General features: G+C 45.2%; 1 protein-coding gene across 1 annotated transcript; it reads left to right on the top strand.

Annotated features, from left to right (window-relative positions):
- The first annotated feature begins 9,389 nt into the window (after positions 1 to 9,389).
- PLPP3 (phospholipid phosphatase 3) lies at positions 9,390 to 53,629 on the top strand. Its single transcript, XM_027649039.1, has 6 exons — positions 9,390 to 9,582; positions 33,968 to 34,125; positions 38,742 to 39,025; positions 40,062 to 40,119; positions 47,246 to 47,422; positions 51,809 to 53,629. The coding sequence occupies exons 1-6, from the start codon at positions 9,444 to 9,446 to the stop codon at positions 51,932 to 51,934; spliced, it is 942 nt and encodes a 313-aa protein (XP_027504840.1). The 5' UTR covers positions 9,390 to 9,443; the 3' UTR covers positions 51,935 to 53,629.
- The last annotated feature ends 11,662 nt before the right edge of the window (positions 53,630 to 65,291 follow it).

Raw genomic sequence — 65,291 nt, 5'->3', positions numbered from 1 at the left:
CTCGATAGGCAGAGGTACTACAGAGTGCTGTTTGTGTGCCCATTTCTTCTACCTGCAATTATGGAGAAATTGCCATCATGTAAGCAGCAGCTGTATGAATAACTTTATTATTTGTTATTATTAGTCCTACATGTGTGTTTTTCTTGAGATCATATCTGCACAAGAAGGCACATTAATAATAATAGCCTTTTGAACTGGCTGGGTTTAATTTCTATGGATCGTGAAACTTTGAAGCAAGGTACTGTTTATTGCTTTCTTTTACAATCAAAGGTTTTAAGCCGCAGCAGAGAGACCTCTATGTTGTCCAGGCTGAGTTCTTGTAAGGGCAGGCGGTCATGTTGTGCTCAGTCTCCTCATCTGGCATCAGCAAACTGGTCTCGTGTTACAGCCTGGTGCCAAGCTATTTTAGGAAGCAAGATTCCCCTTTATGCAATTATTTTTCATGTGAGTTTAAGTACTGCATTTATTTGCACTTCACTTTTTCTGTTTAGTGTGTTCTGTCTCTTGGCTTCTGGTGGGGTGTGTGATATAGAGAACAGGTTCTCAGCTTGTGACAGCAAGGTGCTGTCTGAGTATGGAAAAGAATGTGTCAAGAAATAGGAAAACCCACCTGGAATACTGTGTACAGGTCTGAGGTCCTCATAAGAAAGACATGGAGCTACTGAATTGAGTCCAGAGGCCACAAAAATGATCAGAGGGCTAGAGCACCTCTGCTATGGAGACAGGCTGAGAAAACTGAGGGTGTTCAGCCTGGAGAAAAGAAGGCTCCAGAGAGACCTTACTCCATTTTCCCAGCAGCTGGTGGTACAAGACTAAAGGTTGCAAACAGGGCTGTAAAAGTGGGTGCATGGCCAGGGAAAGGTGGGTAGCTGAGGACAAGTAAAAGAACTCAAAATGCATCACTTTGGGGTGGGGTCTTTTTCTTTAATTTTTGGATTCCACTGTTTCAAAACAGTCTTGTGATTTGGAAACAGGAGGATTTTGACATTCAGTGTTTGATGTTGGCAATACTGGATAAAGGAGATAAGGTGTCCATGATGGAGCACATGAGCTATTTGTGAGCTATTGTGCAACAACTGTCAGTGAACCTGTATCTTTATGTGTTTAAAGTGTATTTCCTGACATTTACTGGCAATTTTAAAGGGATTTACTCCTTGCTATTTCACAATCCCTGATTCAGAGCAAATTTGCAGATTTTGAAAATCAGAAGAGACCATTAATGCCATAGTCCGAGTCTCTGGGTAGCTGAAGCCATTTATCTTCATCCTCTCCTGTACTGAGCGTGATAGTTTGTGTTCAACTACATCATGTCTTCTACAAAGGCAAGATATGAAGCTAGGAAGATCAGCCACTAACCCAATACCCAAAAATTTGTTCCAAGATCTGACCATTATCACTATTTGATATAAAACGGGTAATGTACTTCTCATTTTTCTTAGTCTACCTTTGGGTAGAAGAATAATTGATGCCTAAACATTCATATAAAAGCAATTATTTCTTAATCCCTTTCAAAACAAAGGAAAAGATAGATATATATCAGGGAATCTGCATGGCTTTAGAGAGGAACTTTCTAGTGGTTTACTGCTGTGATCTGCAAGGCCTGGTAAGTCATTTGAACTTTATTAAGGTCAATATTATAACTTGATCATCATTTAATTTCGTGGGTTTCTTTCTTTACAGACATTTCTTCAGCCTTTGGAAATCCAGTGTCCCAAGAATAATTAAACTGGCACAGAAAAGTGAAGTGGGAAGGGAGGGTTGTGCAGTTAAAGAAAAAAAAAAAAGGGCTTTTAACTGGAAATGTGTGTGACAAATGGGAATGGGCCTGGCTTGCCCCCCTTTGGCTATTAAAACGCTGTGTTGCAAGATAATTCTGGGGAAAAAATTTAGCTAGAGAGAGGGTGTGAAACAAATGCTTCATGCTGAGTCAGTAATTTGAGTGCTGTAGTTTTGTAATGTGCTACTAACCCAAATCATGGATCCTACCACTCCAAAGTTTTTGGGCCTGGCTCTTATCACAGAAGCAAACAGCCTCTGTGAAAGGATTCTGAATACAAATGGGGGAGAAAATCCTTTTCAGAGCTATAAACCCCTCTTTTGTTGTAAGGAGCCTGACCATTTTCAACAGGACTTTAAAAGAAAACAGTGTCGAGATCCCCTTGATGAATAGGAACATTAATATATGGGGTGTGTATTATGTAAATCCATACTTCAGTGGAGTGCTAGATAAGATAAATGGGTGCAAAGAGCAGGCTTGAAAGGCTGCTGCTGAGATTTTTGTGAGTACTGTGGCCCTTAAAACTCGGTGCAGAACTCAGAGCCCATGGGGACACTGAGGTCCTGCCATCCCCTCCTGCTCAAGGGGTTGCTGCAGTGTAATCATCTAAATTTTGTCAACATGTGGCACAACTTTGCTCAGCCACAGCATTGCAGTGTTACCCCTGAAAAACCTCTTTTCTCCCTGTTTTACTGTGAGCAGTTCCTTCACTATTTCAATGGAGATGGAGGAAAGCTCCTTTATGGCAGAGCTGGTCTGTGCAGCTCCTTTATAAGCCCCTGGCACTGCATGGCATGGGGGGATCACAGCATGGATGGATGACCAAGGTTGCAGTGAACCCAGTTTTTGTGATGGAGCAAATATTTGGGGAGGGTCCAGCCTGACCTTTGCAAACACATTTAAATACTTGAGGCACACAGACAATGAATTATCAAGATAGAGACTTGGGAGCAGATAACCCCAGGAACCTGAGCATTGTATACAAATACAGCTCATGTGAAGCAGCAGGAGTTATACCAGAGCTCTTCCCTGGTGCATCTCCAGTGTCATGTTGTACAGTTGTGCAGGACAGGATGGATAGAAGATCCCCCACATGTGGGGCCACAGGCTTCACTTTTTTCTTGCACTGCTTCATCTCTCGATGAGCCCCTCTCTTGCTCCACGCATATATTTTGCTCAAAATGTCTTTCGAAAGCCTCTCCCTGCTTCCCCAGTTACACACCCAGGCCCCTCCAGTACCATCCCATCAGAACAGAGTCTTGATTTATGTTGGGAAGGAACAAGCCCATGTTCAGCATCATCTTTCCTGCTGCCCCATGGTGCCAGAGGCCACCATGCACCTGCCCCATTAGTGCCTGTGTTCATCATCAGGCGCTTCACACTTTGAAGGTGATGCCAAAAGCTATGGGGTGGCCCATAAAATGGCTTCGTCTAGATGTGGAAAAATATATTAATCTTTCACATTTCATTTGGATGCTGAATATTTTCAGCCAGGTTATTGAGATAGTTTGCGACCAGAAATCAGTCCAAGCTGAAAAAATGTCGGTGTACCTGTTTACATTATAAACCACAAATGTTTGTATCCTGCAACAAACAGCTGGGAAGTGTCTGGACCAGACATTACAAACGTGTTAACTACCCTGAGTTAACTGGTAATCAATTCGGGGCTAAAAACCCGAGTGTGGACCTTTCCTCTGAGACTGCTGTTTATAACGGGGCTTTCATTTAGATCCTGACCTAGAAGCGTAATTAAACCATGGCACATTCTTGACTTTCAAACAAACTTCTGGGAGTTCGCCAGCGCAGAGCACAGACGCGGATTTTACCAGGTTGGAAATGAGGGTGATGTACCACCTCTTTCATTAACTGTTGTTGACGGTGAAAATGCCTGCCCGGTAGAAATTGGAAATTCTACAGACAGCCCTTTAAGGCTACACTAATAAACACATGAAAGGATTTGAGGGAACTATATGAAAATACTGGTGTATTGAAACCCTTTTTTTAATGCCACCAGTTGGGGGGAAGGTGTATTATTCAGACTTGGAATTTTTAATAATTAACACACATCGTTTGTAATTTAGGCGCTGATTTTTGGTTTTTGCAGTCTGAGTTTGCTCTAGTTTGTCCATCAATACTGGGCTATATCACCAGACTTTGGGAAACCATCCATACCCTGACCTGCTGGGATGCTTTGATGGAGTTCCCAAGCAAATGCTGAGTAAGGGCAGTAGATGGTGCTGTTATTCTCTTTTTTGAGAACAGAGGTGGCACAACTAGGGCTATGCACAAGGTGTTACCGGTCCTCAGTATGCCCAAATAATAAATCAGGCTCCTTTGAATCATGGGATTTGGGCTTCAGAAAATCTTCAGAATAAATAAAACAACATCCTTTTCTGCAGCTTCTCTGTTTTGATCTTTTGGATGAGATTTTGAAGTAATGTTTTCAAACTTTTTGTTGTAATCGTGTCATTTGTAGTTTCTCTGGTTTTCATGGGTTTGGTTTTTTTTTTCTTTTTGTAATAATGTGAAGGGGAATCCTCTAATCATGTCAGGAGCCTACAAGACTTAGGGGAACTAAATGAAATTAAGGAGAAACACCAGGATTGTGAAACTTGGCAGGAGTTCAGATGCTAGTTTCAAAACAGAACTTGAAGGTTGTTGGCAAATCGAATGTGGCTGACCCTGAGTAATTCAGGATGCCAGGAACAGGTCTGTGGCCACAGAATGTCCTACCCCATGGGTCACTGAGGCACATGCTTGAGGGATGACCCTCCTGGCCTGCATCAATCTGGATCCCCAATTTCCCAAGCAGCACCAAATGCTGCATCAGGATGACATTTATCAGCTAATTTCTTTTAATGACTTGAAGGTTTATGAGGCTTAATCCTTTCCAGCAGCACTAGGGAGGGCAGAACTGGGCCCCCTTTGGATTTCACTTTTATTTGCCTCGGTTTGCAACAACAGGTCTAAGTCCAGCCTTTGTAAACATTTAATGGGCAGCAGTGATTGCACCAGGACAACCTGGCACCAGTGAAGGTGTCCGGCATGTGAACATGGGCAGGGGATACGGCAGCTCTCCTGCCCTTAACCTCCTCCTGCTTTGAGGGAGGGCTTGCAATGCCCCCAGCTCCCTCCCACTGCTCACAGCCCCTCTCAGGGTGTTTTCTTCAGCAGCAGCAGCTGCTGATACTAAGAATAGTCTTGAACGGGGTAGTGATGGTTCAGCTTTGGACTTTTCAGAAGTAGTTTTTGGTATTTGGTATTTCGGCCTCGTGACTCCAGTTTAGGCCACCTGATGTGCAGCACGTAACTCTGCTCCAATTTCCCCCTTTGGTGGGGAACAATCTCAGATAGCGGATAACAATCAGCAAACTGAACACAGCTTGCTTTCTTATTTTAGGATTGCTATAGACATGGTCATTAACAGCTACAAGAAATACAATAGGCAGGGCCTGGTCCTCCCACGCTGCCTGTCCCCTCTCCAGAAGAGTTGCTGCCAAATCCTCCCTGTGACAGAAAAGCAAAATGGATTCCCAAGTAAAACCTTGCTGTTGGTCTGAGGGGCTTGGTACTGGACAGTGCATCAAAATGAGCATCCAGCCATGCACACTTTGGACATCAAACTGCTCTGCAACATCATTTGTGTTTGTAGTACATCAGGAAGAGCAGAAGATATTCAACCTGGAAAAGAGAAAGCTCTAGGGAAACCTTAGAGCCCCTTCCAGTACCTAAAGGGTCTCAAAGAGAGGTGGATTGGGACTTTTGACAAGGGCATGGAGTGACAAGGCAGTGGGGAATGGCTTAAACTGACAGAGTTAAGATTTAGATTAGGTATTAGAAAGATGCTCTTCTCTGTGAGGGTGGTGAGGCCCTGGCACAGGTTGCCCTGAGAAGCTGTGGCTGCCCCATCCCTGGAAGTGTTCAAGGCCTGGTTGGACAGGGCTTGGAGCATCCTGGTCTAGTGGAAGGTGCCCCTGCCCATGGCAAGGGGCTGGAATGAGGTGAACTTTAACGTCCCCTCCAATCCAAAGCATTCTATGGTTCTGTGCTTCTCTACAGCCTGGCCAAGGAGCAGTCCCAGGAGCATGGAGTTGGTGCTGGCCAAGGGCAGTGCTGCTGGCCAGGCTGTCTCTGCACCCCAGCACCAATACTGGACTAATGAAACACTTTGTAGGGACTAATTAAAGTTGTGTTGGGCCAAGGGGAGTGGGATGGGGTAAGTGGGAGCATAAAAGTGGGCTACAGATTCACTCCCCACTCCAATAAATAGTTATATTACATTAAATAACATGTAGGATAAACTAATTCCATGAGCCACAGAGCAGAAACTGAAGCCTCCTCCCTTCCTTTCTCTCTCCCCAAACCCACCATTTGTACTGAGTGGAAACACAAGCTCTCAACAAGCTCCTCTTTCCCCAAACGAGACCTTCTTGTCCCACTTTAATACAGTCTTCTATGGACAAATAAGAAAAAAAGTAACATTTTTACTGTTGTTTTTATTTTTTGTTTCTTTTGATAGATATCCTTTGGCCTGGATCATGATGATTGGTCATGATATATCAGGAAGAGCTTCTCTCAATTTTTAAGTTATTGACATGTAATAAGCACATTTCCACATAGTTGTGACCCACTGATACAAAGGTACAAGGGGCAACAACAAGTTACCACCTATTTTCCCATTTCAGAAGTAGAGCTGATTCTCTTAAAATGACAGAATTGAATGAGTAAAACTCAATTCCTCTTTTAATATTGTTGGGTTCTGAAATACCCCAGTTAATGTTTCAGTCTGGGCAAGAACAAGTGTTACAGCAATGTTTAATATTCCCAGAGATTATATTGGTGCTGTGTTCCTTGTTCACCAGAGGTTTGGTCCAGCTGAGCTGGGAAGGTGGTGAAAATGTTGTGAGATCAGACCTTCTCCAAAAATGCGGGGCAAAATTCACTAGTAACATAAATTAGGTTGGTTCATGTAATTTACATATAGAAAACTCTCAGTCCATAGTGGGAATTTCAAGTCTGACTGAAAGGAAAAGCTGAGGCCTAGAAGGATAGCTGTTGCGTAGTGCATTCAATAACTCCATTTATGAATAAATAATTATTACCAATGAATCTCTTGCATATTATTGACAAAGGCACAGAAGCTGCTTTTTGGTGTTACTGACTTACCCATTGTCAAGTGTGAACTGGACAATTGTAGTGGCTGCTGCTCCCTTAAGAAATTGTCCAAGATTCAGACTTATTTGTATGCCCTGGCTTGCATCAATTAACAGTACAATCTTTTTGTTATGAAAATGCAAACATTAGTAGCCTGAGGGGTCTTGTAAATGCAAATATAAAACTATAATTTCCATTTCCCTTTAAGTACAAGAAAGCCTCTTTTTTTATTTGCTGCTACAATGATAAGTCTCAATTTTTGTTTATTTTTTATTTCCTTTAAACACAAAATGGAATTTAACCCAGGGAACCAGCAGGTCTGAGGATGTGGGGAGGCTGGAGCCAGCTGCTGAAATCTGTGGGCTCCTCTTGGCATGGCCAGGCTCCGAAGGGTGTGGGGAAAGGTGGATGCTTAGCCCCACAGTGAAGGCAAGCTGGGATGTGCAGTGTGGCCGCAGCTGGCGCGGGGTTGGCCTCTCAGCTGGGGGAAAATTCCCATGTGAAGATTCTTTCCACTCGCTTCAGGCATCTGAGGAGCCTAAATTAGGCACCCGCACCTCTGCCATGGTTAGGGGAAAGAGAGAAAGACCTTGAGATGTGTCCTCCACAGGCAGCTTGGTCCCCTGAGTGGGTGACTGTCACCATGGGGCACCATTTTGGGCCAAAACTGATGGTTTTGTGCTCAATGCCATGGGGTGATAGTGGGCAAAAGAAAGCTATCTCCTCAAAAGTGAAGTGGCACCTGAGTGCGTGTCGCTGAGGCACAATGAAAGAATTGGAGGAACGTCCAAGGTCTGTTTTCCCTTTCTTTTTACACCGCACATATAAATGTAAAATATGAAAACAACCACTTTGCTTTCTTCCTCCCAGGCTGGCCCCGGTATGCCCAGGTATGTGTCTAAACAGATTCCTGGAAAACCTGCCCTTGCTGAGGCACAATCTCCAGCACTCCAGTTATAGTCTGCAGCTCCATGAAAAGCAGCAGGGGACCATTGTCATCCCTCCCTCCCTGCCCTCCCTGCCTCTGCAAGCAGGGAAACACCAGGGATGCAGCAGGATATGTGCGATTTTGCCAGCCAGTTGTTTGCCCGCACACAGATGAAAGGTTGAGGTCAAATACAACACCAAAAAATAAGAAAAGTGGTTAGATACTGTCCTGAGCAGTTCCCTTGGGGAGCACCACTCTTCCCACTGCCTGCACCCCCTGCTCAGAGCTGTAAGCATCGCCATCCTGCCAGCTGGGGTTCCTGGGAAACCTTTCGTTTACTTCCTTGGTGATTTTTAATTAGACCAAAAGAATGATTAACCAACATAATAGTCCCTCACCCAACTCCCAGCTCTCTCATTACACTCATTTGATGAAGGTGGTGCTGCTACGGTTCAGTGGAGGTACCTGGTGGGGTGGCACAGCCAAAATGTCCTTCAGCCCTGAGCCCAGCGTTGCCCCGGTGGGGTCTGCCAGGGTCTGTGGGAACTACACACACCATGCCCCCTCCAAAAGGCCCTGTCTCAGCACATGGAACAGAGCTAGAGGGCAGGAAGAAAAAACAGGAGAAAAATGTTTAAAGTTATTTGTTACTAGTTTTCTGCCCTTCACACTTTTCCCACCTTTCAGGAGTCCTCCAGCCTTGGATCGGCTGGTTGTTTTCCTTCCCGCCCTGCAATCCTGTATGAACGCTAGAGGCTCCCTCCCTCCTTCTGGTCTACGAGAAACTTTAGTTCCTAACTCTTTTTTTTTTTTTTTTTTTTAACTTCCCTCAGGAAAAAAATGTGGAGTTAATTATCTATGTAAAATGTCAGATGCAGGAAAGGGGCTGTGCTTACTTGGATATCCCATCCGAAGCGAAGTGACTGATTTCCCCCCCCTTCTTCTTTTTTTTTTTTTTTTTTTTTTCCTGAGGGGTGGAAAGGGCCTCGCGAAATAAAAGTGCAGGACCGAGCCGGTGGCTCCCAGAGCGGCCGGGGCGGGCGCGGCGGGAGCCCCCAGCGCAGCGCAGCGGAGCTCAGTGCGGAGCCCACCTGCCCCCGGGGCAGCATCGCCGGGCTCCTCGCCCCGCACCTCCTTCCCCGCGGACTGAGACCTTGATACATACATATACATAACATATATACACACACTTTTTTTTTTTTTTTTTTAAATCCTTCCCCCCGGCTTTTCCTCCAGGACTTTTTCCACCGCCTTGGGACACCCGCAAACTTCTCCCCTCGCTCCCCCTTTCGCCCCTTTGCTGGTGGTTTTGGGCTTGGTTTGGTTTTGTTTTGCTGTTTTGCTGCTCTGATTTTTTTTTTTTCCCCTTTGGAAGACCCGCCTGCCTCTCGCCTCCCGTGCCCCACCGGAGAGGCCGGGAGCGGCTCCGGCGGCGCGGGCAGCACCTCCCCGGCGCACGGCGTGCGAGCCCCGGCGGCGCGGCGCGGCTTCGGCGCGGCACGGCCCGGCTCGGAGCGGCTCCCTGCGGCCCGGCACGGCCCGGCTCGGCTCGGCACGGCTCGCCCCGGGCGCTCGCCCCCGATAATGCAGAGCTACAAGTACGATAAGGCGATCCCGCCGGAGAGCAAGAATGGGGGCAGCCCGGCGCTCAACAACAACCCGGCCAAGAGCAGCAGCAAGAAAGCCCTGCTCATCTGCCTCGACTGCCTCTGCCTCGTCATGGGTGAGCAACCGGGGGGGCTCCGCGACCCTTCTTCCCCGCTCCCGGCACCCCCAGCCCGTCTCCCACCACCGAGAAAAACTTTTGGGAAAGTTTGGCGGCGGCGGGCGGGCAGAGCTCGGCCGTGCCTCGGCCGCTCTGCTTCCCAAACAAAAGCGGAGCGGGGCCGCCGGGAGAGCCGGGCCGGGGAGCGATCGGGCTGGACCGGGAAACGGGGGGGTCACCGCGGGAAGCAGCCGGGTGTCCGCCGGGCACAGCAGCCCCGCACCCCGATCTGCTCAGTATTATCGATATTGTTTGATTTATGTGTCGCTCCCCACGCTGCCGCACCCGGAGCGGCGCTGGAGGGTGGGGGAGCAGCCCGGCCAGGCGCTGGCGGTGCGCAGGGGGCACTGTGGGCTCGGGGATGCTACTCCGGGGGTCCCCCCGCGCCGGGCCCCGCACCCCGGGGCAGGGTCGGCGGCACCTCGGTGGCGCCGGGGCCAGCTCCAGGTGGAGGCAGTGCTCTACGGCTGCTCCACCGCCCAGCCCGGGGTGACTCGTGTTTTGGTTAATCATGAAAAACAGAAACTCTTGCCGCTCTGGTTACTGTGTATCGCTCGGGTGTCTGTTTACCGGCGCTTCTCTCTTTCTCTCCTCGCCCCACTCGCACATCTCGCTAAACTCATTCCTTTAAAAGTTTAAAGTGCTCTCAGGCATCTCGCAGCCGCTGGCAGAGGTCTGGGTTTACCTGCCTGCTGTGGCTTTTGGAGCTGCTATGGCTTTTGGAGATGATATGGCATGGAAGGGAACTGTCAACAGCGTGTCTCCAAAAACTTTTTGCATTCCAAAACATTACCCCTTCCATTGTGGCTGCGATGCTGAATATTTAATTGACAGACACAGGCAGGGGAAGTCAACTGGCTTCCAACAAAGAGATTAATAACACAACAGCACGTGAGTTTAATACTCCAGACACCACAGTCTTTAAAACAATTGTTTCTGCTTAGAGCCCATTTTTTAAAGACTGTCAGTTTGATTTAATTTTTATGTAGTTTATTGATCATCTGGTGTGTATTACGAGGCACTAATACATTAAGAAGAGAGGCATGGTTTTCTCTCTATATTCCCACAAGAATAGAGGCCAGTGCAGAAAGCTTCATCTCCTCGGATCTGGAAAAAATAAAAATACTTGATATCCCATATATGAAACTAATATAAGTAGAAATATAACTAGCTTGACTTACTTCACCTATTTAAACAGAAGGTTTGGATTTCTAGTAAAATAACTCCTAGGATCAGAACTTTTAAACTTTTATTTACGCAAGTTTTCCTAACTTGAGGCATTCCTGGCATGAGTAGGTGCTATTTGAATGGGAAAAGGGTTTTGCTTCCCCTTCTCTAGACTAAGGGTCCTAAATGAAAAAGCAGTTAGTTGACATGTGTTATTCTACTTGTGATAGTTTGGGTAAACAGGACTTATCAAGCATCACTGGAAGGCATTGTTAGCAGGGAATAATGTGATACAGCAAAACTGTGATTGTTGCTTTGTTTCAGGTTACTACAGGTGGAAATTGGAAGGTAAACACCAGAGTTGGCTTGTTAAGGGTTTTTGGGGGGGTTTTTTTGGGTTTTTTTGTTGTTGTTCTGTTGTTGGGTGAGGAGCATTTAAAAGTAAAAACATGAATTCAACAGCTTAGACCACTGGTTTAGATCACCGGCAGGTGAAGAGCATGGGTGGGACATAGTAAGGAAGGTGATTATGTGATGGATAGCCCATGATGTATGTTTGGGGATGGATAGCCCATGATGTATGTTTGGGGATGGATAGACCATGATGAGTGTTTGGGGATGGGCTTTTCAAATACACCCAGACCAGTAGTATCGGACCTGCCAGTGGATGACTGGGCATGAGTTGCTGTGAAAGCAGCTGCCCCACTCACAGGAGGTTTGGCTTGCTCTTCTCTCTGCCTTTTGCTAGGGAAGACTATGAGCTTATAGTTTCCAAGCACTTGATTCCCATTTTCTCCCTTTCTGAGCTTGTAAAAAAAAAAAAAAAAGAACTAAAGAAACATTTGGAAAGTGGAAAAAAAGGTACTCTAGCTGAATCCTTCCTGTAAGAGAAAGCTGGACAGGTACAAGTTAATGGGTATTTACGTGTTCAGTGGAAAAAAAAAAAGTCCTATGTAAGATAATGAGGAGCACAATTGGGTGAAATAACTTCTTTTAAGGTGGAGGGACTCAGCTAAGGTCTTCTGCTTGTGCATGTAGGCTCAAGGCCAATGGCCTCCAGTGCAGTTAAACTGAGTTACGCCTCTTGAGCAGCTGCCCGAAGACATTCACAGAAGCAGGAAAACAGAAGGCTTTTTCTCATTTGAGGACCACTTTAGGAAATATTAAAACTGGTCATTTGATTTGCAGAGGCCTATGACGCTGCACTGGCTTCCACAGCAGGTACTGCCATAATTTGGACCTGAATTGGTTTTCTCTGAGGGGAAAATGAAAAGAATGAACTATGGCTGAAACGTCTTTCAGAAGTGACACACTCTTTGTGAGGCTGTAGATGTGTACAAACCCTTTGTTTACACACAAATTTAAACAAATTACCCAGAAGACAATTATCATAAACATCTAAGAAAGTCTGAATTAGTAAAGCAGAGCTATCAGGAGCTTCCTTCAGCTTTAATTTGGCGAGAGTTGTTAGAAAGATGCACTCTTGTCTTTCATCTAAAAGTAGTACAATGGTTATCTTGATAGCAAATGCATAAGAGGAAGATTTTTATCTTCTTTTCTTGAGGATCTTGGGGAGCAGAGTCGTGGAGCCATTGCCAGAAGAACACTGCTGGTGGAGTAAGTTGGATGAAGATCCACTGAACCAGACCCCCAATTTCTCCTGCATTTCCAACTTGAGTTGAGTTGGCAGGGAGCTGGATTTTACTGAATAACCAACCCACTCTTCTAATGAGTGCACTTGGCAGGCATAAATCCTTGGTTTCTTGCATGAACAAGAGGTTTCATCACCAACACTGTGAACTTCCCAGAAATTCCACGTCTGCACTTAACTCAGTAGAAAAGGCAGAAAAGAACTGAGTGTGCATTTATTAATAAAGCAGGTCATCCAAGGGGGGAAGATAACTTTCTCCATCTGCTTCCTCCTCTCGGGAGGGCTCTAAATAGAGAATTAGAAGATGCTTCCTGAAATTGTTAGGGCCACAGACGAGCTTGGTGGTGTGGAAGAGTCCCTGCTGCCCTGTCCCTGTCTCACTGGTCACTGCAACACATCTGAAAATGCAATTGAAGAGCTGGGTGGGTCTGAAGTTGCCCCTGCTAAGCCGGTTGGTGTCTTCACATTGTAGAGCTGTGGGGAACTCTGAGCTGCAAAACAAGAGGCATGATGGGAGGACCTCACTCCACCTTCATCTGATCATCCTCAGCCCAGTTGCAGCCTGTCCCTTTGCCAGGAGTTCCTTGCAGCTCCTTCCTGGAGCACAGAGTTGTTATGGGGGGTAACTGGGGTGACCCTGGCTGGGGCAGGTTCCATGGGGCTTTCCCCAGTACCTTGGGGTTTTGCTGCCCAGATGCAGCACTGCATGGAGCTTCTGCAACCAGCCACCAACCTCTTCCTGGTGCAGGAGATGTGGGCCAGGTGGGGAAAAGCCTTCTGCCCTGACCCTTAAGGTGGGATGTTTGGAAGGCTGGCCCCACAGATGTAGCATCTAGGGTTAAATTTATTCCTCTCAGACCTGCTTTTTTCCCTTGGCAGGGACTCCCTGTGCTTAACAAACTCTGAGCAGCCACCTGTGCTCTGCTGATGGGTGCTAAGTCAAGCGTTTAATCTCAGAAGAGGGGAAGGCTGTGTCAGCAAGGGCGATAGGGCAGATGAGGGTCTTCAGTAGCTTGTATTTGTGCAGCTTGCGCAGGTAGAACAGCTTCCAAAAAGTCTTGCTTGTGCCATAAAATAGAGGGATTTCATCTGGCATACCTGCTTCCGAGGCTTGTGGAATTTGGCTTTATGGGAGCATATGTTTCGGACTGGTGGGATGTAAATTGCACATAATTTACTGCCCTTCTTATTTTCTGCCTCTAATTTAATTTTCTCTCTTCTGTCAATTCCAATTAATCTGTACAACACAAGTTTTACTGCCTTGCAGAGGTTTTTGAAGCAACAGATGGATAGACCTCTTACAACCTTAATATCTCTGCAGCTTTCTTACAAATTTAGCATCTCCTCCTCTGTGACAAGCTTGATGCTAAAATGAACTTTGAAAGTAAATATTTACACTAGCTGGACCTTGACATGTTTATATAAGTGGGGATATAATCTTATAATTTGGGCTAACAATTTAGATTACTCTTAACTTTCCTCTTCTGTGTAGAACATTTTATCATCCTCCAGCTTTCAGAACAAAAAGGATTTAAGCTCTGCCATGGGCCCTGTCACTTTGTCACAAAAATTGGTGCAAACAGGCCTGGGATTGTCATTTAAGTGTAAGGAGTGGGAGGAATTAAAGATGAGGTGTGAGGTTAGAGTTATTTGGATGCTGTAAAGCTGGATTTGATGAGCTAAGCAACTTTGCTTTGTTTGGGTTGGGGTTGTTGTTTTTATTTTTGAGACTATCCTGCTGTGCAGCACTCACTGGTTGTGTAGGTAACGTCTTTCTATACACCTGAAGAAACTGCTGAGCCAATGATTTCTGGTTTTCAGCAAGGGACAACAAGACCTGACTGTACTAAACCAGCTGGACAGTCCCAACCCCTTGGTGTTGCCTTCTCCATGCTGTGTCTTCTGTGTGGTGGGGAGGACTGAGTCCATACCACATGCAAGAAGCTGTGTGGGTGGAGAGTTGTCATCGTGTTTTGGGCATCCCTAGATGGGGTTTGGTCGTTGATGTTTATGTATCACTTAATACCTGTAGGATCTCTTGGTGGCCATGAGCTCCTTGCGAGGCAGCAGGGATGGCTGGTCTGGAAGTGCTTTGGCAAAGGCAGGTTGGCAGAAGTGGCGTCTTGGCATGGGATTGTGCAGTTAGATTCTACCATAACTTGGGAGTAAAGGAGCTTTTTTTGAGCCTTGGGAAGCTTCTTATTAAAGCAGCAGTCAGGATCTAAGTGCAATACCAATCTGTAGTTTGGTGCCTCTCCTGAAAGACCAAAGGAGCCAAAGATAACTGGAAGTAAAGACAAGAGAAATACTTTGGAGGTGTTTAAAATCCACTTTCTTTGATTTGCTTTGTAAAAACAAGAAAAAAAAAACACACCAAAAAACCAACCAACCTATCAAAAGGAGATTAGTGACAATTATACTTGAGGTGTTAATTGCAGAACAAGGAAATACTGTACCTATGGCAGACTAAGTCCTCAGGGGTATAAATGTGCTGGCTTTCCTGAGTTGGTGGAATTTGGCGAGCCTGAAGATGTGTCTCCAGGAAAAGCAGGATTACGTGCAACTGCTTCATGGCCAGAAGTGCTTTGAATCCTGTGTACCTGCTGCTGAGACAGGCAGGAGATGGGATCACAATTACAGCAGATGACATTTTTTAATTGTCTGTTTGTAGTGAGCACAGAAAATAATATAAACATCGCTCCCAGATCAAACGGATTATTTTTATACCCTTTAAATCTCAATTTAATATGCATGCCTTTCTTAGGCTGTTTTGGTCTGACTTTGTTGGTCTAGATACAGGCTGACGGTGTATCTCCAGATGCTTGTGCCTCCATGTACCGCCCAAAAATGATTTGCATACCACAGCTGGGGAACCCTCACACGGGCACCGTCTTGCAAACCAGAGTTCCTCTTCAGCGCCTGCATCTGAGATAGGAAAGGTGTTAGTGTGTTTCCATCTCTGTCTGAAATTACTTAAAAGAGGAGGGGGAGGAGAAAAGCCGCAGCTCTGCTCCATGGCTCACTCTAGCAGAGCAGACTCCATCCTGTCCGTTTCGTTCATACAATACTCCCACTTCATCCATGGCAATCCAGAAGGGACCGTTGTGGTCGCCCAGTCTGCCTGTGCCTCGAACAAGGGCTGCCTGTTGAGCAGAAAGGCAGCAGCCCTCAAACCCTCCTATCCCAGCATCCACACAGCCGGTGCTGGGAACAGCAGCTTCCCTGGGCATCCTGGGGGCTGTGTCCCAGCAAGGGGGGCAGCAGGGAAATGCCCTCCCCAGTGCAGCTTTCCCTCCTGCACAGCAGGATGACACCTGGGGTCTGGTACAAGTGCTGTCATATATTTACTTTTTTTCTTTCTTCCTTTTTGTTCTGTCTTAGGGCCTTGGCTTCTGCAGTTGTGTTGGGTTCTGTTGATAGGTCAGGTTTCACATTTAAAACAAAAAAAAAGGCTTAAAAATTGGAATGATAAAGCCTCAACAAAAGAGGTGAATTAAAGAATTAAAGAAATATAAGGCTTATTTTGTAATTATAATATCTGAAGTCAGCATTCTGAATACACTTCTATGCTTCCACCCTTTCTAACGTGTTTGGAGGTCCTGCCTGTTCCCAGCCTTCCATTTGCCTTTGCAGATACCACGGCTGGGTGGGCCTTGCCAAAAGTTGGGAAGAGGGTGCCCTATCTGTCACATCTCTTCGTAGATCAACGTGGCCCCTTTCTCAGAAGGGCATTCGTATCCCTTTCAAAGCCACCCCATCTCCATTTCGCCCTCTCCCATGATCTACCTTGGAGAGGCACTACCTGGTCCACAATTTTAGCAGGTGGAAAGCTTGTTCATGTGGATCGGATGTCTGTGCCCGGGATTGTGTTGAAGCAGCTGTTGGGAAGTTATGCTCAAGAATCCCTTCTTGCCTTTTAGCTGCACGCAATGGCTTAGTTGCAACAGTGGGATCAGGATCAGCAGAAGCTGCTCTACAAGTTGGACCTGAGAAGGCAGAACATCATCAGGAATGGGAAACTTGAAGTGTCTTCATACAGCTTTTGATACAAACGGTTAGAAAGCTTGTCTTAAGCATAAGTTTGTTACCAAGGGAATGTATGGATGAGTTTGAAAATTAGGTTTGTCCTGGCAGGTTTCTAAGTGTCAGAAATTCCTATGGACTCCATCCTTTCAAGTCAGTCACGTAAGTGGGCTTGTTTTTCACATGTGTTGAATGTTTTGAAGACAGAGGGTTGAAAACAGACTCTCTGCATCAAGTAAATGTTATAAGCAGAACATGTAATTTAACTCCAGAGTTTCTGATACTCTGAAAATGCCTGTGCTCTTTATGCTGTGTGTTCTTGTTCCAGCCTTGGATGTTCCTTGCCTGCAGATTGCATCCATATATGAGCTTGTTTTATCAGAGCATATGGTGCTCTCCATCAGAACTTGTCTGGGGCTGACAACCAAAGCCCAGATGAAACTGCAGTTGGTCTGACAGTGATGGTGGCACTGAGTCACTGGAGAGTGTTCATAATCCTCTGGTACTTTCCCATAGATTTTCATCCCTTGCCCAGAAAAACATGAAAGTGTGTTGATCATAGCACAGAGAAGCTTGGGAGATGCCTCCAGCCTTTCTGATAAAACATACCAGTGGGTTTAGATTATGATGCCTGGGAGACACAGCAAATTAAGGCTGGATTGGCATTGCTGGGCTCACTCAGACCTTGCCCTGAACACCAAGGTAGCTGTGGCATGGAGGTGTCCTTCACTGCTTTGTGAGTTTGCAGATGGCAGCTGCACCTCTTAGAGCCACATCACCTTTACTGGTTGGCAGAGCTGAGAACAGTGTGGTTCTTCCTTCCACGGCTCTAAACAGAAAAAGTGAAAGTTACTGGTTAGTGGTTTTGGGCAGCCATCCCTCCTGAAACGAATGATGCTCCCTCAGAGATCTCACTTCTTCCAGCAGTGTCAGCACAAAGGGAGCAAAGAGCTGCATGGCATCCTGCAATTAGCTTTCACCTGCTTTTGCTGTAAATTAATGAGAATGGCAGCCATTTTTGAAAGTTTTTACAGCAGTGCCCCTGTGTCTGATCATGCATGTGCTGGAGGCAGGCACTGCACGTAGATTTTACTTACACTGCTGTTAATTCAGCGTGTGCTTACAGAAGCTGAGACATCATCATATGCCTCCAAGTGTCCAGCCACTGAATTTGAAAGCCAGCATGCCAAATGGGGTCTGGGCTTCCTGTCATCCTGATGCTCAGCACATTATTTATGACCCCTGATTTGAGGTGGTGTGGTGGGCCTTCCTTTAAGCCTGGCTGCAAGGCTCAGCCTGAGGCTGGCTGGAGTGAATAGGCAGCCCAGCCCTGGTTATCGTTCCCACTGATGCTGACAGTGAGGTCTTTGCTCTGGTCTTTGAAGCAGCACAGTGGCAGTGGCAATCAATCGCACATCCCAAGCATTTTGAGGGCTTCCAAGGCTTTTCTGCAAAGCCCACCACTCTTTAAAGTGTTAGTTTCCAAAGGGAAAATTGAAAATAGTGTGGCAAAATGATGATAAGCAGGTCTGGTCAGTGATCACTGGGTACATTTATGTTCTGAGTGATGCTCACGGAGTAATTTTGGATGGCTGCTGAGCTGATGGCAGGCAGCAAAACTCCTTTGAAGTTGATAGCTGTGAATCAGTTTGGTGTTAGCAGGTTTCTGCAGCGGCTCTTTGATCACTGATCAGATGGCCCTTGCTTTTTGGGGAGCTGCTTCTCTGTTTGACTGCTGGGTTGAAGCCCCAGAGGATCCCTGTGCCAGGATGTGAGCCTTGCTGCCCTTGGTCCTGCCCAGGCACGTCACAGAGAGGTTTGTGCCTCTGGGAGTTTCTAATCTAAGGAGACAGGGAGCATGAAGGCGCATCACCTCCATGCGTGGGCAGGGTGCTGGAGCCCGGGGAGGGCACACTTTGAAGGCAGTGTTTCCAGTACAGATGCACCCAGGTGCCCAGTGGGGCTTTTGGAGCTACTGAGGAACCTCTAATTCTTTGCTGAATTCCTTATTGAAACTGCAGACTTCAGTGCTTCTGCCAGTCCTGCCGGGCCATCACCAGCCTTCCAAAGTATCTTTTGAAATCAGATCCTCAGCAATGCACTACTGTGGAGGAGTCTGTGGCTGCCAGGGCTTGGGCTGAAGCATGTCCCTAGGACATGTGTGCACCTGTCCTGGAGCTTCCCACCCTAATTCCTGCAAAAACTTACCCAGGTGGCTCTGTTCCTGTACTTTCGTGTTCTGCAGAAAAGGGAAGCAATCTTGGATTCACCCGTTGCAGCGGGAGCTGGCTTGTCCTTTCCCAGATAAGAGCTGAAGTTTTTCAGGTTAACGATATAGAGGAAAAGGTGCACTAAGGCATCTGCCAGTTGATAATACATAACACAAATGGGTAATTCTCACAGAAAGGCCTTGGAGGGGGCTTTGTCCTACTCATACTTGCCAAACTAAGAAAAAGATTCCCTTTGTTGCCTGATCAGAAGAGGATGTGCTTTTAGTAGAGGCCTCAAGAGGGTTTTTGTAGATTTTTTTTCTTATTAATTCTTATAAAAAATTGCAGCATTTGTTACTATCTCCTCAAATAATTCCTTTTTCCCCCTCCATAATCTAGGCCGGATATTTTTTTCATCCAGCGCTCCTCATTTCTTGACCATCCCTGCAGCTTTAGCATGCAGCTGTCATTCTGCTGCAGCTCCCACAAAGCAGCTGAAAACCAAGGTAACAGCAACATTTTGAGTGAAGGGGATGAAATGTGGGATAGGTTCAGCGTATTTCTTTGTCATTGTTGAAGTCCTATTCAGTCTGGAACTGAATAGGAGGCTGATTAGCATGTGGAAGCATTTCTAAAGCATTGGGCTGTGAGGATTGGGTGCTTTGATTTTTTTTTCCTTAAAGGAGAAGTTTTGTGGCATTTATTTTTCTGACTGAGCTGGTATGAATCTTTGTCAAATGCAAAAGCCATAGAAAAGCCAGACAGCATTTTGGAGAAAGCCTGTTTTGATAAATCACCATGTGCATTTACACAAAGAGGTTTTCCAGTGTGTAAAACTCCCAGAGTTACTGCAGAATCTAGGCACACAGCATGTTTAAAACAGCCAGAGAAGTGGGATAGGGTTTGGGATATATCTGGATTGTGGATATAACAACAGGTACTTTGCCTTTACTCTCGCTGAAATCGTCTGCAACAAGTGGATATTGTGTCCACAGTCTGAAAATCTACCTGCTTAAATACTCAGCATTTAGCTGTCACACAGAAAGATGTAACTCTGAGGTCGATTAAAAAGCTAACTGCCAGTGAAAAACAACTTTCCCCCATGAAATCGCTTCAAGTCCTGGGCCTGAGACTGTTTTTGAAGAAAAGGGTTGACTTTCCCTTTAGTGTCTGAGTGATGTGCCAGGTTGACATTCCCATTACACTCCCTTGCTGCAAGATCTGCTGTATTTCCTCTGAGTGGTAACTGAAATTATTGCTTTGGTACCATTTCTGGGTCTCAGCTGGGTCTGTGCTAGAGCAGAAGTCCTGCCTTGGGAGTACCATATCTCTTGCCTTTTGTGGGAATGCAGGATTTTGGGGTGCTTGCAAGCCCCAAGGGAGACAGGAGACCCTGTTGCATGTCAGGGACTGTATGGATGTAGCACATTTGTGCCCTGAGCTTGCAGAGAGAGTGAGCAGTCCAAGAAAATGCATTTAATTTCTGTGTACAGTGAGTGGTGGACTTGAGGTCCATCTTGAGGACCTCAGTGAGTGATGGATTTGAGGTTGCATGGAAAGCTCATGGCAGTACTTGGAGTCAAGCCCTCATGATGCATGTATTGTCTAGACCCTTTGCCTAGGTTTCTTTGATGCCTTGTCTAATTTTCTTTCAATTATTCCAGTTGAGAAAAAATGGTCATCTCACTTGTGTTCCTTAATGTCATAGGACCCTAGAATGGTTTGGGTGGATAGAGACCTTAAAGTCTATATCGTTCCAACCCCCCTGCCATGAGCAGGAACGCCTTCCACTAGACCAGGTTGCTCCAAGCCCTATCCAACCTGGACTTGAACAATTCCAGGGATGGGGCATCCACAACTTCTCTGGGCAACCTGTTCCAGTGTCTCACCACCTTCTGAGTAATGTCAGCTACTGAAGGCTGATTAAAGCTATTGTTTAATTAAGGAGAACTTAGCTCCTATGTTCACAATTCATGATTAAAGGATTGTTTGAAGTAATTCTGCAATACTTTTCCTTCCCTCCCCTTCTCTCCTTTATCATGAAGAAAGTTCCTAGCACTGTACGTGCCCCAGCACCGAGGGTTGAACGCTATTACGGGACCGCAAACCTGTTGGCAAATCTGGCTGCTGCCAAAGGCATCTGAACATTAAAAAGCCCTGCAGAGGGGTGGAAGGGAGTTCAATCTCAGGATACGCTGATTTGGAAAGCGAATCCAAACAAAGAGGCTTTTCAGCAGAGGCTGAGGCTTGGCTTCTCTCAAGGGCAGTTTGGGCTTGGGGAAGCATCCGGGAGGTGGTGAGCGGAGCAGGAGTACATGAGCTGGATGCTGCGCGGTGTAAGGTTTCCCAGCACAGCGTGGTTTTGTGTTACAAGCTGGGGAACTGGCTGTAAGCACTCCTCTCCTTTCTTTTCTTTTTTTTTTTTTTTATTCCCCTCCTTTTATTTCTGTTGAAAACAAAGGAGAGGTTTAGGCCTTCTTTTTTTTTTATTTTAATAAAGGTTCCCATCTCCTGCAGGTTTGGCGATGCCTCTCACTGTTGATGCTGGAGGGGGACCCACTGGTTACTCTGACCTGGAGAAAGCCTTTGCTGGGTCCCACGCCAGCCTCACAGGGATGTTTTATTTTGCACAGAAAGCTCAGCCCTCTCACAGGCTCACTGAGAGCACTCTGGCAGGAGATGGTGTTCCTGAGGGGACAGACACCTCGTAAAGGAGTTTGGCTCAGATAAGAAGTGAAATGAGGTGTATTCTGGGGCACCTTCTTCTCAGCAGGAGGGATGCAAAGTGGGGAGTGTGTCTGCCAAGTCCCCTGTTCCCATGGCAGCCCTCTCCCTCACTGTGACACCTCTGGTGCCACCACATTCCCGAGAAGTGCCAGGAAGAGCCGAGCAGGGAGGAGGTGCTACCAACCATCCCAACCAACCAGTTGGATTTTTTTTATAGGCGCCAGATGGTTTTAATAGAGGAAAGCTGAACTTCTTATGACCCTTCCCCACAGACGTTGTTTGTTGTTTTGTAATTGTGGCCAGGACAAAACCCTGTCCCAGAACCTGCAATGAGTTGAGAGTTTGGTGCCTGGTGCCTTCTTCTCCTACCCCACCATAAGCCTCCCCATTCCCCCCATGCTCCTCTGCCTGCCCTGCCTCCAAATGATCTGAAGGAAGCTGCTGGGCATGGAAAACTTGAGGCTTTTGACCAATCCCTGACTAAAGAGATTAACAAGAGTACAAATTGGAAGAAACCAAAACATCTAAAAGCAAAGTGCAAGGAAGCAATAAAATGTCAGGCCATGTTTTCCCTTCTAGTTGATTAAAAATTCTCCTGATAAGCAAGAAAGCTTTCATGGTTGGACAAGACCTGTATTGTGTCAAATGCAGTGAAAGGTTTATTAGAAGGATAAAATGGTGTGGGTGTTGGGCTGTACTTGCAGCCCTCCTGGAATTGTTATCCCCCAGGGCTGAAGGCCTTATGCAAGGGTCTTGGAGCAAAAAGTGTGATGGAGAAACTGCTTCTCCTACGGAGAGAGGAAGATGTATGGAAATAGGGGTGTCTGGAGGGGAGAATGATACAGATTAGTGTCTGTGTGCTGGACCACTGTCAGAAAGGTTAACATAGAAATTGAATACTGGGGGAAGTTGTATGACAAAGATAAAGGAAAAAGAGCGAAAGCCACCAAATTACTGATAATGAGGGTCTCTGGATGCTATATGTGTATCCATAATGCATCCAACATTGTGACTGAGTGTGTAGCTGTCCTGTGGCTGGGATAATTTCTTTAAATTCTCTCTTGCTGCCCATGTTTACAGTCTCATTTCTGCCCAGGAGCATCAAATTTCTAGTAAATCTAAAATCATGCCCGTCTCATGTGCCATTCATTTCTTGGTGGCTTTAAGGACAAGAGGCCATTGAAATGCTGAAGACTGAGAGGAGGGGAAATTCAGTGGACTCACCTTGACTTTTGGAAAGTAGAAAGTCAAGCAGAAGAAGGAAATGAGGACTGGGTCTCCTCTCCATGGGAAAAACATCAGCATTGGAAAACAGTGTGCTTGGAGATCTGCTCCGGGACAGTGCCAAGATGCTCCACTAGGCCCATAGTTCCCCCGTAGCCTGAGAAATCTTCTTGGGATGAAACACAAGACAAGAATGACAAAGCAGGAAAACAAAAGGCTCACTTCCATGCTGTTGTGTTTGACTTCCCAAGGTTTTAATTGCCAAAGGCTGCACTGAGAGCCAGCTGGCTGCAAAGCGATGCAGATCTCCAGTAAGAAAAGCAAAGGGATGCAGATTTCAAGTAAGAGAAGAAAGACTTTAATTTTTTTTATCTTTTTTTCAGAGGAACTAATAACTGTTATGTTTTCCTGCGGGAGATGCAGTTTTGTATACGTTTCCCCTCCAGAAAATGAATTATCATTTTTAGGTACCTGTTTCCTCAGCTCCTCCAGATGCTGTTAAGCTCCTGCTGTTATTGTTTTACTACCTGTAGGAGTAAGAGGATGCAAGCAGCAGGAAAGGCAAATATGGAGGACAAATTGTACCTCAATTTTAGAATTTTCTTCTTGGAGCAGAAAACTATGCTTTATACAAAGGTAAAATACAGGAGGTTGTTTAACTTGGAAGCCCTTGGCCAATGCACCAAGAGATGTGCATTTCCCTGCAGTTGTGGTACACAGTGACAGCAGGATCCGGCCCACCAGTGTATGGCCTGGGAACAGGCTAAACAATCCCAATTTTACTGCCAAACCCACATTTTTGTCTAATAACTTGAAGATAATCAAAAAAGGCCAGCTTAAAATAATAATAATAATAAAACATGGGATACTTGGCACGCCAGTTGTATAAATCCTAACATTAGCTACCTGTGAATCATCCAGCAGCACGTTAATTGGTACCCCTCAGTAGATGAGGAGTTGGCATCAGGTCTGCATGTAATTACAAGCCACACACAGAAGGACACAGGCAGCTAATGAACTCCTGCCAAACTACAGCTCCGCTTCTGCGGCTTTTGAAGTCCGCTGGTCTTTCAGCGTTTTGTATAGTAAGCACTGAAAGGCATCAAATCACTCCTTTGACTGTGTTTAGAAAGGGTTGGTTTGTTGAATAACCGAGTCCCTCCAAACTCCCATCTGAGAACTGGAGCATCTATAGGCGCCTTTCTCAACAGAGTAGTAAATAGGCTGGAAATAGAGGACACCCCCAAGGAGTTAGTTGCTGAGCTCCTGCCTCGCTGACAGGAGCCAGTGGGCTCTGGTTGCCATGATGGGCTGCAAGAAAAGAAAGTATTTCCACTTAAAAATAGTTCAAAACAATCCTACCAATACGATGAGCTTTTTTTCCCAAGCCTCAGTGTTTAATACTGAGGCTGTGCAAAGTGGGGTTCGGAGTTTCACATGGATCTGCAGTTGTATCGGTGTTCTGAGGGAGGTAGTTAAAAGGGTTTTTGAAGGGTTTCTGCCCCATTGGGAGGGCAGGTTTTCGTGATGCTCTGTTTGGAAGGTTGTGGTGCTTTTTAATGGATGCTTTGTTGCTGGAATCAGATTTGAGCCTAAACCCTTTTCTTCCTCTTTTCATGTCTGAAATGACAAAAGGAGTAGTTGTTGAGATAAAAACAATTTCCATGAAAACCTGTGATTTTCAGGCAAACATACCAGGCGGGTTTCATGGAAGTACCATGGTGAAGAGGAATAATGCAGCTTGGCACGAAGCCCTTAAAAAAAAAAAAAAAAAGTAGAGAGAGGAAACAGAAGAGCCTTTGTCAAAATTAACTGCAATAAAGAAAAAGAGACTGCTATTCCCTTGGGCTTCTTTAACCTTTTTTCCTCAATTTATTCACACGTTCCTTGACAGCAGGGCACAGCATTGTTACAGGAGGCTGGAAAGGGAAATTGGGAGTTATCCATTTTGGATTTTAAAAGGCATGGTACACGTTGTGTCCCTTGAGTCAGTGTGAATAGAGGCTTGGCCATTGCTTGTACCAGTCAGATGTGGCCCAATTTATACTGTCCCTTAAGGAAATGGGGCTATGAAATGTCACCAGACTGCAAAATGCGGCTGTCGAGGAGAGGTTTGGGCTGTGCATGGGAAAGGGGCTGGTGTGACACTGTGTGTGTCAAGGGGGATGTGTCCACTGTGGCTGGCCCTGTGCTTGCAGAAGAGGGTGGTGAAATTTTCAGTGTTGCTATTACACTGCTGCATCACCTGGATTTGCAGAGTTTTCAGTTTCTTAGAGGTATAAAAGCACCCAGAACTCCAAGATGGGGTGCAACATGGAACCATGCTGTCCTCAGAAAATCTGTTTGACTTCTAGGGACATGAATAATTCATAGGGGTGTCATCCAGGGGCAGATAGGGTCAGTATAAGTAAGTTCTTGTGAGCAGTACAGGGTGGACACCTCTGTAACTGCAGGTGATGTCTTGTCTCTGAAGTATCCCGTTCACAGCTGTTTTCCATCAAAGAAACACAAACTTCTACCGATAGCAAGGTGGCAGCAGGGCCAAGGCAGCAGCCTCTGCCTTCCACCTGCAAAATTTCCCTTCCTTGTAGTACAAAGCTATTTTAATTAGGTGCATGGTTTATTTTTAATATTACCTGACTACCAGTGCAATCTGAGTTATATCATGTATTGCTCTATAATAGGATGTCACTCTGTGTAGTAACTGCAATCAAAACACAGGGGAACCAGAAAAGTGATAATATTATGCTTTTTTTAAACCCATATTGTGAACAGGCAAAACCTTACTGAGGTCTGCTCGAGGGACCACCGAGATCACCCCCCATCACTTTAGGGCCCTTTGGATCACTTCCACCCACACTCACGTCTCTTTGCCTTTCAGCACTGTGTGCTGTGCACTATATCCTGGAAACTCCACCAAATCACAACTACTGAGGGGGAAAAGTTTCATTTCCAGTTAATCAAGGGAGTTGTGTAATACCATTTTCTCCTGGGGAACTTCCAGAAAAAAGAAAGGAGGGGAGGGAAAGGGGGGTATTACATAAAGCAAGTATATTAAGAGGAAATAAATTATGAATTAAAAGTGATTAGTGAACTTCCAAGGAAGAGGTCAGAAGTGCTTTTTGTAATACAAACTTTTTAAGCTTCCAGTGCTTGTATTGGGTTACAGAGTTATAACCCGGCCTTATTTGTGCAGGTGGCTGCTGCTTCAAATCCGAAGAAGGATTTTGCATTTACAATAGGTACATTGACAGAACTGGGTCAAAAAGCTACTGGTGGCAGGCATCAGTGCTGTGGCCAGGGGCTCTGCTGCCTCCTACACAGGGGCAGTTGCTCCTGAAAATGTGCTTAATTACAATGGCAGTGCCTGGCCAGGATGCTCAGGAATGAGGGAAGGAAGTTTGGGAAGTTCAGAAGATGAATTTTGACCAGGTTAACTGGCTTTATTTTTGCTTCAAGTGCTTTGTGTCTTTATTGATTTAAAAATAATTAAGAAGATTTTGTCGACTGCATCCCATTGGCTCCACTTGTTCTTGGTATGGTTTGGGGTGGCTGTGCAAAGAGAAGGAGCCAAGGCTTGTATGTGGGGGTGTTGGGGGGCAGTAAACTGAGATAAGGAATCTTTGCTTGAGATTTTATATATTAAAACAATGCCTACAGCTCACAAAACTTTCCTCTCGAAGTTGATAGAGTGATTGGATGGGGCCCTGAGCAACCTGGTCTAGTGGGTGACACCCCTGCCCATGGCAGGGGGTTGTAACTGGGTGATCTTTAAGGTTCCTTCCAACTCAAGCCTTTCCATCATTCTAATAATCTGTATGAGTAGAAAACAGAGTCATTATTAGATGGGGAAATATTAGGGCTCATGCAGCCAGTGTGTGCCGGTGGATGAAGGGAGCAGGCTCTCTGCTCATCCTTGCATCCATTTGACAGAAAGCTCTTATATTTCCCCCAAAGAAACAGGGTGTTGGGGTTTTGGTGGGGCTGGGCAGTGGTCTGAGCCCTTCCTCGAAGGCTGAGCCCCGAGGAGCAATGGTGAGGCTTGTTCCAAACCTCACTGACCGGCAGAGTAAACCCTGTTCGCTTCGTTTGTAATTGAAAACATAACAGTCGCCACAGTGTATTTTTCACACAATCTGTTTGCCTTCAGTATTGCAGAGTTCACAGGCACATTTTTATTGTTTTTACATTTTTTTCCCCTCTATTCAGGCTGGGTTATCCTAGGTCAGACTTGTCATATCTGTGAGACTTCCAAAGCACATGGATGTATAAAGGTACCTCAAAAGAAGCTGACGCATTGGAATTTTCATGGTGTGTCGCATTTTATTCCTTGTTGTACACAGTGTGAAATTATGGCTTTGTTTCCATCATGTTTGGCTGGAGCTGGCTCTGGATTCCTGTTGGTAATGCCTTTTTTTATTCACCCTCTCCAAATTTGCTGGTTGGCCAGTCTGGTTTAAATCTGTTTTACCCTACAAATGCAAACTTTTATATGCATCTACATATTGTGGCTTGGATAAGACCTTTTGTCTTATTAATGCATTTTTAGGTATTAAAAATATATGTGCTCTTTAATATAAAGCTCTTTTAATGCATCAGCTCACGCCAAACTCCCATGAGGAACAGCTTAACACTCTTAGTAGAAGTCCCTTTTTCTCTTTCTTCCTTTGTATGTGGTCTTTACCTCTGAAAATAGGTAACAGGTACTCACTGAAAGCATTATTTTATCCCAACAAAACCAATGGCAGCATTCCTGTTCATCTGGAGATTCTTAAAGCGTTAGTCTGGCACATTGTTCTCCAGCCACTTTAGGAAGTGTTTCTACCGAGGTTTCAAATCCAGAGGAATTTGCAGTGCATGAGAATAATTTGACATTTGGTTTAAAGTACCTGTGACCAAGAACCTTTTTATAATAATATTCTCCTAGGATGGTTGGGTCAATAAACATGCTCCAGGTTGCACAGGGGTATATTAACCAAAAAGGATGAGTATCATGGAATCCTAGAATGGTTTGGACTGCAAGCGACCATAAAGTTTTTCTCGTTCCAACGCTGCTGCTGTGGGCAGGGACGCATTCCACTAGATCAGGTTGCTCAAAGTCTCATCCAACCTGGCCTTGAACACTTCCAGGGATGGATATGTCTCTGGAGGATGGGCTTGGGCAACAAATAAAGACACCTGTCATTTCTGACACCACATTTGGTTCCTTTTAAAGACGCATCTCAAGTACCTCTGCAGCTTGGGGTCATCAGTGTTACATGGTTGTCCATGTAGAAGGTGAATATTCTTGGCTTTCTTCTTGTTTGCTAGTGCACTAGCAGGCACGAGAAGATGCTTTTCTGTGTTCCTGATTAACCAGTTCTTATTAAAAAACAAACAGAAAACCCACAAAAAAGTAAGGACCCAGAAAATATCATCTAGTTCAAAATGAATCTGTGTCAGCCCACTAGGAGGTCTTCTGCACTCTGTAGCATCTGGTGGACCTAAAAATGGTGAGGTTTACGTTGAAGTTCCTATGATTTGGCTGAAATATAACTAATAATTATAAAGTGGACGGAAATGTCACACTCTTCATAAGAAGAGCACCAGACAGATTGACATAGATAGGGGCAAACGTTCATGTGAGTTACGTGAAAGAACCTACAACAAGTTGGAAATTAACTAATAATTTGTTGCCTTTTTTATGTTTTTGTGGAAATCAACCTGTTGTGTCCTAGAACTTTTCTGAACAGGTCAAATCAGAGAAATGCAATATATACTGATCCTTGTTTATAGGTTGTTTAGTACTCTAAAGCAGGTACCTGTTTTACTGTAAAGTCTAGGGTTTGTTTGTGTGGAAAATTTTCTATCCTCATGTGTCTGTGTAGCTGAGAGTAGTGGAACTGTAATAGAGTTGAATGGGAATCTGTTTTGCAAACAAAGATATTAGATGTGTTTCCAAAATACAGACATATGCACAGAGCAATCTTCTGGACTGCTGGAACCAAGGTGAAGAACAATTAAGACTGTGCAGGTAATAAAATAGCAGAACTGATGGTTAGCCTAGTTGTGTCCTAGTCCTTCTTGTCCTAGTGAATATATGGGCCTTGACTATCCAGATTCAGTCAAAAACCATAGTCTTGGAGGTACATCACTGCTGCTTTCAAGACATTTAAAAATCCCAACATAATGGCTCAATCCAGTCTGCAGTAGGATCCTTCTTTTGTCTGCCACTGGGCTGTGGATCTGGTCCCTTGAGGTTATTTTTTGGTTGATGACGCTCCTACCATTCCTTCAGATGCTCCCAGTGCTGGTGCATAAATGGGCTCTGTTTTGATTGACAGCATATGCCTGATACGGTGAAAATGTGGAAAATGTGGAAATACTTCTATTCTTTGGGTTGTTACATTTTATTTGTGTGTGTATATATATATATACACACATACATACAATGTAAATTGGCTACAAGAGCTGTTCACTCTTGCAGCAGTTGCCAAGGCTGGTCTTGCAGAGCTGCAATCCCTCTCTACAAGTTGGGGAAGCCAACTTTTAAAGCCCCAATAAAAGCCTACCATAGGCTAATCTAGTTTTTATGCGTTTTAAAATATGTACAAGTATTGTAAACCAAATAAGGTGTAGTGTACCCAAGATCAGCCGCTAAGTACTTCAAATGGAAAGCCTATCTCTTGTAGGTACCCAAATACTTACAGAGTGTGATTTAAATGAGGAATTAGAGACTCCACTCAGCCCTGCCAAATTATTTAATGGTCTTTTTCACTTTATTAAGCTGGATGTCTAATCTACCGAAACCTTAAGAACATCCAGGGCCTGGACACAGGCAGGCAAACACATCATGGAATGCTTGTTAGAAATTACCATTGCTTTGTTGAGATAGCCAGCACCATCCCACTGACCTGCAGGGTTGAAAGAAGAAAGATTTAATGGAGGAAAAAACCCAGCCTCCATCAAAACCAAACATTTAGAAAGAAAAAGGCAGTGATGGTGTTTAATTTGGTGCAAAGGTGAAGGCTGGGCTGGGAAGATGAGAGTGGCATGGGTGGGTCGCTGCAGAAATGCCTCCTGCCTTCCGCTCCTTCTGCTTTTTGATGAGTGGCCAATGAAAGCTTATCCCCTTTTAAATTTTTTTTTCCCCATTAAATCTGCACAAGTGTTAAATTTTCAAAGACTGAGATTCAAAGTGCTGTACCCAACACAGAGCCCTTTTTTCTCCTGCCTTTGATTTTATGCACATTTCAGGCTGGTCAGAGAGTACACGGGGGTTTTGTTTAGGCTTGGTGGTGGGGTTTTAGCTTTCATGCTGCCAGCCTTCCCAGGATTATTGCCTATTAATTGCCTCTTAATAAAGGTGCTGACCAGAGAAAGGATTTTTTTTTCCTTGGTACTAGATTTCCAAACTTGATTGGCTTTATTAAATGGAAAGACAAGTAAATTTAAACCCCGCTCTGAAATACCTTAGTGTAGGACACCAGCAGTTAGAGGTCACCAAGTCACTTGGACTTCCTCCCAACAATCATTTTTCAATGTCCAGACCCACAGCATCCTGCAGTGCCTTGCACAGTTCTTTAGTGTCCACACCTGCTCCATGACACTTGGAGCAGGGCTGAGCCTGTTTGGATGGGGCAGGATCAGTCCTCAAGAGATTTCTATTATGCTCATGGTTTGGAGCCGTGTTTGATCTCCTACAGCATAGTTGGATGAAAGATTGTGGTTGGGATTTCCTTGTTCTTTTATTAAAGTAAAAAATCCCCTTTGTATAACGAAAAAAGCTTTCCTTCACCTTGTGAATGATGTTAGAGTTCAGAAGGTAATTTCAGCTCCATTTACCTTTTATACATTGGAATAAGCAAATCCCTTTGTTTTATGCTTTAGTTTCGTGTGTCTGTGAGGTGGGGATAGCAGCCCTTCCCTGGTTGCACAGTTCTATATGGATGTACTAGTGTTGCTTCCATGCTTTAGGACATGGTCCACAGGCTGCTGTGTCATTTCTTAGCATGGAGATACCAGTATTAAGGAGGCAGGACTATTTTCAGAGAAGGGCGACTATCCCCAAAATCAGTGTAATTTTTTTTGCCTACCCTGTATTTCTATTGTTCACTTCAGTGCAACTCACCATTAATTACTGTTTTCTGAAATGTACTTCCTGTATTCTCAATAGTTTTGTACCATGTGTAGGGTGGGAAGATTTAGCAGCTTTATGGGGTTTGGCTGTTGAATCTCTACATCCAAATCACTGCAGCCAGGGTTGCACAATCTGAATTTCCTACTAAAATGCTGAATCCAAGAGGCGACTGGGGCAGAAAAGGTGATGGGGACAGATGTTTCATCTTCACAGTACAACCCTACACTGCTTGCCTTCCATTTCCAAGGCGTGTGGGCTGTAGCCCCACTTCTGGATATCTTTACCTCCGGCAGATCTAGTGTGAATAATGTCTCTGGTGTTTTGCTGGGGATTCCAAGGGCATCTCTCTCTGCATTTAATTTTCTATCTTCTTCCAGACTTCCCTCTGTAGAGGTTTTTTTTGCAAAACCCATACTCTGGCTGCCTTTTGGCACTGCTACAAGTTTCTCTGTGCTGCAACCCTCTTGCCAAAAAAAATGTGAGTGGTGACCTAGTCCCTTAGACAACCCATCCTCCAAGAAATAACCTTGTGGAAGAAGAGCCATTTTGAGCATGATTTACTGTTTGCCATGGGCTGGGGTCTTCTCTTCCTTTGGTGAAAGAGCAGCCTCTCACCCAGCCCTCAAAATTAAAGGCATGTTATGTCTTATAAGTAATATCCGTTTAGGTATGGAGAGTGTGTTTATGTTTCTCATGTTAAAAAAAGGGGAAGGGAAAAAAAAGGGAATCTGAGGTTACTGTTTTGCTGGAAAAATATCAAGACTTGATTGGCAATATCCCACTAAACCACAAGTTTGTAGGAGAGAAAACAAACCCATTGGATTTTCTAAACTATGCCTATGTGCTTTATGAAAATGTGTCCCATATAGGTCACTTATGCTCTTATTATAGCTGTGGCAAGTGTACACATAATTGAATCGCGGAAATACTACCCCATGCTGCTCAATGACTGAAGAGAAAACAAATCTTTATTATGCCTGGGTTCACGTAATATATAGGAACACTATTGTCTTTTTTTTTTATTTTTTTATTTTTTTTTTTAAAGCCAGTTTTAGCTTTCAGATGTATTTTATTGTCTGTGGGAACATGTGTTTTACAGACCTGTCATGTGAAAGCTATTAACAAGAGGAACTGGAGGAATAACAATAAGCCACGTAACCGTGGCATGTCTACTCCCCGAGTTCAACTGTTACGCTGCCGCTCCGAGCGCGTGTGAAATCGGATCGCGCCGAGCGGCGTTAGCGCTTCTCCTGCCATTTTTCATTGTGAAACTTAAAGATTTTTTAAGTGGCCTATTAATATGGGATTGCTGGCATCAGAGGCGCGTTTTGGGGCCAAGCTGGCCGGGCATCAAAATGGTTAAATAGTGGAATGAAGATCAACTGGATTCACGCGAGATGTCCGATTTTATTTACCAAATCTGAGCTGGGCAGGCAGTTCTGAAACTGTTCCTTGCTCGTTCACACATGTGGTGGAAACTGTTCTGCCTTGCCAAGCACCACGGAGCCCAGAATTTGCAATTAACCCACTTCCAGAGCTTTTAGAGAGGATCTGAAAGGGGCCCTGAGCAGTGGCCTTGACCGCTGCTGGCTCCCTGAATAGCTTCATATTTGTGTGTGTTGTCCTTGCTCACAGGTGATGGAGTTTTTCCTTTTTCTTAAGACTAAGAAAACCTTGTAGTAATCCTGGATTAGGCAAACCTATTAACATACAGGAAGAGGAGCCAAAAGGGATTGCGCAAAGTGAGATCCAGAGAGTGGTTCATGTGGAGAACATGTGGAACATTATTTCGATGACACTTTGTAGCAACCTGGATGATGCCCTTGCTAATCACATCTAGTAGATTGTGTTCACTACAAATGTACTGTGAACAAATTTGGGTCAAACCCAACAGCACTTCACTTTTTATTTCCTTTTTTATTAATTTTAGAAGGAAAAACCCTCTGATGTCTTTGACTTCTAGCTGTGTAAACAAACCCACAGATACTTAAGCAAGTTAGTGGTCGACAAGTATTCCCTAGTGCTTTCTGTAGGATCTGGGCGTGAGACCTGTTGTCTTAGCCCAAGGACAGCTTGAACCACTGTGCATTTGTTTTTCCCCTTACCTGGGTTTCACTCTGCAAGTGGGAGGAGGGTTTCCTGTACCTTGTGGTTTGTGATTACTCTGAATGTGGGTTTCGGGGAATCTGGGGCTTATTTTGGTGGGGATGTAGTGCTCCTCTCGGTGATGGACTTAATAGCAAAGGTGGATGGGGAAACTGAGGCAAAGGGAGGGAGGGTGCCCTGCCCAAGGTGACATTGTGGCTGGGAAACACCCTAGGGTTCTCCTTCTAGTTTTGAGGCAAGGCTGTATTTCTCTGAAAAACTTATAAGAACTTGGAGTTACAGACATGCAGCAATTTCCAGGTGTTCCCTTCACTGTATGTCCTAGCCTCATGTTTTTGAGCAGATCTGCCCCCTACCTGGTGCAAAGGTCCAACCAAGCTATGCAGATGCAGGAAATCCTGCACAGAAGGTTCACAAACAGCATTTAAAAAACAGATTTTGCATGGCTTTATTGTGATTGAAGGTGAACAGGTTCTGATGGGACTCCATTGGCTCTTGTGGAGGGGCTGGTCCTTGCATGGGTGAGTCAAGGATGGGTATCCCACAGCTGCTCAAGGCACATAGTTGTTGCATGAGTAGGTACAAACACACATATACCCTGTAAATACAGAGAGGAGTGAGCCAAGGAAGGCTTCAAAGGCATAAAAGTGATGGACCTGGAGTGTAGCTGGGCTGACCAGGTAGAAGCCATACAGATACTCGATCCTCCAGTGTTTGTTTGCACAGCTCTGGGCTGCCTGGCCATGGGGCGCTCGGCAGAGCATCAGGCCCTCCCTAGAGAAAAGTGCCAGATTAGTTTTCATGGCCTTTTGCAGAGGGATTGCTTCAGGGGTCTGTTTCTGTAAGTTAATATTTGCAATGCACAAGGCTTAACTGAAACCAGGCTGCACAGACATCTGATAACGATAACAGAGGAGATGCTTTTTCCCCACAAGACCGACTTGGAAAAACAAATCCCAAACCTATTCCCTTTGGAAAGATAGGAATATGGAAAGACAAGCATCAGGAACGGTACTGCGTAGTTTGCAAGGGGTTTTCTAGTTGAGTTTTTTTTGTGAGCTGCTTGTGTTTGCCTGTACTGATAATGGGTTTGGTTGTTTCTCCCTTTATTTGTAGCTGGGTTGCCCTTCCTCATCATTGAAACGAGCACAATCCAGCCCTACCAGCGGGGCTTCTACTGCGACGATGAAAGCATCAGGTACCCACAGAAGAATGTGGAGACTATCAACGATGCAGTGCTGTGTGCTGCAGGCATCCTCATCGCCATCCTCGCTGTAAGTACCACCTCTGAAATCTCCTCTTCTGTCCCTTGAGGGGCTTTTTTGTCACCTCTTTTAGCACCAACATCCCGTCAGCAGGGGAGTTTAACACAGTCTTGCCAGTGTGTTCACAGTATCTACTAAGGTTCACATCTCCTCTGCAATGATTTGACTTCACTGTAAGCATGGCAGCAAACATTTGCAAATGAAAGCATGTAATGAGAGGAATGAGATTAGTCTTGAAGCCCGTAAACAGGCCCAAAGCTGTTTGGGCAAGTCCGTGAGCTTCACAAGAGCTTTTTCACCCTCCAGTAGGAGTTCAGAGTAGAGGCAAAAACACTTGAGTGTCAGTAAGGACTTGGCATAGTTTGTCCCTATTCAAATCACTCTTGGTATTTGCCTATTTTATGAGGTTTAAAAAACAAAGAAAGGATACATCTTTTCAGCTAACCAGTGCCTGGAAAAGTTTAACAGGTTAGTATTAGGTTTTTAAGATATTGCATATTACAGCCATTTTCAAATGACAATTAAAACCTTCCATGGGAGCATATTCCCAGAGTCCTCATTGTAAAAAGTAGGTAATGCACCACCTTCCCAATGTCTCTTCATTTTCCTTTTCCTGACAGTTTCCCTAGACCTGAATTGATTGCATGGTGAGAGCTTTCTGTGTCAGCCAAAATGCTGAACTCAGCAGAGTTGAGTGTCTTTATGCCAGCATGTACCTGGTGCTGGGGCAGAAGACAAGAGCTGTCTCCTGGTTGTTGCTTAAACGCTTCCAGCTAAGATGAAATTCTCCTATGAAAAGTACCTATATTTTCCTTCTCACCTGCTGCCGGAAGAGCTCAGGTGCTTTCCCAGTGACGCTGCCTTCCTCTCAGTCCTTCAGCTGGGAGGGATGGTGATGGAGAGGTCAGGAATACTTGTTCTCATTGTAGCTTCTGTCTTTCCTTGTAGGAGCAATGTCATGGGCAATAGATATTTTAGGATGGCACAGTGCCTGTTTTGGTAATACCCCATCCTCAGCCTTGCTGCTTCCTGACATGAATATCTCGATCACTTCCTGATCTCTCCATTGTTTCTTGACCACGTACACTCACTTAGCAAAGTAGGTCCCCAAAACTGCCATGTTCCTATGCCCCCTCCCTTCCCAAAGCAAGCCCAAAAGGTGCCAGACCCCAAATTCTATAAACACAGCAGAATTTTACCCTGCAGGTGAATAACCCCCAAGTGTGGAAAAGCCATAAAAACAAAATGAAAAAGCCTCTCATTTTTGCATTACTGCCTGAGCTATCGGCACGCCAGCTCCGTGCAGAGTGCTCTTCTGATCTGTAATGAGGCAGTGGCAAATATAGGAGTTGGAACAGAGGCTGGAAACATAATCAGCTGCCTATGTGATCCATCAACTTTCTACCACGAAATAGCAGGTCAATTAAAAGAGAAAGAAAATCCCCAAAGAATTTGATGTTTCTGCCCTGGTTTCACTGTGCCCACAACAAATGTAACTTAATAAGGTAAATTCAAAAGCTCAGTTATTTGCTGCTGAGTGACACAAATGGCTAACGAGGAACTGAAGCAACAGATTTCTTTGCTAAGGCAGCCTGCATGGAAAATTCAAGTCAGCCTGACCTCTTTTTTCAGATGTAACCCAGATACCAGAATTACTGTAGCATAATAGGAATTCCTTCCAAATCCACAAAGCACTGACTCTGCTCCTTTCACTCCCATCATTTGCCTTCGGAAGGCAGGACAGTGGTTGTGAGGACTTCCACAGAGCTGGCATTTGGGATGGGGCAGCCAAAATTTCACGCCCTTGCTTTATGTGGCGTCACAGGCAGTGTAGCTTGGGGTAAAAGGTCCAGGTCATGTTTTAAGTGGCTTGAGGACACCCAGAGAGCTTGTTAAGTAAACGGCAGAGATGAGTCCTTGGCTTCAATCAGGATGTGAGAGGATATACATTTGGTTTTAATATCTGTATATTTACTGACTTCAGGCAAATTTCTGTGCAGATGACACTGGATAGGCTCGTGCCTCTGAGCTGTGCACTCTCACATCTCTCCTGACTGCCCTTCATGCTGGGAAATTGTAAATTTTATGTTGGTGGTCCCTTGGATGGCCGGGGGAAGGTGACACTCTCCTCTTCCTGAGCCTCATACAGCTACCACTGCCGTGTCCCCACACCTGAAAGCCTTTGAAATACTCCTAGGAAAATTAATTTCCTAGGTGATCTACGTTACACAGCTGGGGTAGCTGGGTGTTTTACAGTTGAAGGTGATGCACCAATGTGATTAGCACAGAGAACGTTACACTAGAGACATAAGTGACTAGAAAAGCTCTAAAAGTAATTATAGGCTCATTGAATTGCTTATAATAACAATAAAATGGGCATGACAATCAAAAGTCTGCAAAAAGCATTTACTGACAGAAAAGTTTAATATTGGCTTCTCTCTAGTGACCATCTTTCTTAAATGTGTGAGACAGTCCCTGGGAGCTGTGCCCATCACCTGGGAATGGCATATGTCCTATGTGGATGGCTCGCCAGAAATGTGAGGGATGAGAAGAGCTTAGTATCTTTAAAACTTGTTTTCTTTTCAGGGTGTCCTTCCAGTCCATGCACATCTGTGCTGCATTAGTTTTTCACCGTCCTGCTTTATCTGGGACATCGCTGCCAAAAAAACAAGTTTACCCAATTTTTACCTTCTCATTAAGGTTGAACCTGGCTTTCACTAAATGGGGAGGGTTCATGGGTACCCAGCAGCATGTTAGTGAGGGAATGAAGGCTCCGGTTTACAATCTGCTACATGTGTGCAATTACCCAGACCACCAACGGTGAGAGAAAAATATTAATCCCCAGACCTTTGTTGGTCCCTGTTTAAAATGGTCACATGCCTTTCCAAGGCCAAGAGCCTCAGGTTTACGTATTTGTGAGTTTGGAGTAATGGCACATCTGCCAGTATGAGATATCATCCTTAGTTTGTCTCATCTCCCCCCTGTGAAAGCCATGAGGTTTGAACCTCTTAGCTCCCCTTTATGTGAATTTAGGCTTTCAGGAGTGCAAGTGGTGCTTTGACCTCGTACAGGAGCCTCTGTGTGCATGTAGGACAACCTGACCCTGCAGTCCTCATGCCAGTAAGTTTCCTGGCTTGCCAGCTTGTACTGGAAAATGGTCCAAAATGGAGATAAACCACGGTCTTTGGAGACTGTGAGAATTAAAATGATGCTGTAGCTGGTTAGCTGCAGCTACCTAAACAACTCTTGGTCACTGACAGATTTCCAAGAGTAAATCTCAGCTGTGACATGTAAACTCCAAAATGATGGTGCAGCCACCCAAAGCTTTCCTGTGCGCGGTAGCAGAGCACACTCTAGCTTGGCCTTTATTTTTTATTATTCTAATTGTATCTCTCTTTGATAAAGCTTGCTTAGCTGCAATTTCATCTGCCTTAGGTCAACCTTTGTTTTTTCAAGCCCTGGTACGAGTGAGTTCAAACAATGATACCGCTTCATCTCCTCTTAGTCTAATTGCCATACTTTTCCAGTTTATTAGTTTCCAAGGGCTGTGCCAAGCTTTTAAAAAAGGTAGGCAGGGGAGCTTCGTCTGCTGCTTACAGCTGGCAGGCTGCCACACCAGGAGGAATATTGCTGGCTGCTCCAGAAAGGGATTAACATAAAGGCATTTTTCCTGACAGTTAATTTTACATATCATAGTCTCCATGACTAGAGAGAAGGAGGGACAAGGGGGCACCCAAAAAAAAATCCTCTACCTCGATTTATTACTCAGGTATAAAAACATTTAAAGTAATGAATAAAATCCTAAAACTGTAAATCTGGAGCTTAAAACTTAGGTGTGTAGCGTGACGGAGAACAATTTAAGCCTTTGCCTCTTTGGGAGAGGTGAGACATTTGGACTTCATTTCACAGCCTGATTTTCATTAACCTGCCTTTTAAGAGTCATGAATGTGAGAAGTTGGGTCCTCTGCTCCCTGACAGTGATTTATGGTGGTATTGTCAAACCTCAGCACCCCCAACACAAGAAAAACATAATTTGCTGCCACGCAAATGCAAGCCCCCTTGAAATGTCCTGAAATACTGGTGTTTATGAAGGCTTTGAGAGGTTTGAATTGGGTCTGGTGGCAGCAAGTTTTAGGCCAGAATATGAAGTTTGGGATGTTCTGGTTCTTCCCTTGTTGTGTTCATGATTTTAAGAGAGTAAAATAAGCAGGTTGTTCATTTACTTTCCTCCAAAATCAGTTTGATAAGAGGGTAGTGGATCTGGACTCTCCTTCACAATACAAACTGATTCTTTATCTCATTGATGTTAATGTTTTCCCCCACTATTCTGGGGTGCTATTTCACTTCTTTAAAACTATGCCAATGTGCTAATGCAAAATCTACCTTGTTTTTGTATATCGGATTTTTCCATAAACAACATTCTAAGCATTGCAATCTCTTCTTGAGAGGGAAGAAGAGGAGCATGGAGAGACACTGGGCTGTGGGTTCTCCTTCCTCCTTGAGGGAGCAGATTCCTGATTCGAGATGCTCGGGGCACAAAGAGATGTCTCAGCCCTGCATTTACACGCATCACAGGTCTTGCACAGCACCTTTCCTGCTCTGTAACCTCTCTGTTTCCTCCACAGATTATAACAGGAGAGCTCTACCGCATCCACTACCTGAAGGAGAAATCCCGCTCCTTTATCCAGAACCCCTATGTGGCAGCGCTCTACAAGCAAGTCGGCTGCTTCGTTTTCGGCTGCGCCATCAGCCAGTCCTTCACAGACATTGCCAAAGTGTCCGTCGGGCGCTTGCGGCCGCATTTCTTGGCAGTTTGTGACGTGGATTTCTCCGTCATCAACTGTGCCAAGGGAGTTTACATCCAGAACTACACCTGCAGGGGAAATGACAGCAGGGTCCAGGAAGCCAGGTGAGAACCCAAAGTGGCACTGAAGCAATGAGTTGCTGCCACTAAAAGTGTCTCAGGAGTTTCTCTGTCAGCAATAGCGATTCAAATCTGAAACTGAGAGAGTGCATGTTTAGATTAGATATTAGGATGAAATTCTTCCCTGTGAGGGTGGTGAGGCACTGGCAAAGGTTGCTCAGAAAACCTGTGGCTGCCCCATCCCTGGAAGTGTTTAAGGCCAGGTTGGGCGGGACTTGGAGCAACCTGGTCTAGAGGAAGGTGTCGCTGCCCATGGCAGGCAGTGTGAACTAGATGATCCTGAAGGTCCCTTCCAACCCAAACCATTTGGTTATTCTATGAAATGCTGCTTTTTCTCTGAAGGCCATAAATCTGTTTTCCAGTGACCGGCAGTTTCCCTCGGGAAGTGTGGCACTTGGCTGAATAATATTTCTTTTCCTTTCTCTTTACTCCTACACTATTGTTCCCCAGAGCTGTTGCTCAGTGTGGGAATTCACCCTATGAGCTGAGCTCATGGTGAACAGCCTGAGCTGTCCTGTGTGGTGGAGCAGAGAGCTTCTCCTTCAGAAAGGCTCCACCAGACAGGCAGGGCTGCTGTGCCTCCCTTTCGAGCTATCAAATACATCAGATGGTCAGTTTTGACTTTTTCAGGGACACATTTCATATGCTGCAATTAAGCAACCGGAGAAGTCGCTCACTTCTTATTTCTTTACAGTTTCCTGGTTATTTGAGGCGAGATGATGAGTTATCAGGTTATCCTGGAAATAACTGTTGTCCCACGAGTAGACCAGGAAGGGACAAACAATGCAAGCATCCTGTCCATCCGTTCGCTTTCTGCCTCATGAGCAAGCAGGGCGGATAACACAGGTTTTATAACCTAAAGGACTGGGGGCTGTGGGGGTTTTATAACCCAAAGGATTGGATGTTGTGGATCCTTCTGCTTTGGCACCCTCAGTAGAGGCAGGGGAGTCACCGTATTGTATTTAAATTATAATATTGAAGCTTTTGCTGACTGGTTCTTAGCACCTGCTTTGTTTTGCAGGAAATCCTTCTTCTCTGGGCACGCGTCCTTCTCCCTGTACACCATGCTGTATTTAGTGGTAAGTAACCTCACTGAGCTGATTGATCCCCTGTCTCCCTTTCCTGCAGCATTCACCCACTTTCCATAGCACTAATGGCACTATGAGCATCAGAGACAGAAAGCTGGTTGAAAAAAAAAGAGTGAACTGGTGGTGGGAAGGTCCACTCTCAGACATTATTTAGGATGGAGACTCCTGGGGTGATAGCTGAGCTTTGCGGCTTTGGAATGTAACCAAGGTTGCAAATAAATCCAAATCCTACCAAATTTGTGGATGATCTGTGCAATTGCGTTCACCCTATATTGTGGTTTCCACTGAGGAGAGTTTGGGGCGAGGCAAAAGGTTTCATGGATGGAGGGGGAAGAAGGGCGGTCGTGGCTCTGTCAGGGTGTGATGACCAGTTCTGAAATGTGCCAGTGGAGCAGGTGGAGCAGCCTCTGCCTGCCTGGTTCCGGAGCAGAGGGCTGGGACTTGTTTTTCTTTGTCAGTGAGAAATGGCTCTGCCCTTCCTGTGCTGGGGCTGGGGGCCGGGGTGGCTGCCAAGGTGCTTCCTGCCAGGACTGCAGGAGGCACGCTGCCCACACGGGCTGGACCCACACATAGCATTTGGGAGAGTCTGAATAGTGATTTGTGTCTGGTTTTCCCTATTTAAAAATTATTTATTTTGTAAAAAATCAGGCAGAAAAAGATTTTGTATTCCTTTTAAGATTTGTGCACCTCCTCCATCCCCTGTGAGCTCTAACTAACAACCAGAGAAACAGCACAGCACTGATAAAAACATTAAACATGAGCTTTTATCTATGAGCAGTGCTTCCCCCGATCCACTACCCTCTGCAAAGATAAGTGACCACTGCTCCCTCCTGCCTTTTCAGCCCTGGATGCTTCCTCCCTCTGAGCAATTTCTGTAACTGAATCACTGAACTTTCCAGGCAGTTGTGGGTGGCATATTAAATTATTTCTTTGTTTTCCCTCTTACTTTATTTTGTTTTTGCAAAACTTGTGAATTTCTTCAGTAAAGATTTTGGCCGTTTCCTCTCAGCCATGTTACAATGAAGAGCTGCCTTGGTGATGCTTCACAGGAGGCTCAGCCCATTGTAAAACTTTCTGAGCTGAGTTTGGAAACCATCGCTCACACCAGCATTTATTTATTTCTGAGGAGATCTGTGGGCAGGCAGATAAGTCAGCCCTGATATGCCTTTGAGCCCAGCATCTGGAAACAGCAAGGACTGCCAGGCCCTATTAAGCTGGTGATGGTTTCTCTACCAGGGCTTGACCCTCTTTCTGCAGGGTGCTGGACAAATCTTGTTACTTTGCCAGTTTCTTTTTCCATGTGTTTTTCTGAAAATCCAGCACTTGTGGAGCAAGTGAGAAACAAATGGAAATACAGTGCCTGGGGGGGCTGGTGGCAGAGAGTGCGCTGGAGACCCCAAAGCTGCAGAGTACATTCAACATTCCCACAGAATGCACAGAAGACCTGCTTCAGAGGGTGAGGCATCAGAGCAGAGAGCTGCCTCTGGTCTTCCTTTGCTGCATTCCCTGTCCCCGTATGCGAGCATTTGAGCTATCTGCACTGAGCAGCCCCTGTCCCACACCTCCTGATCCGGGACAACAGACTGCTCCACTTATCCCTTTCCATGGAGGGCCAATCCCTTTACAAATTATTTTATTTTCAATTTTTAACTTGTCCCAAAACTGTGATAAGGCTGGTAGCAGGCTCTATCTGACTAGTTGTCCAGTTGCTTTGTGCCTTAAGAAGTTGGGAAAAATTACATCAAGTGTTTGGTCATAAATTGAAGGGAGAAAAAGGCAACTTGTGACAAGACATTGTGATGTGATGTGTATCAGAGGTGATGAAGTTATGATCTTAAGAGTCTTTTAAATAAAGAAAATGACCTTTAATCATTCATTTCATAAATGATTTTATGATTCTAACATGTCTAGCAGCATCCAGATCCTTGATCACTGACTGAACTTGAATGAAAAATCTTATAGAAAAAGGGAAGCAGAAAATCTGTCAGACTGGGAGAGGTTGATAATACCAAAAAATAATTAAAAAAAAAAAAATGAATGAGTTGGGGTTTTCAATCTGGTTAGAAATGTGGAATCCACCATGCCAGTGCCTGCAGGAGGTGAGTTTGATGGATTTAATCAGGGAATCATCTCAATCAAGAGCTCACTGGTTCCTAGGAAGTGAGGGCTGTGCTGCAGCAGGTTGCTGCCTATGTTTTGGATACCAGGAGTTTGCCAGGAGCTCCTGCAGAGTGGGGGTATTTGTGGGGCTGAGTGTGTCCTGCAGAGGTTTGGCTGATCACTTGCATCCCAAGTGTGTTCCCGATTGAACAATACTTCATATTTCAAGGATAAGTCACTTCCCGTCTTTCCTGGCGTTGCCTGGCTTCACTCTCAGAGCCCATTCTGAATTAAAATGTTTGCCTCACCTGATGGAGACGGGTGCCAGAAAAATTCAACCAGTCTATTAAAAGATATGCAGATTCTCACGCATCCCACAGGGCTTTGCCTGCACCATGGGGATGGATTTGTCCAGGTATTTTTTGGGCAGTGGATTAGTGACCATGGCTTCCCCATTTCCCAGCCCAGTAGCCAAGCCCTGTATTATCCATGGGCTCCTGGTAGGAAAACACCAATAGATGCCAAGCCCTGGAGGGCTTTGGAGGAAAAGTCCCAGGGAAAGGCACTTGCAATACAGGAAAATCCCCTGGGATTTAGTTCTAAATGCTGAGACTTCAGGGCTAAGTTTCTCGCAGCCTTCTTGTCACCAGGAATACTCAATTAACATCAGGCCTTTGTATAAAAAATTTAAAAAGGGAAATTACACTTGGGTAATCCTCTTTGTCTTAATTTTCCTTGCTTTGTTACTCCTTGGCTGAGTGAGATGTAATATATATTTATAGTACGCTGAGGAAAGAGGAGGTAGGGAACAGCTTATTCCAGGCAGCCCTCTGGACCTGACCCATACTTCTTGGTTTTGTTTCTCTGGATGTGGGGGAGTCTTTGCAGAGAGCAGTGGATGCTTTCCGCACCCCTCAAGCATGTGAGACCATAACGCTGATATTTTTTGCAGCATGATGTTGCCTGACATCACAGCCAACCACACAGAGGGTGCAGAAAAGTTAAATTTAAGTATCAGAAAACCTAAATTAATATCCCTCAACAATGTTTACTGATTCTGGATAAAACGCAAGTAAACCAGGGCAGCTTCTGTATTTATTGTGTGTCGGTGGGTGAGGCTGAAGACTTCAGATCAGAATGGACTGTAGTGTATTCTGCTGATTTAAATGAAAAATTAGAGATGTTTTTGGTTTTGTGAGGGGGAGCATGAGGCTTCTCACTGGAGCTTCTTGATGAAGAGCGGAGAAGGTCCAGTGACCTGATGCTGTTGAGCAATGACATGCCCTTGTGAAGGAACCCCTGTGGTGATTGTGGACTTGTGGAGTCAAGTTTAGCGGTGACCTAAGTAAGCAAATAAAGTGGAATCACATCAGAGGCCAAGGCTGAGGTGTCAACTGCATTGCTGAGTTGATGGGGGTATTCCTGAGTGGGAGGATGCTGTATGCTCAACAAAGGCAGGGAAGAAGCAAACAGCACATCTTTTGTGCTGAGAGGTTTTTACCCATCTCCTGTCCTTCTCTTCTAGCCATCTTGGTGCTAAAAGCCAAATTCTGCATTCCCTGTCCTCTAGCTGACTTTGTCCAGCTGGGGCAATGTGTTACATCGGAGTGAGTCTGGGTTTGAGAGGTTTTGTCCCTGTACCACTTTGGGCACCACTCTCTTTGCAGATGGGACTGGAGGTGGAGGTCACTTCAGGTCAGACAGCCAGAAACAAGCCCAGCCGTTTCCCAGAGGGAAACTTTAGGTGTGACTAAGGGTTGTGGTTGAGGGAGTTCAGCCTTGTAGTGGGAGAGTGTGAACAGGATGGGATTTCTGGATAGCAGAAAGCCCCAGGAGGCTGAACATGACTCTTTTAGACTGTGTCCCCTGCCAGCTCTTCCTCGATGGGTTTGCCCAGGGGTTGTGTGTGGCTGTGGGCTGTCCCCACCAGCACTGTGGAAGTCCCCTGGCACAAGAAGAGTGATGTGACATCCCTCAAGCCATCTGCTTTGTGGTAACTCAGCCTCTGCCAGGAGACAGTGGATGGGAACTCCAAATAACTCCTGCTCTGTATGATCCCGTTTCATATCATTCCATCCACCCTTTCTCCTGTTGATGCTCCTGGTTTTCACTGCCTTGTGATGATCTGCGGTGGAAATAACCCCGGTTGTGGTCTTGCTCCTCCACCCCCTCTCGGGAAGGGCTCCATCCAGCCACACATTCCCATACAAATCTGGCAGTCCATAGCAGGCAGCACTTCAGATCTGCTCCTAGGTTTAAAAAAAACACAAAACACCTTCATAAGCAGATTTTCAGATAAATTTCCAGGAACTGCCTGTTTCTTGGAAATAGAATTAATTCCTGCTTTAGGGAAATTCTAATCTTTTTAGCCCCTAAATTCTACTTTCACTTTTTGATCTTCTCTTATTAACTGGGTTTTACTTTCATACTAAGGGCAGAGGCAAGGTTTGGAGCACTCTGAGTCTTGCCTTGAAAGTATTTAGGGGATCCTCAGCACCCTGGTGTTTCAGAGCAGTTTCCATAATACTGCATGTTCAAAATATGTTTGTGGAATATTAGAAGTGTTGTTACCCTCTTTTTCTTTTTCCTTGTGAGTGGGGAAATAAAGAGCAATTTTTCCATGACCTTTATTGTGGCAGTAAAAGGAAGTCAGCAAAGATCCTCACACTGGTAGTGCAGTGTCTGAGGGTCATCTGTTCCTGTGGGTTTTACTCCTCCAAGATATGTATATGTGGGTGTGAGTTAAGTGCTGGGGACTAGAGTGACATCCAGCACACCCTGTATGGTGCCACACTGCCTTTGCACTCCTTTTCTAGGGCTAAAGTATGTAGTTAGGCACACGGTTCAGCCCCAAAAGCGTCTGTTTTATTGGGTGTTCAAACCTGGTATTAGCTTTTTATTGCTAATTTTTAATTGATACTTTGCATGATCACCTCTCAATGACCTATTTAGTCCAGGCTTGTGGGATGGAATGATTTAAGGAGGTGTCAAGACTCTGCTAAAGTGACAAATGTCAGATTATCTGGCAGCAAATTTCTTTCTTAAGGGGTTTGATGTGACAGAGACACAAGATTAAAATAAGACGTCGGGTTTCAAGTCTTCCTGGTAGAACTAAGAGTGATGGTTTATAATATATAATACTTGCAGCTAACTTTGCTCTTCAGCAGATACTTGAACCTGAATTTTGCACTGTCACCTGGGCTGAGCTGAGGCTCTTGAACATGAAAATAGAATCCTAGAATGGTTTGGGTTGGAAGGGACCTTAAACATCACCTGGTTCCAACCCCCGTGCCATGGACAGGGACACCTTCCACTCGACCAGGTTGCTCAAAGCCTCATCCACCCTGGACTTGGAACACTTGCAGGGATGGGGCATCCACAACTGTATCGTGCCTGCACAGTTACTCTCAGGGGCAGATCACTGGGTGCACAAATACCATGGCAATGAAAATTATCGTCACAAACTAGAGAACCACCCCACTGGTCTATGTGCTGGGCTGCATCAGCATGGGTCTGCTGTGGGGTCTGAGAGCTGAAACTCATCCCATACATTGTGTGCACACGTTTTCATGGTGTGGGGTGTGCACTGTGGGGACGTGGCTCCGTTCCCAGGCTCGGGCTGGTTTGCACATATATTCCCCAGTATCATAGTGTGCATTAGCCAGCACCAAGCTGTTTTGGTACTGCTCTCTTCCATGTTAATTGAATAACAATTTGAATAATTTGGAGCATCTGCTCCATTTAAACGACATGATGTTTCATTTCTTCTGAAGAGCCCAGTGTGTGTTCTTTCTAAAAAGGGGTAAATACAATGTTTATGCAACAGCCAAATGTACTAAATTGGTCAAAATGATGCTTCCCCCTTATCAGCTTCCCAATTAGTTCTGCTTTTATAGGTAAATGGTGTCATTAAGTTATTTGTGGTTTCAGGGAACCCAGCGAGAGCTTCATTCCCTTCATATCAAGGCAGTGCAAAGTGCTCTGGGTGTGTAAAAGGGATCATAAATGGGAATTAAACCCCTTTCCAGTCCTCTGATGTTGCAGAGTCCCTTGAAGCACACCAGGTCTGACTTCTAGTGCTTCATTTAAAAACAGGCAGAACAGACCTACTGCAGCTGAGCCCATGGGCTGTGGGTCTGAGCTGCAGGAGCTGAGCTGCATTTGCCACACCTTTTACACTCTTTGAGTCTCTCCGCTCCCCAAGCCTGAAGGTTGCTCTGGCATCCCTCCCTTCCCGTAGCCTTCCTCCTTGTGCTCATCTGTGGGCAGTGAGTTGCCGTTTTCCTGTCCTCTCTTCCCGCCCAGCTTCCTGGTTCCCACAGGAACCAGCCATGCCCCTCAACTAAAACGGAAACAGGCCTGATATAGTCATGACAGGGGTACAATGCCTATTTGACATCATGTCTACATCATCTTTTTGGGTTGGGCCAGGACTTTGCATGTCATTCCCACCCAGTGAGGGAATTCCCATGTTAGAGGATGGCATTGTGCACATCATCAGTGGTTGTGGCCATGTTTGGAAATCCTCAGGACTGGCTCTGAAAGTGTAGCATCCTGCGTTGATTCCTTTTTTGCCTCTGAGAGATGCTGTGAGTCCTACATACCCCAAATTTGGGACCTTGCTTCTGTTGCATAGTAAATAGCGATGGAGAGGAATTTCCTTACTCAGCCCCATGGGATGTTGTGTGGAGGCTGAAGTGGGGCCATAGTGTGAGCCGGGATGCAGGGTTTCTCAAACCCCTGATCCTGGCTCACTGAGGAGGATCTGCACCCATCCACCTCTGTCTGCATCCCCTCTATGAGTTAAAATCCCTCCAGCTCCACTCTGCTCTGCATGATGGAGGCCACACATGTGCAAGGAGCATCCTTCTTCTCTGACAGCTCCCCCCTCCTTGACCCACAGGGTTGTGGGTGCCTCACGGCCAGCCCCACAGAGCAGTTGCTGCTGTATGTGCATATTTTGGGCAAATTTGGGCAAATTATTACACAACCTTTTTGTTTTCCTCTCTTCCCACAGTTTTATCTGCAGGCCAGATTCACATGGAAGGGAGCCCGCCTGCTCCGTCCCCTCCTCCAGTTCACCCTCATCATGATGGCATTTTACACTGGCCTGTCCCGCGTGTCAGACCACAAGCACCACCCCACCGACGTGCTGGCAGGCTTTGCACAGGGAGCCCTGGTGGCTTACTGCGTGGTAAGTATGGAAAACTGGGCAGGGAATGGCACCAGGGATACTGGGAGGGTCCTTGGGGAACAGCAGATGCCTCTGCCATCTCAGGTAACTCTCCTTAAGATCCAAGGAAGTGACAGGAGGCAGCATTCTCCAGAGGCTCAGTCCAGGCAGATCAGGGTGCTGGGAAGGCATTCAGTCAAGGGAGAGTATTTCCCTCTTGCCCAGCATCATTGGCTTCTCCAGCTGTTCTCAGTAATGAGCACTGGCTCATTAGCAAGGCTTTCCACCAGCACCCAAGCAGAGAGTCTGGGGTAGTTGGGATTATGGCACTTCCCAATACAATCCATCCAGAGGCTGTTCCCGGGCATGGGAGCTGTGTCTGCCTGATAAGGGGAGGCAGACTGCCTTGATGGGTGGTGGGTTTTCATGGAGCAAAAGGGCTCATGAGAAAGTGGCAAACAAAACCTGTACCCACTTGTCTTTGGCTGCTGGGCTTGTTCTCATGCCATTTGCTTTCCAAAGGGTGACCTGATTGCACAGCCCCGTAACTCAAAGTGACACATGAAGATGTTTAAAGCTGGCAGGATGGGGAGCACCAGGTCAGGCAGCTGTCTCAGATAGACACAAAGGAGATGGAGGTTGTGGTAGTTTCTGTGTCTGTGCAAGCTCCTGAAAGCAAGATTTTAACAGCTCACCACTTTTTGGGTTGGTTTTTTTAAAATTTTTTTTTAGCTGATCTAAAAGTATATCAGCCTAGGAGACAACGGGTTAAGTTCACTAATGTTACATTTTGCAAGGAGAGAGAATAGGTTATTTATGTACTTCCCATTCATTGATAATATTCCAAAGCTGAAATAAAAATGTCATTGTTGGAAAGTTTTTATGAAGTATTATTAACTCTCTGAGCAGTAGCTGTTGGGTTTTCCCACTGCTTGATGCTGGTGTCCCATGCAGAGCTGGCAAATCCGGAGGGGGAAGTGAGAGAAGTGTTTGTGTTTTTATGCTTGAGAAGTGGAATAACAGCAATACATAAGGAGAGTAGGGACCAGACAATCCATCCCAGGATCCCAGCAGCGGTTTCAGAAAGACAATAGCTCTCCAGATGCTCGGGATGGGTGTCCGGCTGCTTCCTGGCTGGGACAAGCAGCAGGCCTAGCTGTCCCCTCCCAGCCCTCCGGCAGCTGGAAGCTGTGCTGGGAAGGGGAGGCTGCGGCGGTGCTGGGTTAGTTTTCCTGTGTCGAGGTAAACCGACATAGGAAGCAGCTGCCTGGAGTTTCCCAGGCAGGCTCTGGTTTGCCTGCAAGCCTGGGGCAACTTGTGTTGCTCTCTCAGCTGGCCTGTGGAAGGGGCAGTTGTCTCCAAGGGCTTTGCAGGCATAGCTCAGTGACTCGGAATGTCTCAGGCCGCAGCTTAGTACTCAGGGCAGGGTTTAAACCCAACCCTTGTCCCATTTCATCAGCTTGCAAGGAACCATCAGGTGTCTTGCTGTTCTCTAGAACCTGGCTTTGCTGGTGGGACCCTTTGCCTAGGAGGGGCTGGCAGACTTTTCTTCATCTTGGGGCGTGGCAGCGAGGGACAAGAGGAAGAGTCATCCTGCACTCCCTGGAGTTTTCATTGAATTAGTAGTTTAGCAGCTTTTTGCTAATATTATTGGTATGTTCTGGTGGTTCTTGCCCAGCTCTTGTGTCCAAGCCTCTGAAGCAGAGGAGACTCATCACCTCCAACCTTGAGTGCTCTCAGCCACCCCTTCCTCAGCAAAGCACTCAGGAGTCCACTCTCCTGATAGTCAAGAGCTGTTAAAACACCACAGTTATCAGGCCATAATTTTCAGAAGAAACCAATTGTGGATTTCATCTCTGAAGGCTGCCAGAGCTTAAATCCAGGTCGTGCTGCAGCAGACACGTTTGTCTTTCGGTGCCTGAAATAACAAGCAGAAGACATTAATGTCAAGCACTTCCAGCTGATGAAACATTCAGACTTGGATCCAGGGTGAAATACGATGAGGATTTCTTAAATAGAAATAGTTTTTATATGCTTGCTATGTGTTGTGTAGTTCATGTCTCATCTGAGGGAGAGAGAAAAGGGGGATGTTGGAAGGACATGCTCCCAGTGTTGCTCTGGTTAGCTTAGATGAGTTGTTTTAACCTCTCTGTATATGATTAAAAATTTCTTCAATATAATGAAAAGTAATAGGAATTGTTAAGTTGGAATATAAGATATTGGCTTACTTGTATAAAATGCTCTCAGCCTTCTCCTGTCAAGTTTTCTTTATGGGTGGAGAGCACCTTCTACAGGAAATGGAGCTAATCCAAGTGAAAAACTTCACACGTTTATTAGTCCTTTTTTGTGTTAAACAGTTCAAGCATTAGGAGGATTTAACACACTTTTAAGCCCCAAAGATCACGTTTCATGATTCCTATAAATGTTTATATAACCTCCAGCCATGTTAAAGTGAAATACAGTTTAAAGAGAAATGAAACCTCTTAACCAGTCTCTGAATGAAGCCCTGAAAAGCAGCATAGTAAAAGCTAAAATACCCAGGATGACACTCCACCATAACTCATTCCTGTCCAAAATAAGGACCAAACTCGGTGCAATCCCCATATGCTTCTTGCTCTCAGCAATCTCCTCCCATAAATTGATTTGTCATGGCTATCTTGGTGCAGAAGTTCGACATCTTTTTGATTGAATCCAGTTCTCCAAGGTGGACAAGTATTTGAGATGGCATCAGAAGTGCACCAAACCAGCCAAATGGGGGGGTTAGAGTTATTAACAATCCAAAAGAAACCCAGTGCCAGAGCAGTTTAACATGCTTTTACAGCATAGTGCTGCAGCAAGAGGCCAGACTCCAGCTTGTGATCCTTGGTGAGGTCAGCTGGATCCTGTTATTTAACCAAAGGTACAAATGCTGCCACTTGGATGCCCTGTAAACAACTTTATGGTCTCTGTTATACGATTAGATGGCCAGACACCAGCACATACACTAAAAAAAGAACTGTTTTATAAATTGTCTCCTTCTCCGCTTTTCCACAAAGCAATAAAAGCCAAGCAACAACAGCTCAGCTTCCTGCATTCCCAGTTACAACTGTAGGAGTAAATTGCTGCTTACAACAGGTTTGCTGTCAGTTCAGCTTGGTGCCTTATCTGCTGATAGGGACTTGCCAAAGTTATTTCCAAGGACAACTAGACCTGCTGCACAGGGCTCTGGGTAGTTAGAAAATATGGAGATGCAGGTAGGGGAAACCTTTGCTTCCTTCCTGTGTTACCCAGCCTGGAAGTAGTAATCTAACATTATTCTTTGAGCATCTTGGAATTATTTTTTCACCTGATTTATCTGGTTGCTTAAATGTTGCATTAGAGAACTGTGGGAAAAAAAACAAATGTACTGCTAATTCCTATGGCCATGTGCTGGTCATCCTGGGACTTCAATTTAGCAAACTCACAGCTCGGTCCAGATTATCAGGGCTTAAGGATGTCCGAGATGAGCTGGCCAATTTGGGCTGGCAGACGCAGTCGGTGGCAGGACGGAAGCTTGCAACTTTGGTGCCAGGTAACAAAATGATGAGGTTTTGCCACTTCTCACACCATCCAGAGGATCTGTGCTGTCTGACTCTTTTCCCTTCTGGAACAGGGCTGAGCTCTGGCAAGGGTGAAAGTGCCCCGGTCCTGGAAGACTGATAAGCTTTGTGCGGTGGCTGCCAAAAGAGGATGTGGAAGTTTCCTCCCAGCATTTTGTTTCTTATTGTGTTGCTACCTTCCGAAATTGCCAACCTTTTCACATCCTGGAGAGGGCTTACATCACGGGATATTTAGGAAGAAGTAGTCAGGAATAACTCCTCCACTGCTTAGCCTTTGGCTTCAGGACCAAACCCTGGCTCTGTATCGATACTTTGGTTGGGGCATGAGGAGCGTCACTCACCATTGACTCATTGCTGATAACTTTTAACACAGCTTTGATTTGAAAGCTTTTAATTGCCTACCTGATATCTGGCTGAATGAATTGTTTCACACTGACTCCGTCCCTGAAACCACGCACCATGAGTGAGGACAGCCCTTTGGAGACCTCTGTTATTTTATTGGAGTGCAGGTCGTGTATCTGTTTCCTGGCTTTTCAACCCATTCAGCAGAAGTTTGGGTGTTGCACTCGGTGATTATGCAGTGAGAAATGAAGTTGTTCCGTCATGTTTTTACACTGTTTTGAGAGGCCTGAGCCTGTTTCTGCACTGTACAGAAAGGTGGTAGCAGGCACTTGGGATTTCACAGCTATTGGTGTTACAGGCAGGCATTCAAGAGCACAAAAAGAGCTACTTTTGCAGATTAGAGATGTCTATATACTCTGTAAACCAACTTTTCAAACGAAGCATCACCCAGTGTGGCTAAGTTTGCCTTTTTCACTTCCTTCTACAGGTGTTTTACGTCTCAGATCTCTTCAAACCCAAGACAAAGACTTGCCTGCCTCCACCGCCCATCCGGAAGGAGATCCTTTCACCTGTGGACATCATTGAGAGGAATAACCATCACAACATGGTGTAGAACTTCGAGAAATCGGATGGGTGTTGTATTTTATTTTAAACTTTTTTTTTTTTTTTGCAAAAAAATGACTGCTGACAGCAACTACCTGCTGCTCTCAAATCTCATCAGACAGTAGAATGTAGGGAGAGACTTTCTTGCCCGACCAGTAAAGTCTTACTCTGTGGTCTTTTCAACTTGCAACATTTTGATGAAAGGGGTGGTGGTGGTCAACTAAGGCAAAGGCAACAATGAGAAAGAAAAAAACCACAAAACACAAAAGCCGAACAAACAAAGAGAGGTGCCGGAGTTCTGGATGTGCAATTGGTTTGAGTGTTCATGTTGTAGTGAACGCCAAATTGTTCATAGCCCAATGAACACTAAGGGATTTTGGAAAGCTGGCCATCCTAGGTTTTTTCTTACTATGAAGATTTCCAATGCCTGCGAGAAAAAAAACAACTCATGTCTAAATTGTATAGCACTATATACAAGCAACAGCACTGAGTCAAGATCTGGGGTTGGTTTGTAAGAGATGCTTTTTTTTCCTTTTGATCCTAGTTTATTTTTGCCTCCTCTATTCCATACTGTGACTTAATTTAGAAGAAGCTTGCCCAGTCCAAGATCTCCGAAGGGTCTCTGTTCTCTCTGTTCACACTACCTACCTTTAACAAGCGGCCCTGAGACGCGCAGTGAGGCTGGAGATCTCCCTCTTCCGCGCAGAGAAGCCGCATTTCTTCCTCTCCGCTCGCTCCCTGGTGAGGGTTCATCCTGTCTGAGCCCCCAACATGGCCCTTCGTGAAAAGAGCATCCTCCACTTCCTGGCCATCCCCCTCCCCAAAAAAATCACAGCAGATTTTCTGTGTGCCCACGGGAGCTGGTGGTTTGCAAGTGGGTAGCAGCGGCTCTGCCGAAGACTCATTCGCACTACAACCTCGGGGCTGAGTCCTGGGGAAACTTTTATTCTGCAGTTTTGGGACGGGCTGCTGGGCGGCACGTCCTGGCCTGGGTGTCAGTCGGTTTGTGCATCCCTTCCTCCTCCTCCTCCTCCTCCTCCTTTTCCTCCCTTGGGCACTCTGGTGTGCTCCATGGCAGGTACCAGGTCCTGTGCTCCGCTGGGTCACACTGGTGGTAAATCAGTTGTGCCGATATTGAGTGTGATGACTAATTTTTTTTGCCCAGAAACCACAGGTTCTTGGTTTGCAGCCCTTTCACCAAGCACGTTTGCAAAGGGATCCCGCAAAACATGCAGAACGGCCATTTGCACATCCTTCTTACAGAATCCGTCCTATCATTTCAACTTATAGCAAGCTATGATTTTTTTTATATTATAAATATTATATAAATAATGTATAAAACCTTAAAAATTAACTATGTAAAATATTATTTCTGAAACAATTTTAGATATATCCACTATGACTATAAACTGTGTCCTGACCTGTGTTATTTACATTTTGCTGCTTAAAAAAGCATTGAATTAATTTTTTTATAGTCGACTAAAATATTGTAGGTCTGTGGTAGTAATATTTTAATGAAAATAACTACAATTAGAGACACTTGTATAAAAAAATCATATTAAATTGTCTGTATTTTTGTAATGTTCCATTTTGTAAAGAGAAGAATATTCAAAGACTTTTGTAGAATACAAAACTGAAGTTTGTATCTGCGAAATTATTGCTGTATAAATGTGCTTTTTAAATAAAAGCTCATAACACAACTAAACATCCTGGTGCACGTTGTGTTCTGCCTTTGGGTTGTCCTTCCCTTGCTAGAGAAATAAGGTCCCTACCCAGTTGAGACTGTGACGTGGATGTTGAATGACATTTGGGGATGTGATGGTTCAGGAGGGCATCTAGATAAAAAGGACCTGATGCTGCTTTCAATGGGTGTGTGAGAAGGTCCCACCAGCTCCTGGCTGGGGACACTCATGGGGTTTTTGCATTGATCTGTTCTTTGGTATGCCTGGTCTTAAAGCAAATCTCAGTTTATTGAGGGCATCTTTAGCAATGTTTATTTAAGGAAATTAACAGCTGCTGGCTGTCCTGGACAGCCCCTGCCTTGGAGGGCTCCCTGCACAAACACCTTTTCCATGAAAAACAGACACTTTGCAGCTGAACAAAAAACCACGCAGCTCACTGGGTTGCAAGTGTGGGTGGAAGGGGAAAAGAAGAAAAAAAAATGCCACAACAACATGTTCTCAGAAAGGCACACGTGCACAGCATACAGTTACGAGGCAGCCTTGATTTTATTTTTTTTATTATTGTTATTTTCCTCCTCCTACAGAAGCAAATGAACTTCTTGGTGGTGACACACGGTCAAAGCTGCGTTTCGACCACTCCTTGGGTGAACCACATCAGCGAGATAACACAGCACAGAAATAATATGCAAGAATGCATGACAGGAAGCGAATACCACATCAAACTGCAAATAAAGAGCAGGTGGAAATTAAGCCAGCAGAACTCAGCTAGCACTTGCTATTATTATCCTAATTAGAAGTAATATTTTATTACACGTGGATAAACTTCGTAAACCCACACCTGTCCTAAATGCAAAGAAAGTTCTTATGGTGCCATGTGTGACTTGAGTGTAAAAGTGTTTGGGGATTGAGTGGGTTGTAGAGGTTACACATCAGCTTTGGGGCAATGGCTGTTGAGGACAGATGCCTTATCTCCAGTTTATCTCCAAAATATGTTGCCTGGATATAACTAATCCACATGGGAGGAGGAAACACTGCCGTGTCTGCCTGTGCCTGGCAGGAGCCTGGCCCCATGGAGCCCTTCATGTGCAGAGCTGGCTCTGGTGCAGCAAGCCCTGGGCTGAGAAAAGTGTTTGCCTGCATCTTAACCCCAGCTACTTGGAAAAAACAGGAATACAGATGTCTGGGTGAAAGAGGAGGGCTTGGAGAAGTGTCAGAGGGGAAACAGCACTGGAGGTGATAAGAGTTAGGGCAGGGCTGTGGGGCCAGCGAGTCATGGGACCTCACTCAGGATGTGTGGGTCATGTTGGCGAGAGGGAGAAAAGGCCATGGATAAATGTATAGAAGGCTACAGGCTTGGACGCTATAGCATGGGGCTGAGCATCAGCAGTGCCAAGTCCTATTTCTGGCTGAGCAATGGTCATTTCCTCCTCTGCTTCCTGTCTGCCTCTCCGGTGCTGTCGGATTCCATCTGATCCCGGGAGGGTAAGGGCAGCTTCGCACGGCAGCATGTGCTGGGTGGGTGGGTGCAGCTTTGGTGGGGCTCACCCGTACTGACTGGTTGGGAATTAAATGAAGTGATAATTACTGGAGGCACGGGTGGGAGAAGGTGATACGTGGTGTCACAGTCCATGGGGACCTTTCTGGGCACCTTTTTGGTGATACAGAAGGAAATGAGCACTGATTTTAAACGAGCATTTCAATGAAACCCCACAGAGAAGTGAAAACCAAAGGAGCAGAGGTGTAGATACCTCAAGCCCTAAGCACAGCGACAGGGCGTATCTATTGCCAGTACTTCCTGAGGGGCAGGAAGGAAGTGAAAGAGAAATGGGTGAAATGGAAAAGAAAACAAACCCAAACCCATACGAGCGCTTGGATCCTGAGGCAACCACTTCTGCAGTGTCTGCAGGTGCATCTGATGCTTGCACCTTGCACTGCTGGTGCTGTGGTGTTTCATCCTTCCTGCTGGGGTGCTGAGCAGCCAGGAGACTTTGGGGTTTGCATGCTGTAGCTCCCTGCAGTGATCCTGACGAGGCAGACAGATGAACAAACTCAGATGTGCTCATGCAAACAAGACGTGTTGCTGGAGCCTGAGGCTGGATGCTGGTTGTGGCCTTTAGTACTGCAAAACCTGGGCTCTGCTCATGCTGATGCTAATCAGAGGTTGTGGAGCACCCAGCCGTCTGCCTTTGATGCTGGGGCCTGGCTGGCAGATCCTTTCTGCACAAGGGGACATTCTGGTCAAACCTGTCTTTTTTTGCACAGAGACCGGTTCAGCGTGTTTTCAAAGGCAGGGATTCGTGCATGCACCTGACTGCCATGGGAGCAGGTCCTTTGTTCCAGGGTAAGAAAGGTTTACGCAAGCGCTAGGTTCGGCCATGTCTCGGTGTACCTAAACAGCTTCACTCAGCAAGAATGCTTGGCAGCCTTCAGAGGCTGAAGCTGTTGTACTTCTGCTCAGTGATTTTCGGATATGAAGTTCTCAATCAAGGGAGGGGGAGGAAGGAGATTCATCCCGCAAGCAGAGACCTGTTTTTCTCATGCTCCAAACCTGCCTTGTTTTGGGTGTCCGAAGGTTTCACCCAGCTGATTGTAAAGCTGAAACCAGCATTCAGTCATGGAGCTAGAGGACAGGTTAGGCTGAGGTCCTGCTGCACCAGAGGGCTGATGTCAAGCCCATATCCATGGCTGGAGTGCAGCATGACTGTCCTTGGAGTCAGCACCCCACTTCAATTGCATTTCTCCCCCCATTGTCCCTTTCCTTTGACACACCCTCTGCCTTCATCCATTATTCTCTTCTCAAAAGGCAAGTGATTCCTGCCTTGTGTTTTCCTCTGGAGACCAGATCAGAAGTTCAGACTTTTATGAATGAAGTGAATCACTTCTCTCCTGGCTTCTGTAAACATGGTCCCTATACCTACCCACAGACAGGACCTACTGCCCCTTCCCTCCAGACTTTCCTACCCTTGTTCCCTGGGTGCCAGGTGATGCTTCTGACACAGCCCTGATGGCCAACTGCTTGTCTTACCAAGCTACATCACAATTGAATAGAAGCTGTCACCTTCACTGAAGAAAGAGAAGATAGAAAACAACCTCCTATTGACTCAGTGGGGGGAAAAAGACACACAAACAAACCCCAAAACCCAACAACTTTCAATTATCACCTTTGCATGCCACCCCCACTGGCACCAGCCGGCGCAGGAGTGCCTGCGTTAGCTTGTCCTGAGTTATAATTTCCTCGGGGCACAGACTACACCTATGTGTGTGTTTGGGTAATAATGATCCAACTGGTTGTGTTGAGTCCCTGCCTCGTCCTATCTGTAGCTAGAAGGGAGTGAAGTCACCAGGAACATCTCCCAGTTTCCTTAGAAAGTCTTGTTCTACGAGTTCCTGCCCCGCTCTAGAGCCGACTGCCACCGCGGCGGTAGCTCGCAGGCAATGCTGCTTTTAATATATAGTGGTGTGGCCTCGTGCAGCATTTAATTTTTGTCTTTAACCCAGAAAATAACCATCTTTGCTTCTGTTTTGCTTTTTGTTTTTATCTTTCATCAGGTGACTCTGTGTGCTGCGTTTCGGGACACGTGAAGTGTGAGGCTGCCAGACAACTCAGTGCTGGTGGCAAAGGCATCAGCATCTGCGGTGTCTAAAGGCATGAACTCTGCAGGGTTTGATCTCACTTTATGTGAAGGGTTCATAACCGGCAGGAACAATGGGCTATTATTTAAGAAAAACACCTTTTAGTGTTTCCACGTGTCAGCAGAAAGTTGAGAAACAGAACCACCAAAACACCAAACTGTGTGTACACACATATCTATGGATGGGAGAAATGGGAATTGTGGGGAATTCAGCCTGCTCCTGAAATCTTTGAAGTGATTCAAAACATACCAAAACTTGAAATAATGTGACTTCTCTTTCCCACCTGAAAAATGAATAAATTGAAACAAAGCCATCACTTCATTTGTTCAGGAACTGGTGTGAAAATCTTGGCTTTCCCATCACACTTTGACATCTCCATTTCCAGGTGTGTGGTGTGACTGCATGAGAGCTGAGGTCAGCCTGAGATATAAATTAAATAAAGGAACATTTAATTCTTGCTAGGCTGATTTTTCCTCTGGAGAAACACCATGAATGGAACAGAAAGAACAGTGCTGCTTTAACTCCAAAAGAAAATAAAATCTAAAAAGAAAATAAAATCTAAAAAAGAAAAGAAACCCTCTTTTTATCCAAAGGAGGAAGGGAGCCAGATCTCCCATGAGCACCATCATTTCAAAGGGACCTGCCTTCTGCACAAGTGCATAATTTGCTTATTTTCAAAGAAATTTTAGTGATGTTGAAGGCAAATGAGTAACATTGTTCCAGCCTCCCAGGGCTTGTCTGAACAAGAAAAGTTGTTAATGTTTAATATGAGGTAAAATTTTAATCCATTTCATTAAACTGTGTAGATATTCTTAGTTCAGTTTTAAGCAGGATTAGTTGTGTTTACCACAAGTCAAGTAAGCACAAGAATAACGTCAACTGATATAAGCCTTGCTTAAATTAAAGGAAGAATAGCTACCAAGACTTAGGGGAAGGAAGAAAAAGCCCATTCAACCTTTTATTTAAAACAAAAAAATGGGGATTTTTTTCTTTACAAGGTATTTCTTTCCATGGGAAAACAATAAAACCCAGAAAAAATCTATGAAAGTTTTGCTTGTAAATGATGAGACAACTGCAGCTGAAAAAACACTACTTAATTCAGGAGAGGTAATTCTTTTCAGCAGACCCAACCCTTGAATGGATATGGTGCAAATCTGGGTCTGTTAGACTTGGCATTTCCAACTCACCTACCTCTGAGAGTCACCAACAGTGACCATCAACAAATTATTTAATGCTGAGGCCGGTGGGATGCTCCAGGCCTTGCTCAGAAATCAACCAGTAGCTCTTAGCTGCCTATGGCCAAGGTACTGCAAGTCCTTTAGGAAGACATCCGGGCTTGATGTGAAGTTGACAGATTAAATTGGATTTCCCACATCCCTTGGCCAGCTGTCCCACTGGCTCATTGGCCTCACTGTTAAAAATATGTTAATTCTTCCCTTGGTTTTCATTAATAACTGCTTCTGTGTTCCCATGCCCCATATCCTTTTCCTTTTATTTATCAAAAAAAGCTTTTTCTTGTTAAATTGAGCCATTTTCCCAGAGCTGAATTCCCTGATTAACTTTTCATGGGGTTTCCTCATAAATGATGCTTCTAGGTTTAAAATTTGCTCAGGCTTTTGCTTCCCCTATAAGAACATAAGAAAGGCTGTAAGTTCTCACAAAATCAGTGGGGAAGGGACCAGCTGGGGACCAATTTTCCTTTGTACAAGCAATTAGACAGGAGCACCTTCTGCTTGTAGGTCAGATTTAATCTGGTGCTCTCCTAAAGGAGAGATTCCTTATCAGGTCTTAACCCCTCCACCTTCCAGGCCCTGGGAGAATAGAGGCTAGACAGCATTTGCCCTGCTTCAAGCCTTCTTCAGTCAGGCATCTTATCTGCTAGACCTCAGGGTACTTCTGAACAGCAGATAACCCTCTCCATGGGGTTGTCTGTAGCTGCAGAAGAGGCCCCTTTTCAAAATGAGCATTAATGACTTCCAAACCAATGTGTAAGATGCATTTCATCAAGCAACATTGAAGGTGGGCATCATTTCCAAGCTTGGGGGGGGAGGGGGATAAATACCTTTATACTTGGTTTAAATCAGGTATGACACTGCTAGGCAAGTGAACTTGGCCACCATGAGCCAGGGAACATATGGCAAAAGTCTCAGAGGTTTGGAGATGACTCCATGGGGTGATGTGAAGCTGAAGGGTTAAGTCTTGGAAAGATGAAATTGTTGTGGATTAATATGTGCCTTTAAACTCACAGAGCACAACAATCTATACAGATTCCAGCTTCCAGAGGAGCTACAGAGGAACTGGAAGTCACTTCTATGCTAAATTCTTGCACTGCAGCTGATGTACCAGCAGAACCAGAGCAAAGCTGAATGCAGATGTGACCTTGCTGAGAGCACAGAGCAGCAGCAGCGGGGGTTGATAGAGGATGGGTTGATAGTAGATAACTGCACAGACACCAGCAAACCCAGGCTGAACAAAAGGCTGCAGAAGACTTTCCACCCACCCTGTGCTAATAGGCTGGAGGGGTATTAGCAGGGCTAGACAGAGGGTTACATCTTCAGTCTTATTTATTATGGACAAAATATTCAAATAACTGTGTGCCTGCTCCCTGTCTGAACTGGCACTGAAAATAGGAAGACAATTGCCTGGCTAAGCTCTTGCAGGAAGATTTGAATAGAGAAGGCAGGTTTACTGGAGGCATTAAGCCATGCATGTCTTATCTTGCAGCGAAGGGAGACGTTCTGCTCGGGTTAGGCACCGAGCAGGTGGATTAACTGTTCAGAGGAAAGAGCATGGAAAACAGCTTTCTTGCAGAGCAGGTCTCCATACAAATAAGAACAGGCAGCATGGATTACTGCTTAAGCTAATGAACCACCGTCAGACCTCACTGGGAGAAGATATTAGCACATAGCGGTACAGCCTTCGACAGGCTGGCACCTCTGCAAGGAGCCAGAGGCTCTGGGAGAGAACAGAATGCCTGTAGCCAACCTCCCAAAATACACATTGTGCTTTAATGGAAACCTAACACAAACATTTACAGCACTGGACCTGTAATGAGCTTCCAGTTTGCCTCAGGACGTTTTCTCCCAATTTGGTTATATTTACGAGCAGCTATTTTTGTTTAAGTACTGAAGGGGGGGGTGGGGGTTGTGGAAATGGCATGGAAAGAGCTTCATTTGCCCCTGCACCCACTGCTGCAGTGGGGAAAGGGCAACCTTTTGGGGCGGTTCACGTCCATTCATCAGCTGCTGTGCTGTATTTTTTGTTATGAGGAAAATATATACAGTTTTGCAGATAAAATCCAGGTAATCAAGGGGTTTATTAAAAAGAAAATGAGCTTAAGAACAAAGAGAGACAAAACTAAGGTGCCGAGGTGAACAGGAGTGGAGTGAGGTTGGGGCATGGAGGTGGGTTTGGCTGTAAAGCAGTCACCCTGCTCCACCCATGGAAAACCTTTCATGGGTGGGTTTAAGTTCTCCAGGAAACCGGCGAGGGTGTCAGGAGTCAGAAGGGAAGTGTATCCTCAAGAGACATCCGTATGGTATTTCCCCCTATCTACACTATCAGCCAAGGTAGGTAACCTTATGAAGAGGAAGCCAATCTGCTGATATTTCTAGTCACCAAAAATGCTTGGGGTTTCTCCTTGCCATTCCTCACTTTATCAAGGCAGCTTTGAATTTGGGGGTTTCCCTTGAGAAATTCCAATATTTTACTGTGTGTTTTCCTTTGAATCGAGTCAGAAAATCAAAATATTAACATGGAATGGGAAATTCCAAACAATCCCCATTAGGAAATGTTAAGCATTTTTGTGCAAATCTCTTTGCCCCTCTACAGTGCAGCCCCACATAGCTGCAGGCACTAAGCACTGATGAAGCGACCTTGACTCCAACATCGCTTAAAATATCAAAGCACTCAAGGCATACATTTTTCTTTTCTTTCGTGCTTCAAGATATGCTACAAGGGGGAACAGAAGATTAATTATTTTGAAGTAAGTGTAGTGGCAAGGCTCGTTCTTTGCCAGCCCACTGGCTGGGGTAGAAGTGTGGTGAGCTCGTGTTCACCGAGGCAGCAGTTATGCAAGTGCATTTGCTTACCATCCTGAGAGATACTGCCTGGAGTCACGCTCCAGAGCTCAGGACAACTTGGTCCTCCTGGCATAGCTGCCGGGTTCCTCAGCAGAGATTACCTGTCTCCTTCCCCCCCCCCGAGCTGTGCTAATAGCTCCTAAACCTTAAGAGGACGCTTAGAAATGGTGAGGCCATCCCTGCGCTAAAGCCTCCGGGGAAGGTGATACTTGCTGTAACGACCCATTTCCTCTCCCTAGAGCAATGCAGGGAGGACAAGTGGGAGCTAATATGCCAACAACAATGAAGTGATGGGGGTTAAAATGACTTCAGTAATACAAGTCGCCCAGCTCTGGTTTCACGTTCAGTTTGCTGAGTGGCATCTGCCAAGCACCTAAGGGTGTTTGGGAATCCCGGCGTTGTTCTGTCAGGTTATTTGGATGCTCTGCTCCTGCTACTGCTAACTGGAAACAAGGGATCTAAATAACCTTTTATGTACGGAACCCAAGTCCTGAGCATGAGCCCTGCACGCTGCACCCATGTTCTACTGTCACAAATAGCATGTCATATAATGCTTAATCTGCGTAAGCCCATCATAATTAGATAAAAGTCAAGCAAAACATCCTTCACCTTCTGTAAATAACTCAGGCCAGAGTCAAAACAAGTGCCAGCAGAAAGAGCAAGTTCTTACAGCAACGGGATTTCCAGGAATGCTGCTTTCCTTACCGAAAAAAATCTGTCGTCCGAATTCGCGGCATTTGAGCAAACAGGGGCTAAGCCGAAGTGAGAACTAACTGCGGGGCTCGGCAGCACATGTTTCACATTAAGGAGCTGTTTGAGGGGCCTATGTGGCTTAGTGGATAAATCATCAGGTTTGTCCCCTTGCAGCTCACAAGTCCAGAATAGCCTGTAGTCCTAAAGGAGAAAAAAACTCAGCCTAAGCTCGATACTTTCCATCACAGAGGTTCTGCTCTGGTGTGAAACAGGCTGGGTCTGTGGGCTGGACCTGTGGGAAACACCAGCCCCACCTTATGCTGGACCTTGGGAGCAGCTGTAGAATGCAATGGTCCCACTCCTGCCATCCACAGCGTCTCCACAGGTCTCCTCTAACCACAACCTCGGGAGCAAGCAGAAACATCGGAAAAGAAATGAAAACTGATGGAACACAAACCCGAGGATCTAGCACACAAAGAGCAAAGAAAAGAGAGATAAATACTACAAAAGTCTTTCAATATCTGCAAAGAATACTAGCCAGGAGCCAGTTTGGCTACAGGGGGACAGCTGGAAGCTAAGGACAGATGATCCCGATCTTACCCAGCAGCTAAGTGGATTTCTAACATCCGTTTTCACAGAAAGAAGCTGAATGATTGGGTTAATTTTCTTGGGTGGGAAAGAACTGCTAAAAGCCTTTAATAGCTCCTGTTCAGGCAATCTTGATTATAAGCAGGTGGGAGGAAGCCCGGCCTGATGTATGAGATGCCAGACTTGAACGTGGTAAACAAGGACAGGGGAATATTTGTTTTGACAGCACACTTAGTACACAGGAAACATCAAGCAATAAGAGGGACGACTCTGTACAAGAGTTCCCAGTCCTATATTTAAGAGCAAATCAAACTAAAGGGAGGACCCTGCAAATTATAGACATCTACAAATAACCCCAGACCTTTTGTCTCAGCTGTGGGAAGATCCTGAGGACACTGATAACAGAGAATACATTGCACAACTTTGGGAAAGAGGGGGCCTGGCAGTGTGTCCACTCTGCCCAGGATCTTGGCTCCAACTCTGGTTATAGGCTGCAGGGGAAGGTGGAGAAAGCCCAGGAGAGGATAATTATGGAACAACCTGTTGATGGAGGAAGTGGCTTCCCAACCTCTCTTTGCTTAAGGCTTGAGTTCTGTTCAAAAGCAGGAAGATTTATAGCCCTCCCCATGGTTATGTTGTTTTCTCCTTCTGGCCAGATTATTTTAATAAATGAGAAGCAGGAAAAAAACTGCTGAAAAGCAAAGCCCCTACAGCGATGCTGTGTCACATCATTAAATAAGGACACTTCTTACTTAAGAGGAGTTGTTTGACCCATAATTACAGCTATACTCCCATTTGGAAAATGGCTTTCGGTCTATAGGGGCTTTTCCTGTAATTTTAACTGGATGCAACATTCGAATCCGTACCCTCTGTTTTCAAGGGCAGTGTAAGGTATAATAAATAGTAGCTGTTTTTCAGGCTGGAAGGGGCTCTTCATTGCTGTTATACACAAAACCTCTTTCTGAAATTAAATACTCCCTGTAAATGTCAAATAGCATTGGGTTCTCATTCCTGAGGTCTGAACACAATTTGCCGTGGCAAAACATAAGCTAAAAACTAACCTGGCTTGTATGACGGAATGAGTATTGATTGGGAATTTCCAAATACCAGCATCACTGGGGCAGCCAGAGTTCTGTAGATTATCAAAGGTGAAGGTATTGCAGTGTCCTGAAATGTGGGTTAACTATGCTTGCAATATTTACTGTCCCCCAAGACTGGCTTGGGCATAGCAAGAATGCAATGGCATGTTTAAACATGTCTCATCACCATTTTGATCTAAACCAATTACGAATCTACAAATCAGCTCCGAGGTCAGCAGGCAGTTTCTTTGGTGATAGTAATAATTACATTCCTTGCATTTACACTGTATTTTTCACTTGTAGATCACAGGAGACTTCATCAAAGCAGGCAGCAGTCACCGCTTCCCATTATTACCAGCAGAGAAAATGAGGTGCAGGGAAGGTAAACACCATATTTGTCCCAAACTAGCAGTCAGATGAGGGGGGTGGCAGGAATTAGGAGTCCATGGGATTCAAAGGAGAATTATTCAAAGGAGAATCTATAGCTGCTGACCTACTGTCTCAAATGGATTAGCATGAGGTTTCCCAAAACATAATGGTGAGGAGACACCTGGGAAGTTTTGGATGAACTACTTCTGCTTTGTCTTTTATTTGTTCTGGTTTCCTTCCAAAAGAAACTTTTCACGGGAACCAGCTCTTTCTAACAAAGCTTTCCTGAAGACAAGTTTCTTGACATCATAAGGTGCTTTGTGGTCCAAAAATGTGTGGTTTTAGCCACAAAGGCCTTTGATAGAGACGTGGGAACCCCAGAACTGTGTCAGATTTCATGGCCAAATCTCCCTATCCATGACACAGCTCCTGGTTGTGGTCTCACCAGAATGGTGCAGCTGGTCTGGGCTGTTCACAAATATATGGTTCATCCAGCCAAAATAACCACATTCCTGCTTTAACTATTTCTCAAAAAAAGTATTTAAAATTATTTTATCCCCCAATGTTTGGACTGTGACCAGCTGTGGGACAAGACATGAGCTGTCTTCCTATCTGAAAGCTTTTAAAGGTGTTGGTCTCACATTCACTTCCTGGAGAGCAGGGCTAAGTTTTGATGCCTCAGCAAATGTTTCTGCCTGTCCTCATGTGGGAAATTTCCTGTCCATATTTAAGCCTTGCTCAGGCTCTTTTTGCTGTCACTCCCTCTAACAAGAGAGTTGCAAGAAAGGAGTTAAACCAAAAAAGACAAGCCTGTAAAAATGTCCTCTGCATTATACTCTTAAGAAAAACATTAATATTGCATTATCCAATTGAACGTTTTCCTTTCACATCACTTTTAATCAGAACTCCAGTTTCATTCTAAATTTGAGGTCTGGGAAAAATAGCAATTTTTTAAAATAAGAAATGTGTTCTTGAAAAAAACAAACCACCCAACTACCAAAAAAACTCCTCTTGATTCTTTCTGAGCAGTTCTTCAATACTTGAGCTGGAGTGGTTTATAACGCATAAAGTCATTTGTGTTTTGCATTCAGCAATCTTTGGGCTTTTGCCTGTAGTTGTGCAAAGTTTTGGCAAAAATATACCAGCAAGAGTTATTTCAGTTTTTGATTCACATTTTGGTGTCAGCAAGAAACTGAGAGCTCAAAGATGGAAAGAAGTTATTTCTCATAATTTTGGAAGCC

This window comes from Corapipo altera, unplaced genomic scaffold (assembly GCF_003945725.1).
Source record: "Corapipo altera isolate COAL_440 unplaced genomic scaffold, ASM394572v1 112, whole genome shotgun sequence".
NCBI classification, from domain to species: domain Eukaryota; kingdom Metazoa; phylum Chordata; class Aves; order Passeriformes; family Pipridae; genus Corapipo; species Corapipo altera.
This window is presented reverse-complemented; position numbering and strand designations above follow the sequence as displayed.

Bases quoted from the DNA above. Each gene is read 5' to 3' on its own strand.
- PLPP3 (XM_027649039.1), top strand. From the start codon at position 9,444: ATGCAGAGCTACAAGTACGATAAGGCGATCCCGCCGGAGAGCAAGAAT. The intron at 9,583-33,967 runs GTGAGCAACCGG...CTTTATTTGTAG, and splicing joins CTGCCTCTGCCTCGTCATGG to CTGGGTTGCCCTTCCTCATC. The intron at 40,120-47,245 runs GTAAGTAACCTC...CTCTTCCCACAG, and splicing joins ACACCATGCTGTATTTAGTG to TTTTATCTGCAGGCCAGATT.